Source organism: Eubalaena glacialis, chromosome 12 (genome assembly GCF_028564815.1).
Source record: "Eubalaena glacialis isolate mEubGla1 chromosome 12, mEubGla1.1.hap2.+ XY, whole genome shotgun sequence".
NCBI classification, from domain to species: domain Eukaryota; kingdom Metazoa; phylum Chordata; class Mammalia; order Artiodactyla; family Balaenidae; genus Eubalaena; species Eubalaena glacialis.
The window spans coordinates 36,137,351-36,209,439 of record NC_083727.1 but is presented as its reverse complement, the minus strand read 5'-3'; positions in this window follow the sequence as shown (position 1 = coordinate 36,209,439).

The following is a 72,089-nucleotide window of genomic DNA, read 5'->3' as shown; positions in this document are numbered from 1 at the left end:
CCTATCAGTGTTAGTATAGTCGTATAGTATTAGGGGGAACAGCTCAAACATCTATATTTAAAAGTAGGAAGGGTGGGAAAATGAACCCTATTGTAATAGTAAATTGAATTATAACTCAATGAGGATAAATTACACTTTAAGGAAATACAAGTAATAAATGTAGAAGGATTCAGTGCAAGAGATGAAAAGTGGAGACTTTACAATCTCTAAATCTTTTTAGTCTTAAAATATTTCCATTGTTTCACAAACGAGTCTCCTGTAATTTTGGAAAATAAGTTACTGTTTGTTATATTTCAAATTCAAATTTATGCAACTAAATTCATTCTCCCACAAATCTGCTGTTTTTTCAATTTTCATCTAATCACCTATCATTTAGAGTCCCAGGGATTTTTTCTTTTCCAAATACAGTCTTTATTTTTCTTCCCTGCCTCTGTCATTATGTGTATGTCAACATGCTTCCAAAACAACCACTTCATTCAGTCAATTCAGTGAAAAAAGAAATCAGTCAAGTCAGTTGCTAGGTTCCCTGTAGACAAAACATCCAGCTGATTGACTAGATATTTCTCTTATCAACTATTTGTTTTGGCATTATTTAGACATAGCCTTTGTCTCCTTTATTTCTCCTTTTATTGAATCTGCTCTAATTGCTTTTGTATTATCGTTTTTGGCATTCTTCTAGCTTCTTCCTTCCAATTTTCATTGTTTAAACAGTTCTATTTATAAATGCATTCTTCAATTGATCTGTATGATCTGTGTTCTAAATGGTTTAGCACAAAGTATATAGGCTATTTATCTTGATATTCAAAGTCTGTGCTCAAATAACTTGAGGCAAATTTTGAATTGGAATAAGATTTAAGGCCACGTGTACTAACTTGCTTATTTTTCAATATCTGAGCCAGCTTTCTAGTATTTTTAGAAAATACATGTGTGACAGCAGAGAGAAAATAAAGTCAATTATCAAATATTCAGGTATGGATACTTTGCTTCTTTATGATCTCACCTTTATCCTCCTACTCTTAGATTCCATGGTCATCATACACATCTGACAAAACCTGGAGCTGATGAAACACATTTTCTGTTTACTTTCTAAGTACACTTGAACAGCAAAACTTGGCTAAAGAAAGCACAGAAGTGCTCAAACTGGACTTAATCTAAATCTTGAAGGGATGCTACAACACTTACAGAATACCACTATACTCTCCTCGTAAGTTCACCTTCCAGGTTTTTTTCTCTTTAAATCTTTAATAAGCTCTTCCCTTTTAACATTCATATGATGACTTCTCAGAACATTCACAGAGAAAACAAATGTAAGCTGATGAAAATAATATCTCATGTTTCCACCACCAGTTCTGAAAATGTGCCTTCACCTGCACTTACTTACTCAGCTCTCTATCCTGTTATGAAAGAGAAAGTGTCTCTGCTCCCCAGGCCATCTCCCCCCCTTAGACCCTGGACCTCATCCCCTTTCTCCTCAAGGGCTTTGCTCCTGCAATTATATCACCCACCTCCCTTTCACCTACATCACCAGTTTCTCTCCTGATACAGAATTAGCTCACACACATCTTGATATCACTCATCTTTAAAAAACAGAAACAAAAACCAAGCTCATCTCTGGACCCCACATTCTCCCCCAGCTACTGCTCTGGGAGTCTCTTCTTAACAGTAAAACTCCTCAAAAAGTGAATTTATTCTTGCCCTCTCCGCTGTCTTCCTTTCCATTCTCTCTTCAACCCATTCCAATAAAATCTTTATTTTTTCCTGCTTGTTTGTTGGTTTGTTTTTCCAAAGATGTATTGAAGGAGAAACAAGTTGGTTGAATACTTGATGGGAAAAAAAAGAAGTTTCAATGGTATTCAAAGTATTTTTTAAGAGATAGTGTAGCACCAGATTTCTTTGTAAACTAGATTATGTTGTAAATGTTTTTTCTAAATTCTTTGAGAGTGTTGGTTCTTAAGAACTAGGGCTTATTTTTCTTCCAAATCTATCTTGTGCTACTGAAAAATGGCATAAGGGCATTAGAAAGCTATTTCTGTAAGATATGGATTTCTTTTTTTATTCTTGCTGGAAATATATTGCTGCCTTGAGTATGTGCGATTTTCATCAATATCACCATGATGCTGTGAAGTTTCGTTGAAAACCTATCTCTAGTTTTAACCTTTTTAATCAGAATTGTCCATTTTGAGTGGCTGTCAACCAGAAGAAGTGAATCCAGAATGGTTTCTTTCAGGTTCAGAGAAGAAAAGTTTGGGAGAGGTAGAGAAACCCTGTTCTCCTTGCCTTCCAGCAGTTTCCCGTTCGGTGATGATCTGAAAATCAAAGTTGTGTTAACATCTTGCAGGTCCTGATATTCTCAGAGGTGGCAAGGAATATTTTCTTTCCTGTTCTGAAGAACAGGAAAATCTCATTCTGTGGGAGGCCAAGAGTGTCTCGGTAATTAACACCTTCCACAGCAAAGTTCTCTTCCATTTCATACATGTGGAGCTCCAGAGGCCTTAGTTCTTTTAAATCATGCACTTTTTTTTAAAAATTGAAGTATAGTTGATTTACAATGTTGTGTTAATTTCTGCTATATAGCAAAATGATTCAGTTATACGTATATATACATTTTTAAAATATTCTTTTCTGTTATGGTTTATCATAGGATATTAAATGTAGTTAGTTCCCTGTGCTATACAGTAGGACCTTGTTGTTTATCCATTCTCTATATAATAGTTTACATCTGCTAATCCCAACCTCCCACTCCATCCCTCCCCTAGCCTCCTCTCCCTTGGCATCCACAAGTCTGTCTCTATGTCCGTGAGTCTGTTTCTGTTTCGTAGATAGGTTCATTTGTGTCATATTTAGATTCCACATATAAGTGATATCATATGGTATTTGTCTTTCTCTTTCTGAGTTATTTCACTTAGTATAATCTCTAGTTGCATCCATGTTGCTGCAAATGACATTATTTCATTCTTTTTCATGGCTGAGTAGTATTCCGTTGTATATATGTACCACATCTTCTTTATACATTTATCTGTCTGTGGACATTTAGATTGCTTCCATGTCTTGGATATTGTAAATAGTGCTGCTGTGAACATAGGGGTGCATGTATCTTTTTGAATTATAGTTTTGTGTGGATATATGCCCAGGAATGGGATTGCTGGATCATATGGGTAATTCTACTTTTAGTTTTCTGAGGAAACTCCATACTGTTTTCCATAGTGGCCGCACCAACTTACATTCCCACCAAAAGTGTAGCAGGGTTCCCTTTTCTCCACACCATCTCCAGCATTTGTTATTTGTAGACTTTTTAATGATGGCCATTCTGACTAGTGTGAAGTGTTACCTCATTGTAGTTTTGATTTGCATTTCTCTAATAATTAGTGATGTTGAGCATCTTTTCATGTGCCTATTGGCCATCTGTATTTATTCTTTGGAGAAATGTCTATTTAGATTTTCTGCCCATTTTTCAATTGGGTTGTTTGTATTTTTGTTGTTGAGTTGTATGAACTGTTTGTATATTTTGGAAATTAAGCTCTTGTCGGTCACATCATTTGCAAATATTTTCTCCCATTCTGTAGGTTGTCTTTTCATTTTTTTTTTATGGTTTCCTTTGCTGTTCAAAAGCTTGTAAGTTTGATTAGGTCCCATTTGTTTATTTTTGTTTTTATTTCTATTACCTTGGGAGACTGACCTAAGAAAACATCGGTAATATTTATGTCAGAGAATGTTTTGCTTATGATCTCTTCTAGGAGTTTTATGCTGTTATGTCTTATGTTTAAGTCTTTAAGCCATTTTGAGTTTATTTTTGTGTATGGTGTGAGGGTGTGTTCTAACTTCTTTGATTTACATGAGGCTGTCCAACTTTCCCAACACCACTTGCTGAAGAGACTTTTTTCCATTTTATATGCTTGCCTCCTTTGTCAAAAGTTAATTGACTATAGGCGGGTGGATTTATTTCTGGGCTCTGTATTCTGTTCCATTGTTCCAGATGTCTGTTTTTGTGCCAGTACCATGCTGTTTTGATTACTGTAACTTTGTAGTATTGTCTGAAGTCTGGGAGGGTTATGCCTCCTGCTTTGTTCTTTTTCTTTAGAATTGCTTTGGCAATTCTGGGTCTTTTATGGTTCCATATAAATGTTAGGGTTATTTGTTCTATTGTTAAATGTCATGGGTAATTTGATAGGGATCACATTAAATCTGTAGATTGCTTTGGGTAGTATAAGCCATGCACTTGCCAGGTAAGAGACTGAACCTGGCTTTGGTACCCTTTTGGCCCCTGCTGCACCTGCCACAGGGCATAATTGCTTTAGTTCAATCAGCAGCCTCACAGAGATAGCAAACTTGGACTTGTACCATTCTTCAACCTCCCAAAGGTTCTTGGCAGCCACACTTTCATTCTCCTGCCACATATCACACAGAGCAGCTGTGAGTTCTAGCTTGGAAACATGCACCCCAGTTTGCCCATGCTACCCTAAATCTGGGCCTGCAGCTCACAGCTTTCATCATTGCACAGTTTTCTTAAAAAGTCAATCTCTTCCTGCAAGGAATCCACTTTATGTTCGAGGTCAAGGAGTGCCAAAGAAGTATTGTCAACCTCCTGTCTGAAAGTTTACAGAGTGCTCTGAGTTTCTTCCCTCTGAGGTCCTCTCTGAAGCATCTCCTCTTGCAGCTTCTTCCAGAGCTGCATGACCTCCTTGGCCAGGCTGCCGTGCTGTGCCTACCTGTCGTTGGTAAACAGGTTCACCTCTGGCTCAGCTCCTGCATCTCCTTTCTATAGAGGTCCCTAGGCATGACGTCCCTAGCCCTTGAGCTGGGCCTGCATTCTGTTGTGCCGTGAAGTGCACCTTGGCGACGTAGGTTAGGAGATGCAGTCATTCAGCTCCTGCGGCTCCACCTTCTCCTTGGTGTCAGTGTTCTTGAACTCATTGTTGAGGTAAAGGCCGAGGAGGGTGTGGTGTACACGCTGCTCCAGGGGCAAGACGTGGGGCTGCAGCTGGCCCTGGGGCACAGTGTGCTGGGCAGGTAGAATGCGGTCATTGCACTCTGGCTGGAGCCAAATCAGCTCAGGGTGCTGGGGTCGCCTAGCTCCTGAAATCGGAAGACCAGGGCCTCGATATGATGGAGTTGGCTGAGGAGGGTGGCAGTGCCGACTGGCTCTGGGAAGAGAGGCATGGACAGCGGGATCCCTAGTACATCTCTGGTGCAGGGACCCCGAAGTGAAAGTGTCAGAGCTCCAATAAAGCTTTTATTCTCTCTGCTGCGCTGAAATAGCTCTCATCAAGGTAACTATTTATATTTTGCCAGAGCCAGCAATTTTTTTTATCCTCAACTTCCTTCACTTCCCAGAAGCAATTGTAAAGGCTGACCCTGCCTCTTTGATAAAACGCATACCTCTCCAGGCTTCTGACATTCTTGGTTTCCCTCCCTCACTACCACTGCTCAGAAATCTTTACTAGTTCCTCCTCTGTCTATCCCGGCTCCGGATATTGGAGAACGGGTAAGCTTCATCCTGTACCTTCTCTGCCTATGTAATCTCATTCTTTCCTGTGCCTTCAAATAATTTCCATATATTGATTCAAAATTTTTTATCTAGAGTCTAGGTCTCTTCTTTGAGCCTTAGAATCATCCATTAAATTGCCTCTCTTCAATCTTTCCTGGGTTTCCAGTTTGCTGACTCACCCTGCAGGTCATGGGATTTACCCACATCCATAATTGTATCGCTCAATTCCTTATAATAAATCTCTCCCTTACATATTTCCTATTGCTTCTGTTTCTCTGAAGAACCCTGACTAATACATACCCCAAGAAATTTCTGTGAATTCATATAGAAATTGCATCATATTCCATAGAGTGTTTGTTTGTGTGTGTGTGTGTGTGTTTTAAGAGAAAGCAGTATTTTAAAATAATTACCAACAGGACAGTTTTTTTTTTACTATACTTCTTGGCTAATGAATAGGATTCTTTCTTCATTGTATCTGTCAACTTCAGACATTTGGGTTGAATTGGAGAGAACTGACACTCACTTCAGGTTCAACATTGAACAACTTCTACTTGCTTTTTGGTCTAGGTGTCATAATCTGTTGAGAACACAGTGTTTCATATAAATATACACATTCAGATGGCAACTTACTTTTTCTCTTCTCAATACCGTGCAGAGACAGTCAGTGAAACAATGCACTGAGACTAGTACTGCAAATGTGCTGTAGAACATTTTTCACCTATTTAGATAGAAGTATTGATAACCTTGTCTTCTTCCTGAGAGGTTCAGCAGTTGCATGGTACTGTAGATTGACAGGGACTCAAGGAAAGGACAATTTGCTGGTGGTTAGTGATAGTCTTTATTTTACCCATAATGCTGTCACTTCCATCTCATATAAATTAAAATAAATTTCAAACCACTCATTCTCATAATCAACTCTCTTCATCCAATGTTCAAATTCAATTTCACTTAACATATTTGTAATGGAAGGAGAAAAGCAAAACATTTAAAATTTTACCATGTATTTTTAAATTATCTTTGTCTTGTCTCAATATAATATCTACTAAAGAAACCAACTATTTAAGTATTTTTTAAAATTATTGTGGTGAAAAAGGAATTCAAACTTCTTTAATCAAAGAACAATTAAATGTCCAAATTATTGGTTCCCCATGATTTTCTCTAACTCTAAGGTAAAAGAACTAAGTAATGGAATAGTATATAAGTATATTAAAATGTTTGACACAACCAATAAGTATACATTTTTGAGCATGAAGTTTTCTTTCAGACCAAAAGCTGATTCCATCCTCTGGGTCATCAATCTTCATCGTGTTGTGGAAATTTTACTTTCCTATTTTGAAACTGGTTTTTATGGAAGCCTCAAGCAATTGGAAAACAAGTACTGATTTGAGTATTCTTTTTATAGAATTGCCTTTAACAAAGACTCTTCTCTTTAGTTGTAAAAAATAATTTAAAATGCCTGTGACTGGATTTTTAAATGTGGTCGTCAGAGTGATGATTTCTTAAAGGCGTTGCTCAGCTTTATTCAGTTAAGATTAGTTAATATTGTAAATAAGCATCTATATATTATGCCCCTTATATTGGCTGCTTACCAAAGACTCCCTGATTGGGTTAGGGGGTTGCTGTCATCTTCACTAGCATGTTCCTTGTTAGGAGTCTCAATAATAACTCTCTATTGCAAAAATCAAGGATTTTAAGGTTTTTAAAAAATCTTTTCTATATTTTGTACTTATTTCAAGCTTATACATCAAACTTTGTTTTTAGCCAACATACACATGTTCTATTCTAAATATGGTCTTAAAATTATTACCCCACAAAAAAGTATTACAATGACAGCAAAAATATGTTTATTTATTATTTATTTATTATTATTATTATTTTTTACTTTTGTATTATTGGGAAACTTGTTTTTGTTGCAAGTGGAAGTATGTTCAGTGGTATCAAAGTTATAATTGGACCAGGAAATTAAGTTGATTTGTAGGAGCCAGTTGTTTTTTAGATATTTAAAATAATAAGTTTAGACCCTGTTTCATCGGGTGAAACAGTCGTCTAAAGATATGGTAGTATGGACCTGTGGTGACTCATGGATAAAGCAGATGGTTTAGCGATAACCATGTGGGCAAAAGACTTTAGCGTTATCTTCCTTACTATTCTCTTTTCGTATTGACGTGACTATAGCTGTAATAAAAACAAGCTTCACCATAACAAAAAATATCAAGTAAGTGTTCTTTCATAGTATACTATACATTTTTCTTTTTTTAAATGAATATTCTCTAGAAAATAATTGTTATTTAAAGCAAGACCAACCTGAACATAACACTGTAAGTAAAAACAAAAATGGAAATGTATATTAGTATCAAAAGTTCTCCCAGGATGGTTTGGTTGAATATCACTTTGTTATTTTAACTTTACAAATACCACCAATGGTTTTAACTATGAATCTTAATTAAAGGCACTTTGTAAAATCCTATCAGTGTAAAGCAAAATAGCTACCAGAGCAAAATGCTTTAGATGTGCCATTTCAAATCCAGCTTTCATTTTGCTGCTTATGATTACCTAAATTACATTAACATACAAATGCTGAGCCCATTTAAGTAATCTAGTTTTGGTAAATGAAAAATGGCCACTGTGACATAATCTTCTAGGCAAAACCACTATTTCTGTTGGATTTATTATTTGGTCCTATGTGATGTGTTTATGAGTGACATGATAGTAATTCGAAAGGTCAAAATAGAATATTAACATTTCTGTATGAAATTCCCAGAGAGTTACTCTTCCAACAAAACAAGTGGAATGCCACCCTCCCCACTTCTACATCCTGGTGGAGAACAGAGAAGGAGTGCTAATGTCCCTGGTTATACAGAGAAAAACTGGTATTTTTCAGAGCCTAAAGGAGAAAGCTAGATGGCTTGAAAATCAAGTGATAAAGCTGTACTTAAGGTGAACTTTGAACAAGTTCATAAAGCAGTAATGAAACTGAAGGCTTAATATAAAGCAGGAACTGTCCTGCTACAATTTCATGCAGTACATCGATGAGTATTAGCCAAATCTTAGAAAAAAGAAATACAACCTGGACGAGAAGAGAGATTATTCACTTAGCCACATTGTGTAAAAATTTTTCTCCAGATTTGTAGTGAAGAAGGAACTTTATGTCAGAACTCTACTGTATAGCTTTCAGGCATTGTTTGGTATATTTATTCTGAAATAATACAGTAAAATGTTTATTTTCTTGATCTTGTAATTTGGATTTGTCATTCTCAATGATTGATTTGATTTTATTCATAAGGTCTTAAGGTAAGAGTCACCATCATTTCTAGAATTCTGGACTAAGTACATTCTACCTGTTCATTTCAGTCAGGTTTTTAGTATACAAAGTGGACAAACCCAGATGAGAATTGGTCTTTAAGCAATATTTATTTTCCTCATTTGTGCACGTGCACACACACACAGAGACACTGGCTTATAGCAGAGTAGGTTACCATTAAATTCAGCCTGGGTCATCTTACTTCATAATAGAGATCCAATCAATATCATCAACTTTATCATTATTTTAGATTTTGGGACCATATCTAATGCTAAAGCCTTAAACTGGGAGCAGAAAGCAGCAAGAGTACTATTAATCACATGAAATTTCAGTTTAGATTGTCCAAAATTTCTGGACAATTTTTTTCTTTTAATAAGCCCTTTGGGTAACATACATATTAAGTGAAGTTCTTAAAACAGTCCAGCCTCTGGGATGAAAGTGGCCCATGCACAGGGACTTTCGGGAACCCCATTCATGGCAGCACTACTCTGCACGCTCTCTTCCGGGCTGCTCCAAGCTAGCAGCTACCTCTTTGAAAGTGGTATATCTGTGAGCAACACGGAGAATTCTTTCTAGTGGAGGAGAGGTCAGATGCAGTGCAGTACACACCATTAAAAATAAATAAACACAATTCCACCCCGAGATAAATTCTGCTACCATGTACTAAACGTTAGAAAAATATCTTTCTTATAAACTTGGTGTCACGGTTGTTTTAAAGAAAGCAGCTTTCCTGCTGTACACAGTTTAGCTTTCAAGAAGGTGAAACTTCTACTTTCCTTCTCAAACAAATAAACAGTGAGGTGTTATGTGAGAGTTTGTGGCTAAGAATGTCTGTCAGTTCACAGTAAAATTTGCTTTAATAAAACAAGTCGTTTAATTTCAAAATGCTTTTGCTTGCTGCCTTCTAAGGGTCCTTGTGATCTACATTTGAGAAAGAAAAGGACAAAACAATTTCAAATTCCATTTCCCCTATATGGTAGCTTTGCAGGAGGGTACAAACCAATCTCTGGGGTGTTTGGTAATGGGATTTTTATTTTGTAGTATAAGGTTTTCTAAAGAAAGGATCAAAGGCTGTTTAAACAAAAGATCATTCTGGTTTTCCTCTTGAATGCAGAATATTTGTCTTTTGATTTCAGAAGTCAGCACCAAAATGGCTCCTATCCAGTAAAGAGAAGAGCAGTGAAACCACATTTAAAACATTTCCAAAGTTGTATTAACTTTAAGTGTTACGCAGCTTATGATATTTGCAATATTAATGATTCTATAAATATTTTTGATCTCCATGCTGTTATGAAGTTATGTTGAGATTATTTTTCATGTTTAAATTGAATCTTTGCTTAGGTGTGTAAATTAGAAAGTGAACGAGGGGTGCTTCAAGTTTTAAATTACACTTACAGGTGCTTATATTTTTTGAACTAGCTATAATTAATGATGAGTTAGAAACAAGGAATATTGGTGTTTATTTTTACGGTCTTACCTTAGAGAAGTTTAGGCTAGCAAAGCTTTTGTAATTCTAAGATGTCCTAGCATATAAATGAACCAAATTTATGTACCATGTTTGACAGTCATAATCTTCCCATGAGGCTCCCCAGGTTACTTGTTTAGCAATAACCCTTTTAGCCTAATCCACTCCCTACCCACTGCCACTTCTTCTACCCGCTGCTTGTCCTCACTCCCACAACCATCACCCAAACACACACCAAAGGACTCCTAGAAACTGCTGCTGCAAAGTGTAGCTTGCTAGCATTGCTGGCTAGCACTGGTACTGGTCTTGGTAATCAAGTTCAATTTCTTGAGAAAGAACATAATGTAATATGTAGAATGAACATTAAATCTGAGAATACTAAAATTCTGCTAAAACGTTCATTTCTTACTAGTTGTACACTAAGCATATATATATATATATATATATATATATATATATAATTCATTGGCATTGGCAAGAAAACCAAACTGAATGGGGATATGAGAGGAGTGGAGGATGGTGCTTGCCATCCTAGAATCTGGAAGGTCGGTGCAGGAGTCCTCCCTTATCTGCAGTTTTGCTTTCCAAGGTTTCAGTTACCCACATTCAACTGTGGTCTGAAAATATTAAATGGAAAATCTCAGAAATAAACCATTCATAAGTTTTAAATTGATCACAGTTCTGAGTAGTGTGGTGAAATCTAACCCATCCTGCTCTGTCCCATCTGGGACATGAATCATTCCTTTGTCCGGCATATCCTGCCTCTTAGTCACTACTTAGTAGCCACCTCAGTTATCAGATAGACTGTTGCAGTATCTCAGTGCTTTTTTTCAAGTCACCCTTATATTACTTAATAATGACACCAAAGCACGAGAGTAGTGATGCTGGCAATTTGGATAGGCCGAAGAGAAGCCGTGAAGTTCTTTCTTTAAGTGAAAAGGTGAAACTTCTCAATTCAATATGGAAAGAAAAAAAAATGTATGCTGAGGTTGCTAAGATCTATAGTAAGAATGAGTCTTCCATCCATGAAATTTGTGAGGAAGGAAAAAGAAATTTGTGCTAGTTTTCCTGTCACACCTCAAACTGGGAAAGTTAAGGCTACACTGTGTGAAAAGGGCTTAGTGAAGATGGAAAAGGCATTAAATTTGTACAATAAGATATTCTGAGAGAGAAAAAGAAAGAGAGAGCACGTTCACATAACTTTTATTATAGTATGTTGTTATAATCATTCTATTTTATTATTAGTTATTGCTGTTAATCTCTTACTGTGCCTAAAGTTTAATTTATAAATTACACTTTATCATAGGTGTGTACGTGTAAGAAAAAACATAGCATGCATAGGGTTTGGTACTATCCACAGTTTCAGGTGTCCACTGGGGGTCTTGGAACATATCCCCCGAGGATAAGGGGGGACGGTTGTATTCTTGATTACAGGGCTATTCTCTGCTTCATGACCAATGTCCACTCCCAGGGGCTAAGCCCTGTATTAACCATCTAACTTATTGACATACTTTCTGATTACAATGGTTCTTCTACCAAAGCCACCACCCCAGTTCTAGAAGTCTCTGATATTTTTCCTTCTTCCTCTGCAAAGATTTCTCTGTGTGCCTTCATTTTAGGGAAGGGGATGGTGACAGGTTAGGAAGAGTGACTTGGGTTCTTTGAGGACTGTCGGCATCAATTTGTATTCCTCATTATGGAGTTCTCCCTACTGCCCCACCCTCGTTCCCTACTGGGCTCCATTCCCAGTGCTACGCCATTCCCACTTCACTTGAGTTTGCATGTTGTGCATTAAGCTTAGTACACCTTTAGTGTCTTTTTGTTGACACTTTTATAGTCATTACACAAGTGAGGTTCCTCAGGTTACTTGTTTAGCAAATACCCATTTTTGCCTAATGCCTTTTATGGCATTATACAAATTTAGGTTGTTTTGAAAGTGACTACCATGATTCATATATTCTGCAGCAGTGAGGATGATTTTCCACTGAACGCCCTAAATTGCGGCATTGTATTATGTTAACCTTTATTTGTTTAGCTATTCCTACCCTAATGCAAGTAACAGAATTAAGAAAATAATATGGCATAATCTGGGGCAATGTACAAACAAATATTAGTGAAATGTATTTGTGATAGGTCAAACATTACCTTTCACATATCATAATAACAACACTGCCACAATACAGTTACTTGAACTGGTTTGGTTTCTTTTAAGGTCAGGTTTAAAAATTCTTTTGTTGAGTACCTATTGTATGATCTCATTTCCATTAAATTCAAGAATCAGCATGTCTAATATATGGTAATGGAAATCAGAAGAGTTGTGTTTATGAGGAATGGAGATTAAGTACAAGGGGCCAGGAGGAAACTTTCTGAGGTGATAGCAATGTTCCGTGTCTTGATTGGTTACACAGATGTATACATTTGTTCAAACTTAATGAATTGTACACCTAACATATATGCATTTCACTCTGGTAATTTTAGCCTATTAAAATGTGAAAAATTGCTTTGTATAACTATAATATTAATTTGTAAAAGTATCAGCTGAGTATCTTCACCATGCTAGGTCTTTTTAATTGCTTTAGCCATTTTCAAAGCTTTGGAACATTTTCTTGAATTTCTGCTCTTTATGTGGATTTGAAACAATTTTATTGGATGTGATATTTTCTCACTAATTCTTAATTTTATTTAAAATAGCAAATTAATGTAATTGTATATATTACTTGATAGATATTCCAAGTATAATTCTTTGCTTTTCAAATAGTACATTTTTCTACCTCTTACTTTTTGGACAAGCAGATTCATTTTTTACTGTTTTGGCAGTGCTTTAAATTCACTCCTATTCCTTCAACCTTCCTCCTACACATAGAAAATGTGTTCTGTGAATTAGACAACCTAATACTCAGTCCCAACAACTCACATTGCAATCCCAGGCAAACACTAGACCTTCTGGGTAAGTGACTTGACATTTTTTCTAGGCTATGGTACGTTTAACTAAGACCTTCCTACAATTCTTTTGGAGAGACATCTGGGAAAATTACATTTGGAGTCTATTCTTAGAAAACATAATTATATAAGAGGAACATAGAAGACACTAAGTATAGATAATACTGTTTTAAAAACCATTTCACAGCAAAGACAGAGCGGTGGCTATTTTATGATTTTGTGATGGCGATAATGATGATGATAGTGTCGGTGGTAATAATGCTAACTCTGGGCCATTTACTCTGCTGAATTCTTTTAAATATTGTTATTGCATTAATCTTCCTGACAGCTAAGGAAGATAGGTATTATTATTATTATTATTTCAAAGTATAGGAAACTGAATATTAGAGAGGTTAATCAATGTGGCATGTTCTTGCATAGCTCTTCTAGTGAACGCCCTCTAAGGGATCCTCCTGAAAAATGCATCCACATTCATAGAAAGTAAAATGCAGACATCTGAGAAGTCCTACCCACCCTATCCTGCTGACTACCTCTTACAGCCTTTCTATCTGATCAGATGAAAGCAAATAGCAAAGCAACTGCCAAGAAGAAGCTAGGGGTCAATTTTTGCAAAGAAAAGAGGGAGAGGCACTGAGACGCCAGAAAGAGACAAGAAAGTTACTTTTGAAAAAAATGGAAGTTTCCACATAGAATTTTCTTAGCAGAACCTGGATGTTTAGCAATGTTGTGGGAGAATGTAGTGGGAGAAACAATGAAGAACCTAACAGAGTCTTACTTACAGGAACTTATAATCAAGTTGAAGAGGGAAAAGTAATATTAAAACAATAACTAATATCATAATAGAACTTAATTCTGGATTAGTATTATAAAAATCATAGTTTTTCAGGAATGCAGAGGAGAGAAAATCTTTTTTGGATGGGCAGTCTGCAGAAGGCTGGATTTTAAAGGACGAGGTAAGACAGATATGAGGACAAGATTACGGTTATAAAGTTGATTGAGAACGGGGAAGAGAACATGAAGGGAAGTGGAAAGGAAGATATGAGATTAAAATACCTGTTTTCTTAGAAACTTTATGAGTCACCACTGGGTAGCAGTACTAGAAAAACTTTCCTTTTCCTAAGATCTGGGAATGTGATTGTTGCTTTAATTCTGCACAGGGGAATTAACATGCATTTGTAAATCTTATTAGAGGTGCATGTGTGTGGGGAAAACAAAATGAAACACTGTGTTGACAAGAGCTGTCTGTAAGTGTCTATCTTTGGACTGGCTCCATTGCTTTTGGCTTCAGATTTCTGGCATATACAACTCAGGTCAAAAAATGTTACGGAGAGGTTTAAAGTGATAGTTTTTAATTGGCTACAAATATATTTCATTAAGTAAAACACTAAAAATTTTACTGTAGAATATGTGGATAACTTTCTTTCTTTCTTTTTTTTTCTTTTTGTATTTTCTTTTTACTCTCTGACAGTTCTTTTAGAGAGGACTTGTACTATTTTCATATTAAAAATGTTTAGGTTTTCATTTGAAATGTAGTGTGGAACAGTAGAAAAACAGGAAAAAACAATCAGCCACAGCACCGGTTTTCAAACATGATTCTGTTAAGTTTTTCTTGAATTTCTTTCCACTCTTTTTTTTCCCAAGAAGAGAAATTTGGAGTGGCAAGAGGAGAATACAATTATTTTTGGAATCTATATGTTTGTCTAATAGAGAAACCTGTGCACGAGGAAAGCATAGAAACTGTTTGAAATTTTTCATAATTCTTCTACATGGGACCTATTAAGATACCTATGTCTTTGTGCATAGAAAATTGTTTGGAAATGGTCATGCCAAACTATTAATGGTGATTCTCCAAAGAAAGAAAGAGTTTGGAATAGGGAGAAGGGAAATATGTACACACACACACACACACACACACACACACACCTCTTGTTGGAAGCAGCACATGCTACTTCTGAAGTTAAAAAACAATCTTTTTTAAGCCATCCCAGCACGTGAGACCTTGACTGTGAATTCTTTTTTTTTTTTGATCTAATAGTTTAATGTGAGAATAAAATTAATAACTAAATATTTTTATAGTCTCTAAATATATCTTAAAAATCATGTCTATCCGAATATCATAACTAAGAGCTAGTTAAGGTACACGGAAAATATTTTTTAGCAGAGTTATACTCATCTTCACATCATTGCCTCTCTGCATTGAAGGATTAACCTCTATAAACACAGGCAAGGTCTTTAATTAACACAAATTGAGTACAAGATCAGTTTGCATTAGTAGGAGTATGCAATGTGGCTAAAAAAATGAAAGCTTTTTAAATATTGTCAAATAGATGTATAACCTGACTAATTAAATTCTTTCAAATAAATGTGTTATAAATTGTAACTTTTGTTTAGATAGAGAGATGATAAGGATAAAATGATTCTTAACCAGGGATGACTTTGCCCCCCAGAGGACATGGGCAATGTCAAGAGACATTTTTGGTCGCCACAACTCAAGGAGGGTGCTACTGGCATCTAGTGGGTAGACATCAGGGATGCTGCTAAACATCTTATGATACACAGGACAGCCCCCTGCAACAAACAATTATCTGGTCATGAAGAATTATCTTCTCCTAGTTTAATCTCCAATTTAATTGTACTTTATTTTCTTGGTTTTTAAATGATCTTGTACTTTCCTTTTAATTTTAATTTAGTTTTAGTTTGTGGCTATTTTTAAAATTTCAGGCTTTTAAATGTGTATTTTAAATTAGTAATACCCAGGATATGGGCATGTGTGTGACAAATTGGAACTCATCTACACTATAATTTAAGCTGTAAATTGGCACAACTGTGGAAATATGTATAGATAGCTTTAAAATATACGTGCCTTTGAGTCAGATTTCATCCATTTTTTAATTTTAGAACTTCATTATATCATATAATCTGTTAACTAGTCTTGTATTCCAAGACTTTTTCCCAGATACATCCGTCGACGTGCTCCAGTCTGAACCAATTACTATCAAGGACTGATGCAGTTGTCATCCTGTGATTTCTTTTGATGGCTTTTTTAGGCTGAATTCATTGTTTCATGAATCTTATGTCATTCTCTTTTTTTGTCAACCGTCTCATTTTGATGGTATGTATTTTCAAGCACCTTCTTATGCAATGATGATTTTCTGGCTCCTTACTTGTCCCGAAAGTCTTTACAGTAACTTACTAATTGGCTGATACCTTTAAAAAAATTCCTCATTAACCATTCTTGCAAGATTTTAGCATCTTTTCTTTGTCTTTAATATTCTGAAATGTCATGATTTTTAGAAAATCTTTTATTTATGTATTTATTTATTTTTAGAAAGTTTTATTTTTGTAACTGCTTTAAATTTTTAAAAGTCCTTCTTAATATTTTCCTATCCTGCTATTTATGTCATTCCTTTCTATGAATGCAATATTATCCTAATCAGAGGAATTTTGTCTTCCAGGATCCTCTTCTATGCTTTTTATTCTAGGTTTTCTCAGATTTTTTATTATACGTTTTTGTCTTTTCATTTTTGCAAAAGTAAGATTTTAAAAGCTGATTATGGGTTCCATATATGTTGTTAGACATTTTAGTTGGTGGGCTTTGCTTTGGCATGATTGAGTGGGGTGCTGGCTATGTGGGGGATTCCTGCATGACATAGTAAATAGATCTATTCTCTTAGGTTATTTGCTAGAAGTAAAAATATAGCTGCTGTGGTCTTCATATAAAAGAGTAGACAATGAGTGTATTTATTTTCCTCTCCTTTTTCGGGAGTTGCCCCTAAAAAAGGCCAAGACAAGCATTCTACAGTTAGTTTAAAAAAACAAAACAAAGCAAAAAAATGTCTTGTTACCTAAAGCAATGGCTTCAACCCTCTTTGGGGACCAATTCACTGTCACTGTTAAGTGAAAGACCCAAATTTCTAGAGGTGCCATAAGTCTTCTTAGCTATTTAATATGTGAAATACGCTCACAACTGTTTCAACCCATGGGCTCACCACACTTCATATGCTCCTCCTTCTATCCAGTTTTCAGAAGAAGACTAATATTTAAGGAGACTTTTGAAATGCTGATATAATACAATGAATATTTCTTAAAAGAGCCAGAGAAGGCAAGCTTGAAGGCAGTAAGGAAATATGTTGGATAAAAAGGAAGGGAATATAATATCAATAATTGAAATCATGGGGAAATAATTTGCTGATGGTGAAATAGGAAAAAAGAAGACCCATGTGGCAATGGGAGTTTTTCTGGTCTTTGCAAACTTGCTCAGACTTCTCAAGTTTTCCTGACAAGTAGATGTGAACAATGGCTAGATGAAGGTTTCCATTGAAAATGGCAGTCACTACTAAAGTGCTTGTTTCAGATACTCAGCTAGGGAATCAGGCTGTCTATTTGGGGACATAAATGACAGGTTATAGGAACAAGTAGTAGGCAAGTAAACAAAACAATTAGGCAAAATCTCCTTAGACACGATTGAGAAAATCAGTTGGTTGATTTTTTTAACTTACTTGTGTACAGAATATCTTTGGTTTTGGAGTGGTAGTTGGAATTTGGGAAGTCAAGGTGGAACTACAACAGAGGTTATAATCATAGAAACCCAGAGCTCTGCTCCTTTAGGTCAGACAGAACTTCAGTCCAGTACCCTGGAGAGCTCCCAGAGATGGCAGTAGCCCTGAAGTCTACGTCTTATGGAGGTCGCCATTGGTTCCTCCTAGTTGATGAAATTCTCTGCACATGCTCTACTTAGTCACTAAGGAGTAAATTATCATTCCCATTTAACGTATTATTTCTCATCAAGTTTGTTTTTCTCATCAATATTGCAGAGACAGATCTTCAGAACTGATCTTGACAGAGTGTCTTGCCTCCAAAGAATTTAGCAGATTTATATGGGGAGATAAAGAGTATATTCTCCAAATAACAGGATGGGTTATCTTCTGGGGTTTTCTATTATTTTAGGTTATAATTTTTTATTTTGAAAAATGTACTCAACCTTACTTCAAATTAAAGAAATGTAAATTAAAGCTAGATTTATTTTTGGTTCCTCTCTATGGGAGACATGCAGGCAATATCTAGTGATTGAGAGGGTTTGAAGAAAAAAAACCCTTATATGCAATGAAGTTAGAAATCTAATTGCTAGAAGGTAATTTGGAAATTCATATTTAAAAAACCTATTTAAGCCAGTAATCACTGTACTCCATGTTAAGGAAATTATCAAAGAATTATAAAAGGAAAGACAGATATGAATATTGATTACAAATTTATTGATTATATCTAAAAATTCAAATTCTTCCCAAACGAAGTATTGGTAAAATTATATGGTACATTCAAAAGACATTAAATTGAAAGGGCAGACAGCAGAAGCAAGAAGAACTACAATCCTGCAGCTGTGAAACAAAAACCACATTCACAGAAAGACAGACAAGATGAAAAGGCAGAGGGCTATGTACCAGATGAAGGAACAAGATAAAACCCCAGAAAAACAGTTAAATGAAGTGGAGATAGGAAACCTTCCAGAAAAGAATTCAGAATAATGATAGTCAAGATGATCCAGGACCTCGAAAAAAGAATGGAGGCAAAGATCAAGAAGATGCAAGAAATGTTTAAAAAAGACCTAGAAGAATTAAAGAACAAACAAACAGAGATGAACAATACAATAACTGAAATGAAAAATACACTAGAAGGAATCAATAGCAGAATACTGAGGCAGAAGAACGGATAAGTGACCTGGAAGACAGAATGGTGGAATTCACTGCTGTGGAACAGACTAAAGAAAAAAGGATGAAAAGAAATGAAGACAGCCTAAGAGACCTCTGGGACAACATTAAACGCAACAACATTCACATTATAGGGGTCCCAGAAGGAGAAGAGAGAGAGAAAGGACCCGAAAAAATATTTGAAGAGTTTATAGTCAAAAACTTCCCTAACATGGGAAAGGAAATAGCCACCCAAGTCCAGGAAGCGCAGAGAGTCCCATACAGGATAAACCCAAGGAGAAACACACCGAGACATATAGTAATCAAATTGGCAAAAATTAAAGACAAAGAAAAATTATTGAAAGCAACAAGGGAAAAATGACAAATAACATACAAGGGAACTCCCATAAGGTTAACAGCTGATCTCTCAGCAGAAACGCTACAAGCCAGAAGGGAGTGGCATGATATACTTAAAGTGATGAAAGGGAAGAACCTACAATCAAGATTACTCTACCTGGCAAGGATCTCATTCAGATTCAGTGGAGAAATCAAAAGCTTTACAGACAAGCAAAAGCTAAGAGAATTCAGCACCACCAAACCAGCTCTACAACAAATGCTAAAGGAACTTCTCTAAGTGCGAAACACAAGAGAAGAAAAGGACCTACAAAAACAAACCTGAAACAATTAAGAAAATGGTCTTAGGAACATACATATCGATAATTACCTTAAACGTGAATGGATTAAATGCTCCAGCCAAAAGACACAGGCTTGCTGAATGGATACAAAAACAAGACCCATCTATATGCTGTCTACAAGAGACCCACTTCAGATCTAGGGACACATACAGACTGAAAGTGAGGGGATGGAAAAAGATATTCCATGCAAATGGAAATCAAAAGAAAGCTGGAGTAGCAATACTCATATCAGATAAAATAGAACTTAAAATAAAGAATGTGACAAGAGACAAGGAAGGACACTACATAATGATCAAGGGATCAATCCAAGAAGAAGATATAACAATTATAAATATATATGCACCCAACATAGGAGCACCTCAATACATAAGGCAACTGCTAACAGCTATAAAAGAGGAAATCAACAGTAACACAATAATAGTGGGGGACTTTAACGCCTCACTTACACCAATGGACAGATCATCCAAAATGAAAATAAATAAGGAAACAGAACCTTTAAATGACACAATAGACCAGATAGATTTAATTGATATTTATAGGACATTCCATCCAAAAACAGCAGATTACACTTTCTTCTCAGTTGCTCACGGAACATTCTCCAGTATAGATCACATCTTGGGTCACAAATCAAGCCTCAGTAAATTTAAGAAAATTGAAATCATATCAAGCATCTTTTCTGACCACAACGCTATGAGATTAGAAGTCAATTACAGGGGAAAATACGTAAAAAACACAAACACATGGAGGCTAAACGATACGTTACTAAATAACCAAGAGATCACTGCAGAAATCAAAGAGGAAATCAAAAAAATACCTAGAGACAAATGACAATGAAAACACGATGATCCAATACCTATGGGATGCAGCAAAAGCAGTTCTAAGAGGGAAGTTTATAGCTATATAAGCCTACCTGAAGAAACAAGAAAAATCTCAAATAAACAATCTAACCTTACACTTAAAGGAACTAGAGAAAGAAGAACAAACAAAACCCAAAGTTAGCAGAAGGAAAGAAATCATAAAGATCAGAGCAGAAATAAATGAAATAGAAACAAAGAAGACAATAGCACAGAGCAGTAAAACTAAAAGCTGGTTCTTTGAGAAGATAAACAAAACTGATAAACCATTAGCCAGATTCATCAAGAAAAAGAGGGAGAGGACTCAAATCAATAAAATTAGAAATGAAAAAGGAGAAGTTACAACAGACTCCACAGAAATACAAAGCATCCTAAGAGACGACTGCAAGCAACTCTATGCCAATAAAATGGACAACCTGGAAGAAATGGACAAACTCTTAGAAAGGTATAACCTTCCAAGACTGAACCAGGAAGAAATAGAAAATATCAACAGACCAATCACAAGTAATGAAATTGAAACTGTGATTAAAAATCTCCCAACAAACAAAAGTCCAGGACCAGATGGCTTCACAGGTGAATTCTATCAAACATTTAGAGAAGAGCTAACACCCACCCTTCTCTAACTCTTCCAAAAAATTGCAGAGGAAGGAACACTCCCATACTCATTCTTTGAGGCCACCATCACCCTGATACCAAAACCAGACAAAGATACTACAAAAAAAAGAAAATTATAGACCAATATCACTGATGAATATAGATGCAAAAATCCTCAACAAAATACTAGCAAACAGAATCCAACAACACATTTAAAGGATCATACACCATGATCAAGTGGGATTTATCCCAGGGTTGCAAGGATTCTTCAGTATATGCAAATCAATCAATGTGATAAACCATATTAACAAATTGAAGAATAAAAACCATATGATCATGTCAATAGATGCAGAAAAAGCTTTTGACAAAATTCAACACCCATTTATGATAAAAACTCTCCAGAAAGTGGGCATAGAGAGAACCTACCTCAACATAATAAAGGCCATATACGACAAACCCACAGCAAACACCATTCTCAATGGTGAAAAACTGAAAACATTTCCTCTAACATCAGGAACAAGACAAGGATGTCCACTCTCACCACTATTATTCAACATAGTTTTGGAAATCCTAACCATGGCAATCAGAGAAGAAAAAGAAATAAAAGGAATCCAAATTGGAAAAGAAGAAGTAAAATGGTCACTGTTTGCAGATGACATGATACTATACATAGAAAATCCTAAAGATGCCACCAGAAAACTACTAGAGCTAATCAATGAATTTGGTAAAGTTGCAGGATACAAAATTAATGCACAGAAATCTCTTGCATTCCTATACACTAATGATGAAAAATCTGAAAGAGAAATTAAGGAAACACTCCCTTTTACCACTGCAACAAAAAGAATAAAATACCTAGGAATAAACCTACCTAGGGAGACAAAAGACCTGTATGCAGAAAACTATAAGACACTGATGAAAGAAATTAAAGATGATACCAACAGATGGAGAGATATACCATGTTCTTGGATTGGAAGAATCAATATTGTGAAAATGACTATACTACCCAAAGCAATCTACAGGTTCAATGCAATCCCTATCAAATTACCAATGGCATTTTTTATGGAACTAGAACTAAACATCTTAAAATTTGTATGGAGACACAAAAGACCCCGAATAGACAAAGCAGTCTTGAGGGGAAAAAACGGAGCTGGAGGAATCAGACCCCCTGACTTCAGACTATACTACAAAGCTACAGTAATCAAGATAATATGGTACTAGCACAAAAACAGAACTATAGATCAATGGAACAAGATAGAAAGCCCAGAGATAAACCCATGCACCTCTGGTCAACTAATCTATGACAAAGGAGGCAAGGATATACAATGGAGAAAAGACAGTGTCTTCAATAAGTGGTGCTGGGAAAACTGGACAGCTACATGTAAAAGAATGAAATTAGAAGACTCCCTAACACCATACACAAATATAAACTCAAAATGGATTAGAGACCTAAACGTAAGACCAGACACCATAAAACTCTTAGAGGAAAACATAGGAAGAACACTCTTTTACATAAATCACAGCAATATCTTTTTTGATCCACCTCCTAGAGTAATGGAAATAAAAAGAAAAGTATACAAATGAGACCTAATGAAACTTAAAAGCTTTTGCACAGCAAAGGAAACCATAAAGAAGACGAAAAGACAACCCTCAGAATGGGAGAAAATATTTGCAAACAAATCAACGGACAAAGGATTAATCTCCAAAATATGCAAACAGCTCATGCAGCTCAATATTAAAAAAACAAACAACCCAATCCAAAAATGGGCAGAAGACCTAAATAGACATTTCTCCAAAGAAGACATACAGATGGCCAAGAAGCACATGAAAAGCTGCTTAACATCACTAATTGTTAGAGAAATGCAAATCAAAACTACAATGAGGTATCACCTCACTCCAGTTAGAATGGGCATCATTAGATAATCTACAAACAACAAATGCTGGAGAGGGTGTGGAGAAAAGGGAACCCTCTTGCACTGTTGGTGGGAATGTAAATTGATACAGCCACTATGGAGAACAGTATGGAGGTTCTTTAAAAAACTAAAAATAGAATTACCATATGACCCAGCAATCCCAGTACTGGGAATATACCCAGAGAAAACCATAATTCAAAAAGACACATGTACTGCAATGTTCATTGCAGCACTATTTACAATAGCCAGGTCATGGAAGCAACCTAAATGCCCATCAACAGATGAATGGATAAAGAAGATGTGGTACCTATATACAATGGAATATTACTCAGCTATAAAAAGGAACAAAATTGGGCCATTTGTTAAGATATGGATGGATCTAGAGACTGTCATACAGAGTGAAGTAAGTCAGAAAGAGAAAAACAAGTATCATATATCAACGCATGTATGTGGAACCTAGAAAAATGGTACAGATGAACCGGCTTGCAGGGCAGAAGTTGAGCCACAGATGTAGAGAACAAACGTATGGACACCAAGGGGGGAAAGCCGCGGGGGGTTGGGGATGGTGGTGTGATGAATTGGGAGATTGGGATTGACATGTATACACTGATGTGTATAAAATTGATGACTAATAAGAACCTGCTGTATAAAAAAATAAATAAAATTAAAAAAAACAAAAACAAAAACCAAAAGACATTAAATTGGTAATGTAAATATATATATACACATAGATAAACAGGTGATAGATAAACATAGAAAGATATTCACAACACATAGAACCATTCATAATGTATTTTAAAACATAATAATTTGTGTAAAAATCATAAAATACACACATATATCCATACTGTGTATTTGTAAATAAGAAAAAGTCTTAAATGATGTTCACCAAAATCTAAACAGTGATTGCCTCTGTGGTAGGCTCTGCATTTTTTTTACTTTATTTGCCATATGTGGTATTTTCCAATATTTTTACAATAATAAGTTATTAATTTTGGAATAAATACTTTATAAGTATTTTATGTAAATAGTGACTTGTCTTTTATTAAACACTTATTGACCATATACTATTTTCTAGGCACTGGCTTGGAATTAGCAGTAAGGGATAAGGTCTGTGATATTGTGAAATTTACCATCTAAGGAGAAGGCAGAAAAAATATTCAACAAAGATCACACAATAAAATATATAATAATGAATAATTAAAAGCTCTTTTGTGAATATGTAATAGGAACAATAAGACCAGTGGAGAAGGAGGGAGGCAGGGAAGAAGCTTTAATTTGTAACATTTTCCAATTTATGTGATTTAAATACTTCCACATTGGCCAGTTTCAAGCTGCCAATGTGTGGTTACTGAACATGAAATTGAGAATAAATGTTCACAATTGAGTCTGGCGAACTAGAATGATTTGGCTCCAACACACCAGTGAATGAAAGATAGGCTAACATCGAGGACAAGTGCTGTAGAGCGGAGGAGTGAGAGGGAAGATCAGGAAAACTTAAAGGAGATAATATTTAAGTTGAATCCTGAAGGGTGAGTGATGTATCAGGGAGAGAAAATGACAGTGGAAAGGTGCTGAGAGGAGGGAGCAATTGACTTGCAGGATGGCAAGAGAGAATAGTCCATGTGAGAGTTAATGGTGGCCCATACTGGAGTGCTGCCAATAGATTTTGAGAGAATTCAAGGCATGTTCAAGTTAAACGGGAAGACCAACTATGTTTCAAAACATACTTGACCTTTAAGTTTCCTTCCAACTTCATAATGTTATGAATACCAAAATTATTATCAAACTCAGGTAATCTAGATGCATGCATGTCTTTTGTGTGCTACCTTAGTTACACTTAAAATATTCCAAATCTGAGCATTTCATTAAAATATTACATGGACACAAAAAGGCAAAATGAATGGCAGTTATTATCCAAATGTGCTCTTTTCCTGAGCCACCTAAAGGAACAGTAGTTAAAACAGCAAAAGAAAAAGGTTAAGGTTAATTGGTTAATTTGTTTGTTCATTTACAGCAACTATGAAAGAAGTCAGTAATATATTGTCAGCAGCAGCAATAACAACATCAAAAAGAGACCAAAATATTAAATCTAAACAACTTGCTGAGGATTTCTCTCTCCCTGCCCTCTCTCTCCTTCTCCCTCCATCCCTCCCTCTCTCCCTCCCTCCCTCACTCCCTTTGCCTTCAGGCAGATGTCAACAATTACCTTGTTCAAGAATTCAGGTGCTGATATTATAACTCCTTAGATTCTTCACCGATTTAGAATGTAGTCTTCTTGAGGATGTTAAATAAGGTTTTCTTTATCTAGTTTGGTGGCAGAAGACACAATTCTTGCAGAATTGACATATTTCTCTCCTTCTGTATTCATGTAATCTTCTTTCAGTGTTCTAATATCCATATTTGTCCCAGGATTAGCTTCAGGATAGTTCGGGAAGCAGATCTTCCATGAGGTATGATGCTTTGTTTGATGTTCTTACCATATCTATTTCATCAACACTATTCAGAAAGTGACAGGGAATTCTAGAGACATAGTAGCTGTTCATGCTGAGTTTCTTGAACTCTCATCTCCAGAGTGATGAAAAGGAGGAGAGCTATTGGTAATTATTGTTCTCAGCTCCTAAGCAACTCCAGGCTAAGATATGAGATTTTTAGTGCTACCATCTTGCTTCATTATTAGTGGCTGTATCCAAAAAGCAAATTCTCAATATTTGGAGAATTTGCTGAACTTAGATTAATATTACAAAATGCTTACAGAGGTACTTTTTTGGTGCTTCCTTTACAGCTTTCCCCATTCTATCTTCTATCATTACAGACTTATCTTCTGCTCTTTGTGGGAGTTGCTCCACTCTACTGGGGAGCAAATAGGGTGGTTGTTTCAGGAGCGCACTCCATCTGATGCTCTGGTTAGTAACCCAGGCTAAGTTTACTGCATTTACTTAACCCAGGCTAAGTTTAGTGCACTGTTTTGCTGCGTGGTGCACTGACAGTGATTGTAATATTCCTCCAAGAAAGCATGGCCCATCTGAAGTCCTGTGGCATTGTTTTCTAATGGATTGGATTAAAATTACCTCTGAGCAGCAGGGCCTTTGCAGTCACTTGTGGAGCTTGTTCTCTGCCCAAGGGCACTGGGCTGACGATGACAATGGGGGATGAACACAGTCTGTCCTCCCTTAGCCATGGCTCTAAGGAGGGTCTGCATCTGCCTGGAGGTAGGCCCTCTGTGGATCAGTGGGTGGTCTTGCAGGCCAGAAGGTATCTTGGCCATCTCCCAGCTTGTTGGCAGAGGTCCTTAATTAGGGATCTCAAATGAAGATTGATGAAGATACAGAGCAGTTGGTACAGCTGCCTCGTTGGAGACTACTTCAGTGAAGAGGTATTCCAGGAGAAATAACACTGAGCTTTAATCAAGTGGAGAGGAAAGAGCTGAGACATCTTGCGAAGCCTGCTGCAGTACTGGCTTACTAGAAACGTGGTGTGGTCTTCATGGCTTAGACAAGGATTCTGGAGGCTTATGTAGTTCCAAAGGGGGCCCATTTGGAAGCTCACTATTGCCTTTAATTATTCCTCTACATTAGTCTCAAAAATTCTGCATGTTGAACCAGAAAGGAGGTGGAAGTGAGAACCCTTGGCTGTGTCAGCTGCTGCTGATTCAGATACATAACTTTTTTCCTTCTTTAGTTCCACATCCCGTAACTGAGAGGAGCACTTCTCCAAAGTACCCCAGGCTGACAGAAGGAGATGAATGGCACTACCCATTACTTTTATTTATTTATTTATTTATTTATTTATTTATGGCTGTGTTGGGTCTTCATTTCTGTGCGAGGGCTTTTTATAGTTGTGGCAAACGGGGGCCACTCTTCATCGCGGTGCGCGGGCCTCTCACTATCGCGGCCTCTCTTGTTGTGGAGCACAGGCTCCAGGCGCGCAGGCTCAGTAATTGTGCCTCATGGGCCCAGTTGCTCCGCGGCATGTGGGATCTTCCCAGACCAGGGCTCGAACCCATGTCCCCTGCATTGGCAGGCAGATTCTCAACCACTGCGCCACCAGGGAAGCCCCCCATTACTTTTTAATAATGTTCTAACCACCAACAAGAATCTTAGTTAAAATAGCAAATCTATAAAATTGTCCAGACTTGGGTTTGATGGGGACTTTGGTGGATTAATTCAAGTGAAAAAGAAGACAGTGATACTGATTATTCATAATATTATTTTGATCTGGATCAGATGCTTAGTTATTACCACCATCAAAGTACTGACAGAGCCCTTTTGTTGTAGGGTGGTAAATTTGAGAAAATTCAGCTTAAGTTTTATTTAATGATTTTAATTCCTATACTGTAACTCAATTACTTCTTTCTTTTCCTCAACTATTCCTTAGCTGTTGAGCTATGATGGCGACAGAATATAGAATTCACATAAAATGCTGTAGCATGAAATGAGAAAATCATAGGACGACCCAAACTCAGAGTACTCTGAGGCACTAACTAGATTGAAATTGGAAACAGGCCTTGGTTTTATCCTTCATTTTGTGCCAAACTTAAATAGGGTAAACTATGTTATAAACATAAAAATCATACATGAATGATTAGTACTCAGATGGTTAAAACCAGAGTTTGTATGATTCAAAACTATACTATAAATAAAAGGAATCTTCATGTTATATGCAAGAACATTGTGATTGCTGGACCCTCATTTGTAGAGGTTATAAGGTCACAAGATATGTATCTTACCTCTAGTATTCTAGCTGCCATATGATATGTTCGTGTGTTGGGAGGGTGGTGGGAGAGTATTATAAAAGAAGGCATGAAAAGTTCAATGTAAGTAGTTTTAACTTGAGTTTTCTGGAAGTTGCTGAAGAAAATTCAACTTGAATAAAAAATGTAAACCTCTGAAATTTAAGTTTGTTCATTGTTATTGCTTGAGGATGTCCTTATTATATCTGGCTAAGCTTAAAATAACTGTGAGAGGAAAGGAAGTAGGAGTGTACTTTTGATCTTAATATAAGAAGGAAAAAAAAGAAGAAGAAAAAAAATCTATGTTCCTAAACTGCCCATAATAGGCAAAATATCATTAGTGTTTTCTGGAAGATAATCTTACTAAGTTATTTGTCTGATTTTTCTTGGTTCATTTTTAGCTGCTATTTCTTATTTTATATTTCATGTGATACCTCTGTTCTGACAATAAATTACCCTAGAGCAGATTCCTCAAACCATGCAGATATGAGTGTGGCCACGATTAGTATGGCTATGTTACATAAGAACAGTTGATTTAATCATGTCATGATGTAGCATTTACTATCTGATCTTTTGCTAAAAATATGTCCTTATGGACATCCATGATATATGATAATCACTATTAAGTATAGCATAAGAATTTATATTTTGACAAGTGTGGATTTTAAAAGGAACTTGTCAGTTCTATAGCATGGAAAATTTTCAAGCCATATGTTAGGGATGAGATTTGATGTTAAGTTGAGGGACATTTTCATCCAGCAGAGCACCGCAAGTGATCTGTTATTCAAGGCTTGATTAAATAATGCTTTCATACATTAAACATTAAATGTGTTATGAGAGATGTAGAAATAAGTAAGATACTTTATCTACAGTCAAGGAGTTCACAATCTTGTGGATGTGATGAGTGCTACAGTGAAAATTGATGGTAGGGATGATGATGATGATAATGAAAAGGAAGAGGAAGAGGAAAAGATAGAGAAGAAGATACAGCAGGCAATAACTATATACCAAACACTGAACTAACTACTTCACATGCATTATTTAACTTTTTCCTTCTAATTCTCAGATGAGAGAGACTCTATCTAATCATTTTCTTTTTAGAGTTGAGGAAACTGAGGTTCCAAAGATTAAATACATTGCTTAGGGTTATAAAATTGGTGATATGATTTCATAGTTTAGATTTAAATTCATGCTATATAATACTTCTGTCTTTCTCATTATGATATAGATTAAGAGAACAGAGACCATGGGGTTGGACCCCTTAAGCAGTTATGCCTAATTGTCAACAGATTTGGTCTAGTTTCTATTTTTAAATTCTCTCACTGTCTTACCTAATATGTACTTGTTGGTCCATTACAAAATCTTTCCATACCCTTTACATAATAATGATTTTTTAAAATTTCATTCAGTATACATAGAGCATTGGAGAAAATTGAGTTAAAATTAGAAAAGAAAAAAAATTGATGCATATTTTTGGTAGTTGTCCTATTTGCTTCAGTTTGATAAGGTAAAAATTGTTACTCGTGCATTGGCCCTTAACTGAAAGCCTTTATTCAGTTACTGTGCTCTCTAAATTTTCATAAGAGCTGTAGTTTTGGACCCACCATGTGCTAAAATTTATTAAGCAAAAAACATGACTCTTGGTGTTGAAAGCTGTATTGGGACAGCCAAGCAGGTCCTTGTACGTCCTAGTCATGCCAGTAAATCTAGCCAGAAAATTCTTTTTAATAGTTGCATGAGTAACTGGTATTTTAAGAAGACACCCACACAGAGGGGAGAGGTACAGGGAAAAAATCAGATTTTCAAGGGCTCAGTAGGGGAATTTGCTTTTTCTGTTAAGTTCCACCTGCAGTCTAAGCAAGAGGGCCGGTGCCGAGTCTGCAATAGCACGGCGTGCTTCCTTTATGTATTGTGTGGGATCTGATAAATTTTTCAGGATCCAGTCCAGCTGTGCTCTCATCACATTGATTTAATGGCCCTTAAGAGAAACCATAAAAGTGCTTTCTGGTTAGTGGGGCCCAGCTGTTTCTCGTGGTATTGCATAAGACAGCAAGCTGAGTTAGCTATAGATTAATGATATTAAAAAGTCAACTTTTTCCATATCATTTTCTTTTCATTAAAAAAAGACTTAAGCAAATATGTGATTTGTTAAGTTAGCTTATTGAACTCAAAGGGAAAGGACCCAAAGAGATGATCTGATTTGATCTGAAACGTTAATCAAGGCCCCCAAATAAACACTGAGTCATATGAACATATCTAGTATGTGTATGAACATGTGTGTGTGTGTGTGTGTGTGTGTGTTCCCAAAGGGTGATGTGAACGCTGATGGCTGGAACGAGGGCTCTGTTTTCATTACCAGGCAACAGTGCAAAAAGGCAACAAAATTATTTGAGGATTATCAGGCTCTCTGATGAGGTTAAGAGCACTGAAAGTCAGTATGAAATGAATAGCTGTGTAGATTTACAGTGTCATTCATGTCATTGGAACCTTTTGGTTTTCTGCAAGCAGAAGGGTGATTGCACTACCAGGCAATCTGTTAAGTATTAAGCCTGGGTATGAAACAGACTGTACTGAAAATGTTTCTGCTCCAAAGCAGACATGAGGCACTTAGAGCTTTTGCACTTCAGATACTTTCAGGCAACAGAGTACTCAGAAGTAGAGTAAAATGTTTTTTCATCCCTCTTTAAACAATAAGATATACGGGGTTTGGGAGAGCTAGAAAAGTATTCATTCTAAAATCATGAGTTTTAATATTTTACTAGATTACAGTTCCTAAATTCAGGGAGTATAGCATGGATTCACTGAAATTAGAAGTCACCATAGAAACAAATGGCTGGAGAATTACAATTATTATTTGACTAATATTTGGTGATTATCTGTGATCTCAGTAACCTCTTTTTAAATAAGGACACATGGAAGAGATTCACTGCGATTGTAGGATTAGAACATGAAAGACCCTGCAAGGAAAACTGTTACAAATTTGAAATACCTGTAATTTAGATAGGAAAAAATTACCTTTACATTATCAGTTAAAAAAAAAAAAGGTTTTGCTAGGCAAAAGAAAATATTTTTGGAAAGAGCTCTTCAAAAAATTTAGAAGCATCCATTTAAATATAGAGTTTGATAAGATGCAAACTATTATATATAGAATGGATAAACAACAAGGTCCTACTGTATAGCATAGGGAACTATATTCAATATCCTGTATAAACCATAATGGAAAAGAATATATACATATATATGTCAAGCTCTATATTTTATATATATATCATATATATATATATATATATATAACTGAATCACTGTTTTACAGCAGACACTAACATAACATTGTAAAACAACTATACTTCAATAAAATAAATTAAAAAATAAATATAGAGCTTGATATATATTCTTATCTACCCATTAATGTGGTTCCCTGTAATAACACTTTAATAGTTTATTTCAAATTCCAATTAATTTTAAAACAACTAAAAGTTATATATTTCAAATGTAAGGATTTTTTGCTCCACAAATATAAACACAAAAGACAGTTCTGTGTTTTTTAAAGGTTGTTCAGGGATTAAGTTAGTTGTTTCAAAACATACCTGCTCTATGTCGATGGAATATCTAATTATAAGGAAATCTATGGAACTGTTCTCCAGATGGAGAGGAAGTAGCATATTTGTATAAAACTAGGTATGATTTAAGGTCATATATATCTATCAATGATTTTCCTCTGGAGCAATTGAACAAGAATTCTTAACAGTCACCTACACACAGAACTAGAGCAAGAGAGATGCTATTACTAGGGGTGTTTTAAGGTCAGTATTTCAGTAGCTGCTGTTTTTGATTAAGTATCATGTAGACCAGTTCCTCTCTACTGAATAACATTAGCTCGAAAAATCAAAGGCTTGGTGGCCTAAATAGACAATAACCAATATTTTAACTCTGCCAGATACTTCTGTGGGAAGCATTAAGCCATGTCAATATTTGCCATTGCTACAATTCCAGCCAATACTCTAAATGCAGAGTCGCGTTGCTTGGTCATGATGTGGGAGTGGTGAGAATGTGACATCCCTCTGTTCTATTAATTGCCAACAGTCAAGTTTTTCTTTTGCCACCAGGAGCAGTGCAGCTTGGGGTCTCTGTAGTTCTCTGTGGTTTGCATTTGGTCCTGAATTCAGAGCCCAGGATAAGAAAGTTGTTGGCAACCACCAGAATGCAGTCAGAAAATTGCCAGGCTGTTGTAATACAAGCTTCTATTTTACTTCAGAGTCAAAATTTAATGTTCCTTGAGAGTCTGTTACAGAGGAATTCATTATGGTTATCTTATGAATGATGGGTTCTGAAAAATAATGTTTGTGTTACATATTTCTGTGACTATTTCAGAAAATGCATTATAAGAGGCAAACAGCCAGCAGCACGGATCATGCTTAAGACTAAGTTAAAAGTAAAACTGGTTCAGCACAAACTGAGTTTTTGTTTATTTCTTTAGGTCAAAGGTAAAAGGCTGCATAGTGTAGAGCATTCACTTTTGGGAAGGGTGCCTGGTCAGGCACCATTCTATAAGGGTTTTTCCTTTCTCTCTTTTGCCCACTTTGGGCAATGGGATCATTTTGAAATTTTTCTTATGAGTATTGCTTTATGTGCTGATTTTAAAAACCTGGAATAATAAAGAAAATCAAAAGAAGGAAGAAAAGTGTCAATTTGACCACACACATGCAAGTATTGTTACCATGTTGATGTTGTCTCCTTCTAATAAAGTCCTTCTGTATATAGGCTTTAAAAACATGATCATGATGATATCAGATCAATACAAAAACATATGATCATTATTAGTATCAGATTAATTTTTCATTTAGGACTAAGTTGCAAGCATTTTTCATGTGTAAAAGAGAGGTTTCCAGATTCTAACGTTAATACCCAAGTATTAATAGCCCAGAATCTCACATTTTTCAATTAGCAGGAAGTCTTTGAGCAGGCTCCGTTCCCCAGGTAGTTCTGGGGTCCAGGAGGAATGCTCATATGTTCTCACATGCATCCTGGTTGTTGTTTGTCACATTAATGCTCTATCCACTCTAGGCTGCTACCCAACTTTTGCTTTCTCTTGTCACCTTATACTCAGCATTTCCAGCCTGCATTAATTCTGTCCTAACTGCCGCACCTCAAGAATGAACACATGCTAAATTTCTCGAATAAGAAATACCAGGCAATTAACAGGTAATAAAAATTGTCAGAATTTAAGGGTTACCAGAAAATGCAATGTAAGAAGGAAAGAAAAATTTGCAATATTTAAAAGGCTACTTAATATTTTATTGAGGAAAAGAATCCAGAAGTTCTTAATTATATGCTTGTTGTTGAGCATTTAGGTTGTTTTCAATTTTTTGCTTTTAAAAATAATTCTGTTTGTGTGGTGTAAAACTTTTATAATTCTATTCTACATATCATCTCTGTGCAGAAAATATTCTTAGCTCTTGAGATCTATCAGAACATTTTGTGGGAATGAAGTCCTAGAGGAAGAATTTCTAGTTTCACTTACTTTAATTGTTAGCAATACTTTGTGTTTTCTATTTCCACTGGTGTCAATTTGATAAATTATATTTTTCTAGGAACTTGATCCTTTTATACATGTTTTAAAATTTACTGCCATAATCTGTTTGTAGTATTCTATTACCTGTTTCTTACCTGTAGTTATTATTTCTCACTTTTTATGTTCAATATTGTGTGTGTATGTACCTTTTTAAATTTTAAATCAGTTTACCCAGAGTTTATTAATTTTTCTATGAAAATTTATGGTTTTATTTTTATATTTTATTAATTTCTTCTCTTCTCTTCATTATTTCCTTCTACTACTTTAATTTTTTTTCAATTTTAAACTTCCATATTTAAATGCTTAGCTAATTTTCAGCCCCCATCCTTTTCTAAAAGAAGCAAGGCCATACACTTGTCCTGAGCACTGCTTTAGCTGCACCCAAATGTTTTCATTTGTAGTGTTTTTTTAAACATTTTATTTATTAAATAAAATATTATGTAGCTCCAAATATTTTTAATTTTTTACTGAAATGCAGATGTGCTAGCTGTAGCTACAGCAGCTATCTTATAACCAAAAGAATAGTAGAGACATGGTTAGCCTTAGAACAGTACTTAGTAGCTGCCTACCTCTCGTTTTCTTGTTAAGGGAGAAAAATAATCTATTTTAAGTCACTGTACGTGGGTTATAAATGGAGCCAAATACAACAAAATTGATATCTTTTTTTCCCTCCTATCCTAATTTCTATTAGGTGGTAACCTCACCTACTTTTCTCCCTCTATTGTTTTTGAAACTGTACATTTATTTTTGATTCTTCATTTGTTATTCTTAAAGTTTTAGGAAACAATTGGTTTAAATATAGGTTAAAAATATTGCTATCTCCACATTTCTATGTATACAATAAACTTGGGATGTTTTAGTGTCTGTTACCCTCATTATTCTTTCTCATCTCCCAAATATGTGATTTTTTTTTTTTTAAACAGTTGGCTTTTTGGTTTTTTTTTGGCTGCATTGGGTCTTCGTTGCTGTGCGCGGGCTTTCTCTAGTTGTGGCGAGTGGGGGCTACTCTTCGTTGTGGTACATGGGCTTCTAGCAGTGGCATCGGTGGTTCAGTGGTAGAATTCTCGCCTGCCATCTTATTTTTAATCTATCTATAGTGACTGTTATTGTTGCATTTATTGGTCAAATCACGGTTAGATTTGCCAATATTTTTACAGATGTCTTTTTGTAATCTTTCATCTGGTTTTAATTTCTTCTTACTAGAATTCATCCTACAGTACAGTGAGGTCTGCAAAATTTAATTCTCTTTTAGCCTTTGTTTTCCTGATAATATATTGATTTAAGCTTCACATTTGAATGAGTTTAGCTTTATGTAGAATTCTAAGTTAATACTTATATTTCCTCAGCACTTTAAAGATGTTATTGCATTGTCTCTGGCTTCCATTGTGGTTCTCAGCAGTCTGCTGTCATCTAAGTGTTCCTTTGTGTGCCTTTTCTCTCTGACTGCTTTTATATCCTCTTTGTCTTTGATTTTCATTCTTCTGTTTCTTGTCCTGGCCATGTTTGCAGCAGCACTCTGACGAACTCAGTACCTCAGGCTTCTGGTTCCAACAATGGCAGCGTCTGCTGTCTAGCACCCTCAGGAGCCAATCTCTAGCAGTAAGAGTAGCAGGCAACAATTGTAGCATGGATTTGGCAGCACCAACAGTAGGAATGTGGGCTCCCAGATATTTCACTGTCCTTAGGAGTATGAGCTGTTGGATTCTTGCAATATGGTTGTATCTTAGTGGTACCAGCAGAAACAGAAACAGAAACACCTAGATAACACTACCTTCCCTTTTGCTCCTCTAGCTTTCAAACACATTGTAAACAATTTTCTATATTATATACTTCTGTTTGCAATAGTTTTGTTTCTGTTTTCCCAAATAGATACTAATTAATACACTCTAGATGAGAACACAGTAGATTATATTAATGTGGGAAGATTATACATCCCTGTCCCATTGAAATCAGTATTAGCCATGTGACTTGCTTCAGCCAGTGAAATGGGAGCAGAAGTGACATGTGCAATAGCTTAGTGGAAACTTTGAGTCATTATATGCTTTTACACTATTTTCTTTTCCCTTTGTGACAAGACCAACAATGCCCCAGGGAAGAAATGCCCAACAATTTAGATTTTAGAGTGCACACATGAACCTAAGGCACAGTAAACCCATAATGGACATGTTACATGAGCAAGAAATATACCTTTGTTGTTGTAAGATACTAAGATTTTTTTAGTCATTTGTTACTGCAGTATAATTTAGCTTAAGATGACTGATACCGTTTGGGTTTATTTTTATTTATTATGTTGAGAATCATTTTATTAATTAATCATTTATTTATTCTGAGGAATTGTGTTGAAATTTTGAAAAATTCTGTCACTAACTCTTTGGATATTGCCTTCCTCTACTCTCAAGCCTCTCTTTCTAGAACTGAAATTTAAAATTTGTTGACTTTTCAGTAATGTGTTAATTTCCACATATTTGTCAATTTTCTGATTTGTCTTCTACTGTTGATTTCTAGTTTTATTCCACTGTGCTTGGAAAAGATATTTGGTATAATATCAATCTTTAATTTGTTAAGACTTCTTTTGTGACCTAACATGTGATCTATCCTGGAAAATATTCCATGTGTGCTTGAGAAGAATGTTTATTCTGTTTGTGGAATGTTCTATATATGTCTATTAGGTACATTTGATATATAGTGTTGTTCAAGTTCTCTGATTCCTTATTGATTTTCTGCTTGTATGTTCTATCCACTATTGAAAGTGGAATATTAAAAAGTTGCTACTGCTATTGTATTGCTGTTTATTTCTCCCTTTAGTTCTGTAAATGTTTGCTTTGTATTTTAGGTGCTCTGATGTAGGGTGCATATATATGTATAATTGTTACATCTTTCTGATGAATTGATCAGTTTATCACTATATAATGTCCTACTGTGTCCCTAGTCACAGTTTTTCACTTAAATCATTTTTTTTTTGACATAAGTATAACCAGCCCTGCTCTTTATTAGTTACCATTTTCATGGAATATCCTTTTCTATCCCTTCACTTTCAGCCTTTTTGTGTCTTTAAATCTAAAGTGAATCCCTTGTAGACAGAATATGTTGAGTTTTGTCCTTTTGTCCATCCAGCCACTCTATGTTTTTTGATTTTAAGGGAAGTTTAATCTATTTGTGTTTAAAGTAATTATTGATAGAAGAGTGCTTACTTTTGCCATCTTGTTAAATTTTTTCTGTCTGTCTTGTAGTTCTTTTATTCCCCTTTTCTTTTCTCTCTATATTTTCATTTATTCATTGATTTTTTTTTTTTTGTAATGATATGCTTTGATTCCTTTCCCTTTTTCTTTTGCCTATCTTCTAAAGGTATTTTCCTTGTGGTTACCATGGGATTTACATAAAACATGTTATAGTTATAACAGCCTATTTTAAGCAGATAACTATTTAACTTGCATACAAAAACTCTTGACTTTTATACCCCCTCACATACTTGATGTTATTAATATCACAATTTACATCTTTTATATTCATTAACAAATATTTGTAGTTATAGTTATATTAATCTTTTGGTTTAATTTTTACACTAAAAATAAATTGATTTACATACCACCATTACAGGATTACAGTATTCTTTGTCTATATATTTACTTTTGTATGTGCTTTATACTTTCATTTTTTTTCATATTGCTCATTAGTGCCCTTTCATTTCAACATGGAGAACTACCTTTAGCATTTCTTGTAAGGCAAGTCTAGTGGTCTAGTGGTGATGAACTTCCTCAGATTTGTTTGTCTGGAAAAGTATTTATCTCTCCATTTTTGAAGGATGGTTTTGTTGGATATAATATTCTTGGTTGGAATTTTTTTTTTTTTTTTTGGCTTTCAACACTTTGAATATATCATCCCATTTTCTTCTGTGAAGTTTCTTCTGTAAAATCCACTGAAGATCTCAATGGGAGTTCCCTTGTATGTGAAGAGTCACTTTTTTCTTGCTGCTTTCAAGATTCTCTCTTTGCCTTTGACTTTTGACAATTTGATTGTGTCCTAATGTCAGTTTCTTTGAGTTCATCCTATTTGAGAAGTTTTTAGCCATTATTTATTTAAATAATCTTTCTGTCCCATTTTCTCTCTCTCTCTCTCTCTCTCTCCCTCTTCTCCTTCTGGGACTCCCATAATGAGGTCATTATTTTACTTGATGGCTTCCATAAGTTCCATAGGCTTTCTTCACTCTTTTTCATTCTTTTTTCTTTTTGTTCTCTGTCTGAATAATTTCAAATGAACAGTATTTGAGGTAGCTGATTTTTTTTTCTTCTGCTTAAACTAACCTACTGTTGAAATTATTGAATTTTACAGTTCAGTTATTGCATTCGTTAGCTCCAGAATGTCTGTTTGGTTCTGTTGATATTCTCATTTTGTTCATATTCTCATTTCCTGATTTCATTTAGTTGTCTATGTTCTCTTGTATCTCACTGAGATTCTTTAAGACAATTATTTTGAATTCTGTTTGGTCATTCATAGTTCCCATTGCTTTAGAGTCAATTAGTGAAGATTTATTTTGTTATTTTGCTTTGTTATTATGTTTTTTGGTTGTATCATATTTCCCAGATTCTTCATGTTCCTTGTAACTTTGCATTGGAGTCTGCACATATAAGGAAACAGCCACCTTTCCCTCATCTTTAAGGGCTGGCTTCGATAGATAAAGACCTTCACCACTCAGCCTAGCTAGACATTCTGGGAGCCTCTCAAACCTTATCTATGGATGCTCACACTTCACTCCTTTCCTTCACTCACAGGGGAAATATTTAGAGTTGTGCATCTTCTTGCAATCTCACAGAGCTCTGCTGGCAGGCGTAAGCTGTCCTCCCCTTTTCTTTGCTCTTAGCTCCTCCAGCCATCTGGACTTGCCAGTTCTGTCAGTGCTCTGTGTGAAGTAAGACAGAAACCGGTCCTTAGCCAGTTGACTAAAAAGCCTAGGATACTGAATGCACACTTCATTCTCTCTTTCCCTCCAGGGCAAAACAGTGGGCCAAATTGATCTCTCTTGGTGTGAGCTGTACAGGCTTGTGGGAGAGGTTGGCACAGGTAAAGTGAAATTGTTTTTTTTACCCATTTCAATTCAGCTGTTCTTGGTTTTGTACTTATCTGGGGAACAGCAACTTCTTAACTGGAGTCTGTTTCTCATATAAAGGTATTTGATCCATATACTGTTGTTAAATCAGTGTTTCTGTGAGGTATGTAGACTGAGACATCCTATTCTGCCATTTTGTCAATGTCACCTCTCACATTCCTCTTGATGAGAGACCTTCTAACCCTGTGAATTTGGTCTTTATCCAGGCATTTTTACCTGGAATCAGTAATTTTTCAAAATAAACATTGGCTCAATTATCTAGTTTTATTTAGTTGCTCTACTTTGGTAGAAATTACTCACATGTTAAAACCATATTTTAAGCAGTCCCTCAAAATGCTAAATATACAGTTTTATCATTTAAATTATTAACTTTTAAATACTGGCTGAGTACATTGTTGGTATTATGGTAGAAGATTAAATATGAATTATTCTTTAAAGAATGCAATTTTAAGAAATTTCATATATATCAGAACTGTTCACTAATTGATTTAAATAAGTGGTTCTCAAACTCGAGGATTCATGAGTGCTAAGAATGTAGTTATATTTCCCTGAAGAATCCACAGACCCCAGTTTGAGGAACACTGGGCTTATTTGTTGATTTCCATTAAAGTCTTCTCATTAAAATATTTCATAAAATGTTATACATCTGGACTTGGCTAAATTTTCCTATTTTAGCACTTTAAGACAGCTATTGTTAGGGATAATTATGTTTTTGTTCAACTTAATGGTAATTGTATGCAAATTTTAGAATTTGCCACAGGCTTACTATTTGCGGTAAACTTGTGGGAATAGTTATTTTTCCTTTTTTTTTTTTTGTGGAAAACTGTCAGTATCAGGAATCACTGTCTGCCTCAAAATTGCAGCTGTGGTTGTCTTCTCAGATTACTAGCAAATTAAAACAGAGTTTGTAGCAAACTTGAAAATTATTATACAGCAAAGACTTGTTACTAAGAAACACAGTTAATGAATAAAGACAGAGGAAAAAGAGGAAAAAAAAAAAGAAGAATGATCAGGAAATTTTAAAATTAAGTAACTAGTCTTATCCTTTAAAAACAGAAAAAAGAAATGCTATCTTTGAAGGTTCTTTTCAAGGATGGAATTTTGTTCACTCTCTCCTGTTCTTTTTAAAAATTTAATCTCTTTGTAGATAATTGTTTATTTCTACATATGGATAAAGTTTGAAGAAAAATTTTAAGCCAAATACAAGTGTATCTATAATGTCTCTAATATATCAGTTTACAATGAACAGACATTAATAGCTCATAAAATTGAAATGCAGTCTAAAATACTATTCTAATATACTGTAATAGAAGCCATCACTCTACTTCAATTAAGTGAGATGATACATAAGAAAATAAATCAATATAGATGAATAATAGCAAATTTTATAATATTGATTCTCACAACATTCTCAAATATGAATGTGTATGTGTTCTTATCAAGAGCTGGATTTCATTTTGTGAAATTTATTAAAGGTTTGAATGATATCTACTGTCTTTCTTTGTATTCCTTTTTTATATATGGACAATTAACTACTCTAGAAAGCTGATTTTAATTCTTATAAAAATTTTAAATGTGGGGTGAAGAGTCTATGACATGTTACAAAGCTTTCTAAAATAAAATTAAAGACAAAATAAAAGCATGTTAATATTCTGAGATTATTCATCATTAAATTAAAGTGGTTTTCATTTTATGTTCAGACTTAACAGTTAATTTAATTATTTAAAGAAGCTACTTTTGCTAGTGCTTATCGAAAAATAAGCATTTCTCTCTTCAGTACTGCATGCTGAGTCTTCTCAATCTTTGTCCCTTGACCATGCTCTCTCACGATTTGGCTTGGTTAATTTTAATCAGTCTCCTTCCCACTGTCAATACTTCCAACACAAAAATTTTCCTCATCATGTCAAACTGACTTTTTTTTTTTCCTGCTTTCCCAAACTGTGACTCCAGGCTTTTATTTTTCTTATTTTTAAATTTTTTTATTGGAGTAAAATTGCTTTACAATGTTGTGTTAGTTTCTGCTGTACAATGAAGTGAATCAGCTATATGTATACCTATATTCCCTCCCTCTTTGACCTCTCTCCCACCCCACCCCCCATCCTGCCCATCTAGGTCATCACAGAGCACTGAGCTCAACTCCCTGTGTATACAGCAAGTTCCCACTAGCTATCTAGTTTACACATGGTAGTATATTTATGTCAAACCTAATCTCCTAATTTGTCCCAACCTCTCCATCCCCCACTGTGTCCACATGTCTGTTCTCTATGTCTACATCTCTATTCCTGCCCTACAAATAGGTTCATCTGTACCATTCTTCTAGATTTCACATATATGCATTAATATACGATATTTGTTTTTCTATTTCTGACTTACTTCACTCTGTATGACAGACCCTAGGCCCATCCACGTCTCTACAAATGACCCAATTTCATTCCTTTTTATGGCTGAATAATATTCCATTGTGTATATGTATCACTTCTTCTTTATCCTATTATCTATCATTGGACATTTAGGTTGTTCCCATGTCCTGGCTATTGTAAATAGTGCTGCAATGAATATTGTGGTACATGTGTCCTTATGAATTATGGTTTTCTCAGGGTATATGCCCAGTGATGGGATTGCTGGGTGATATGGTAGTTCTATTTTTAGTTTTTTAAGGAACCTCCATACTGTTCTCCATAGTGGTGGTATCAATTTACATTCCCACCCACAGTGCAGAAGGGTTCCGTTTACTCCACACCCTCTCCAGCATTTATTGTTTGTAGATTTTTTGATGATGGCATTCTGACCGGTGTGAGGTGATACCTCACTGTAGTTTTGATTTGCATTTCTCTAATAATTAGTGATGTTGAGCATCTTTTCATGTGCCTCTTGGTCATCTGTATGTCTTCTTTGGTGAAATGTCTATTTAGGTCTTCTGCCCATTTTTTAATTGGGTTGTTTGTTTTTTTGATATTGAGCTCCATGAGCTGTTTGTATATTTTGGAGATTAATCCTTTGTCTATTGCTTCATTTGCAAATATGTTCTCCCATTCTGAGGGTTGTCTTTTTGTCTTGTTTATGGTTTCCTTTGCTGTGCAAAAGCTTTGAAGTTTCATTAGGTCCCATTTGTTTATTTTTGTTTTTATTTCCATTACCCTAGGAGGTGGGTCAAAAAAGATCTTGCTGTGGTTTATGTCAAAAAGTATTCTCCCCAAGTTTTCCTCTAAGAGTTTTATAGTGTTCAGTCTTACATTTAGGTCTTTAATCCATTTTTAGTTTATTTTTGTGTATGGTGTTAGGGAGTGTTCTAATTTCGTTCTTTTACATGTAACTGTCCAGTTTTCCCAGCACCACTTACAGAAGAGGCTGTCTTTTCTCCATTGTATGTTCTTACCTCCTTTGTCATAGATTAGTTGACCATATGTGCGTGGGTTTATCTCTGGGCTTTCTATCCTGTTCCATTGATCTATATTTCTGCTTTTGTGCCAGTACTATACTGTCTTGATTACTGTAGCTTTGTAGTATAGTTTGAAGTTGGGGAGACTGTTATCTCCAGCTCCATTTTTCTTTCTCAAGATTGCTTTGGCTATTCGGGGTCTTTTGTGTTTCCATATAAATTGTGAAATTTTTTGTTCTAATTCTGTGATGAATGCCATTGGTAGTTTGATAGGGATTGCACTGAATCTGTAGATTGCTTAGAGTAGTATAGTCATTTTCACAATATTGATTCTTGCAATCCAAGAACATGGTATATTTCTCCATCTGTTTATGTCATCTCTGGTTTCCTTCATCAGTGATTTATAGTTTACTGAGTACAAGTCTTTTGCCTCCTTAGGTAGGTTTATTCCTAAGTATTTTATTCCTTTTGCGATAGCAAAAAGTAAATAGTTGCGATAGTAAATGGGATTGTTTCCTTAATTTCTCTTTCTGATTTTTCATTGTTAGTGTATAGGAATGCCAGAGATTTCTGTGCATTACTTTTGTATCCTGCAACCTTACCAAATTCATTGATTAGGTCTAGTAGTTTTCTGGTGGCATCTTTAGGATTTTCTATGTATAGTATCATGTCATCTGCAAACAGTGACAGTTTTACCTCTTCTTTTCCATTTTATATTCCTTTTATTTCTTTTTCTTCTCTGATTACCATGGCTAGAACTTCCAAAACTATGTTGAATAAGAGTGGTGAGAGTGGACATCCTTGTCTTGTTCCTGATCTTAGTAGAAATGCTTTCAGTTTTTCACCATTGCGTATGATGTTTGCTGTGTGTTTGTCATATATGGCCTTTACTATGTTGAGGTAGGTTCCCTCTACGCCCATTTTCTGGAGAGTTTTTATCACAAATTGGTGCTGAATTTTCTCAAAAGCTTTTTCTGCATCTATTCAGATGATCATATGGTTTTTATTCCTTAATTTGTTAATATGTTGTGTCACATTGATTGATTTGTGTATATTGAAGAATCCTTGCATTCCAGAGATAAATCCCACTTGATCATGGTGTATGATCCTTTTGATGTGTTGTTGGATTCTGTTTGCTAGTATTTTGTTGAGGATTTTTGCATCTATATTCATCAGTGATATTGGTCTGTAATTTTCTTTTTTTGTAGTGTCTTTGTCTGGTTTTGGTATCAGGGTGATGGTGGCCTCATAGAATGAGTTTGGGAGTGTTCCTTCCTCTGCAATTTTTTGGAAGAGTTAGAGAAGGGTGGGTGTTAGCTCTTCTCTAAATGTTTGATAGAATTCACCTGTGAAGCCATCTGGTCCTGGACTTTTGTTTGTTGGGAGATTTTTAATTACAGTTTCAATTTCATTACTTGTGATAAATCTGTTTATATTTTCTAATTCTTCCTGGTTCAGTCTTGGAAAATTGTACCTCTCCAGGAATTTTCCATTTCTTAGTTGTTGTCCATTTTATTGGCATATAGTTGTTTGTAGTAGTCTCTTATAATCCTTTGTATTTCTGTGGTGTCAGTTGTGATTTCTCCTTTTTCATTTCTAATTTTATTGATTTACATCCTCTCCCTTTTTTTCTTGATGAGTCTGGCTAAAGGTTTATCAATTTTTTTTATCTTCTTAAAGAACCACCTTTTAGTTTCATTGATGTTTGCTATTGTTTTCTTCATTTCTATTTCATTTATTTCTGCTGTGATCTTTATGATTTCTTTCGTTCTACTGACTTTGGGTTCTTTGTTCTTCTTTCTCTAGTTGCTTTAGGTGTAAGGTTAGATTGTTTATTTGAGATTTTTCTTCTTTCTTGAGGTAAGATTGAATTGCTATAAACTTCCCTATTAGAACTGCTTTTGCTGCATCCCATAGGTTTTGGGTTGTCATGTTTTCATTGTCATTTGTTTCTATGTATTTTTTTACTTTGTCTTTGACTTCTTCAGTGACCTTTTGTTTATTTAGTAGTGCACTGTTTAGCCTCCATGTATTTGTGTTTTTTACAGGTTCTTTTTCCTGTAATTGATTTCCAATCTCATAGTGTTGTGGTCAGAAAAGATGCTTGATATGATTTCAATTTTCTTAAATTTACTGAGGCTTGATTTGTGACCCAAGATGTGATCTATCCTGAAGAATGTTCCATGTGCACTTGAGGAGAAATCATTTTCTGCCACTTTCGAGTGGAATGTTCTATAACTATCAGTTAAATCTATCTGGTATGTTGTGTCATTTAAAGCTTGTGTTTCCTTATTTATTTTCTGTTTGGATGATCTGTCCATTGGTGAAAGTGGGGTGTTAAAGTCCCCTACTATTATTCTGTTACTGTCGATTTCTCCTTTTATCGTTGTTAGCATTTGCCTTATGTATGAGGTGCTCCTATGTTGGGTGCATACATATTTATAATTGTTATATCTTCTTCTTAGATTGATCCCTTGATCATTATGCAGTGTCCTTCCTTATCTCTTGTAACAGTCTTTATTTTAAAGTCTATTTTATCTGATACGAGAATTGCTAATACAGCTTTCTTTTGATTTCCATTTGCATGGAATATCTTTTTTCATCCCTTCACTTTCAGTCTGTATGTTTCCCTAGGTCTGAAGTGGGTCTCTTGTAGATAGCATATATATGGGTCTTGTTTTTATAACCATTCAGCCAGTCTGTGTCTTTTGGTTGGAGCATTTAATCCATTTACATTCAAGGTTATTATCAATATGTATGTTCCTATTACCATTTTCTTAATTGTTTTGGGTTTGTTTTTGTGGGTCTTTTTCTTCTCTTGTGTTTCCCGCCTAGAGAAGTTCCTTTAGCATTTGTTGTAAAGCTGCTTTGGTGGTGCTGAATTCTCTTAGCTTTTGCTTGTCTGAAAAGCTTTTGATTTCTCCTTCAAATCTGAATGAGATCCTTGCTGGGTAGAGTAATCTTGTTTGTAGGTTTTACTCTTTCATCACTTAAATTATATCCTGCCACTCCATTCTGGCTTGCAGATTTTCTGCTGAAAAATCAGCTGATAACATTATGGGGATTCCTTTATATGTTATTTTTTGCTTTTCCCTTGCTGCTTTTAATATTTTTTTCTTTGAATTTAATTTTTGTTAGTTTGATTAATATTTGTCTTTGTGTGTTTCTCCTAAGGTTTATCCTATATGGGAACTCTTTGTGCTTCCTGGACTTGGGTGACTCTTTCCTTTCCCATGTTAGGGAAGTTTTCCACTATAATCTCTTCAAATATTTTCTCAGACCCTTTCTTTTTCTCTTCTTTTTCTGGGACCCCTATAATTCGAATGTTGGTGCATTTAGTGTTGTCCCAGAAGTCTCTGAGGTCATCTTCGATTCTTTTCATTCTTTTTTCTTTATTCTACTCCTCAGCAGTTATTTCCACCATTCTGTCTTGCACTTCACTTATTCGTTCTTCTGCCTCAGTTATTCTGTTATTGATTCTTTCTAGTGTATTATTTTTTTCACAAACCAAATTTTCCTAGATATTTTGGTCACTTAAGATCACTGAAAAGTCATGGTGAGTTTTTGGAAAATAAATGGAAATCTGGTTTCTTCCTGGTGAATTGTCAATTATGATTGGCCTTCATATTTTTTTAAGATAAAATAGACAATTTGTTTTAGACATAGTCAGTTCTTAAAAGACCAGAAGTTTGGGTTGGTTATGCACAAAAAATAGTTAATTTTCCAAATGTGTAAAATGCGCACAGTTTCTAAAATTCAGCAAATGATTTTCCAGGAATTCATGAAAAAATGTTTTTCTTATAAATCCTGCATATGATAAATGTTCAAAGGTATATTAAGTTTGCTAACATTGGACTAATATGGGAGTGACAAAATACATTTAGAAAAAAACTTCTCTGGGTAAATTTTGACACCCCAAATTTTGTTGTATACTGCTTTTTAAAATAATAATTACATGAATTAATTTATCATATATATATTTTAAGATTAATAATAATAACTTATACTTGCATAATATGAAATGTACAAAGTAATCCAGCTTTTTAAATTGTCTAAATATGTTAGTATATTATAGAATAAATAAATAACGTAATTTAAGAAGCCTCCTAGAACTCTGACCCAAACTCACACAACCGAAATTTACTCCCTGATTTCTTTAAGGTTAATTTTAATGCTATGATTCTTTCTGCTAAATTTTTGAATTAAAACCTTAATAAAAACTTGCATGATGGGAAATTTTAATCTATGAGAATTTTAATAAATCTATCATTACTTGGATAAAAAGTCTGAATGTAATAGTAGTATCATAATAATTTGACATATCATGATGTTATTTAATTTAACATTTGTGAGGTTTGCATTGAAAAAGAAATATAGAACTTATCTGAGAAATACTCTCTCAAACATACTGTAAATGCTGAAAAAACACTATGGAAAAATATTTCACTTGGATTTAAAAGTATTAAATGCCTTGCCTGTCAGCAAATTTAAGCTATTTTTTCATGGTTGGTGGAATGGACTGAGAGGATATTCTCTATTTTGATATTAAATATGTAGACAGTCTAATAACTTATGATAAAGAGATTCATAATGGATAACAACATGATTCCTCACCTTGACTCAGTATGCAAATCATATTAATAAAAAATGGTTTGTATTAATTATACAAAAAGGTAATATTCATGGTATTATCCTAGAGGACTGGATATCAAAATTTGATTTGGTTCAGAGAACAAATGTGGTGCCATTGAAAGTAAGCTAAGTGTGAGCTGATGTGTTGAGCTAGCAGATGTCATAAATTTTGAGTTCCATTGTAGACTGCACATTAATATATTCAAATGGAAGGTGAAAACCCACAATTAATGCTGCCCTGATGGTTGATTGATGAAACTGAAAAATTTTAAATGCTGAAATAAAATAGAGGAATAGGGGAGAGAGAGAAGAGAAAGGAAACGTGAAAGAAATTGAGAGTATGTGAAAGATTCATAGACTTGATGCAACTAGTTTTCTTCTATTAAAATTTCTGTCAGACTTCAGGCATTATGAAAAGAGAAAGAAAACCTTTGGGTTGAACTATATAATTTATTTGCTGATAATTTACCATTTTTGACCTACAAATATAACATTTTCACATGTTTCAACATAATATAAAACACCTAACTTGATCTGACTTTTAATGAGAGTTCAGTAGTAGACGCTTGCTTTTCCTCATGTAATGCAATACTCAGTTATTTTTGCTCCTCTCATATTAGCATTCTACAATCCTGTAGAGATTCTAGGATTTCAGAGTCCTGTTGAAAACGGAATGGGAAAAGAACTTTCTGCAGACAAGGACAAGAGAGTAAAAGAATCCCAGGATTCAACAAATTTTTATTGAACCTTTACAAATGGCAAAGGGAAATAGAATAGACATCCTCAGGCAATGTGGCCAGAAGTGGCCATTAAGTAGAATGAAATGTCTTTGAAACCCCAGGTTTGTCTTTAAATATCATGTGATAGTTGCAGTCTACAATATGTCCAATAGTTTTTTTCTATTGTTTCTCTGCCCTCAAAGTCTTAGAGAAAAAATAATTTCCATGAAAGTATATAAGTATATTCTGTGGTTTCTAAGATCTCTAGATTGCCAGTTGGGTACCTACATGGTCAAGTTTGAAAGGCATGGGATAACTCAGAAAATATGAGTGGAAAAAGAGCCTCTGAGAAGCACAGACATTGTGAGTTAATTGGAAGATTCATGGAAGAAATAAAACTTAAGTTGTCTTTTTAAGGATGGGTAGAATTTAGCTACAGAAGGTAGAAAGGGAAGTTCAAATAAGAATAAGAAATCTTAAAAAAAAAAAAAAAAAAAAAAAAAAAAGAATAAGAAATCTTATTCAGATTCAGTAGGAATCTGTTTGGCATGTAAGGCAAAGTCAGCTGAAGAGAAAAGAAGAATACACACTAATAAATGGAAAGATATCCAATGTTCCTGGATTGGAAGAACTAATATTGTGAAAATATCCATACTACTTAAAGCTATTTACAGACTCAATGTAATTTCTATCAAAATTCCAATGACATTTTTTCACAGAAATAGAAAAAGCTATCCTATAGTTTTTATGGAATCACAAAAGACCCTGAATAGCCAAAGCAATCTTAAGATAGGAGGAAATGGTGGAGGCACCACACTTCCTAATTTCAAACTATATTAAAAAACTATAGTAATCAAAAGAGCTGGTACTGGCATAAAAACAGGCACATGGACCAGTAGAACAGGATAGAGATCCCAGAAATAAACCCACATATATACAGTTGATTAATTTTTGACAAGGAACCAAGAACACACAATTGGGAAAGGATAGTCTCTTCAATAAATTTTGTTGGAAAAACTGGATATCCACATGCCAAAGAATCAAACTGGACCCTTATTTTTCACCACTCATAAAAATTAACTCAAAATGGATTAAAGACCTAATCTTTAAATACAACTCCTAGAAGAAAACACAGAGGATAAGCTCCTTGACATTGGTCTTCTCAATAATTTTTTTGAATTTGACACCAAAAGCCCAGGAAACAAAAGTAAAAATAGACAAGTGGGATTACATCAAACTAAAATACTTTTGCACAGCAATGAAAACAATCAACAGAGTAAAAAGCTAACTTACAGAATGAGAGAAAATACTTGCAAACCATATATCTGAATCCAAAATATAGAAAGAACTAATACAACTCAATAGCAAAAACAGCAAATAATTCAATTAAAAATGGGGAAATAATTCAATTTAAAAATGGGGGAAAATAGACATTTTTTCCAAAGAAAACATCCAAATGGCTTATACGTATGTGAAAAGATGCTCAATATCACTAATCATCAGGGTTATGAAATCAGAACAAGAAGATATCATCTCATACCTTTTAGGATGGCTATTATCAAAAAGAAAAGAGATAAATGTTGGTGAGAATTTGGAGAAAAGAGGACCTTTATACTCGATTGGTGGGAATATAAATTGTGTTAGCCATTATGGAAAATATATGGTGGTTCCTCAAAAAAATAAAAATACAACTACCATATGATCCAGCAATCTGAATCTCAAGTATATATCTGAAAGAAAAGAAATCAGTGTCTCAAAGAGATATCTGGGAAATCCTGTCATTTGGACAACATGGATGAAACTGGAGGGCATTATGCTAAGTGAAATATACCAGACAGAAAAAGACAAATGCTGTATTTATGTCATTTATAAGTGGAATGTAAAAGAAAATAGTTGATTGCATAGAAACAGAATAGAATGGTTGTTGTCAGGCTTAGGGGAAGGAGAAATGGGGAGATGTACATTAAAGGGTACAAACTTTCAGTTGTAAGAAGTTCTGAGGATCTAATGTACAGCATGATGATTTTAGTAATATGGTATTGTTATACTTGAAAGTTGCAGAAAGTAGATCTTAAGCATTCTCAACCCTCCCATCCCAAACGCACACAAGAGTTAAGTATGTGAGATATTAGGTGACGGATGTGTTAATTTTCTTGACCTTGGTAATTATTCCACAATTTATATATATATATCAAATGATCATGTTGTACACTTTAGATATATACAATTATATTCATCAATTACTCCTCAATAAAGTTGGGGAAAAAAAGAAGATAACAATGCACAATGTGGGTTTTTTCCTCAAGGGTATATGGTCTACCTATCAATTAAAGAATTCTGGGTTTACAGCCTGGATCAAATCATGAAGCAGGGTTAAGAGGATGTAACTATCCATTATGACGACTGAAGACAGGCTTTACATTTATTCCTAGAGTCCCAGTAATCAATTAGCTACTGCCAAAGATCCCTGTAGTTAAAACCTTTCTGTTTAGTGATCCAGCCATGAAGAGTAGTATGATAACCACACTTACCTTATTTTTGATTCTTAAAAGCTGCTTCTAGGTATTTGCCACTCTTGAATCCCATTACCTCTATTAAAACCTATTTAAATTTCATTTGTAACAGTTCATTCTCAGCCTTTATCCACAGAGGGTAGCAAATAAAATGCTTTTAGTAATGGCCAGGCTTCCCTCACTACGGATTTTGCAATGCCTTGATAATGACACAGTCCCCTGGGGGTGAGAGTAAAATTTTAAAATTCCTTAAAGAGGTATGATGATAAAATACTAGTTAATACATAAACCCATATAACTATTTTCTTTATAATTATCCAGGACTTGCCTCGATGCCAAAATTATATTCTTATGCATATATATATGTTTATATGTAAGCTTCTATTAAAAAGGGTCTTGAAAAGAGGTGCCTATACTTATATAGATTGTACAGTGTTTGAGAGCAGGTGTCATATTTTCTCTTTTGATGGTCATATTCAAGATTTCAATACTATTAAAATGGAAACGATACAAATAGGTGAAATTTGAAATATAGCATCATGCTCAAAAGCATGTTTTTAATCAGATATATTTTAGTTTATTTTGGAATCTTTGTCTGATCCACAGCCTATTATTAAACAGGGCTACTCTGATTGTCAATCCTTTTGGATTTGTTTGAGTAGCCTGAAGTTGCCAATAACTTTAGAATACCTTTCTCATCCTTGCATTCTTTACTCATGGAGTCTGCAGTATAGACCTCAAACTGAGAACAAAAATTGGAATTGAAAGGAATATGGACAGTTAATGGGCACAGGAGCACTTATACTACAGCCTAAGCACTAATAATGGCCATAAATAGTAGCCATGGAAGCTTTTGTCAGACCTAGTAGGTAGGAAAAGGAAGAAAAAGAGAGAGAGAGAGAAACTGCATCAGGAAAGCAGGAGAAGCAAATGGAATAGTAGGATAAAAAGGAGAAGAATAAAGATTTAGTAATAAGGGAAGGCAAGGCAGTTGGCTTCTGAATCAATTGTCCATTCTTGCTCATGTCATTGGGTCCTTCTGAGGGAGGATTAGGCTGAGATTTAGGTATTAAAATATGTACCCGACTATAATTTCCTAATTGTCTTTGCCATCTCCTCAATCCCTGTGTGCCTTTAGCTCCCTCTGTTGGATTGGTATTGTTTACACACAAGTGATACTTGCTTTTTGAAGATTTAGCCAAACAAAACTCCCTTCCAATATTTTACATTCAAAAGATGAGGAAAATGATCTCTTCTTAGTGTTTCTACATTTGTATAAAGCTTCTAAGCACCAACCAAGACAAATTGTTTGCACAACTCAAGACTCTTCCTCCAGGTCTTTATTCTAGTAAAGAAATCTAAGTATTTTGTATCTTTACCACACTGACTCTCTCACATCAAATATTCAAAATTGCAACCACATTAAGGGAGAACTTTGGAAATTTTCCTATTACAAGGCAATCACAATAATTTTCAGTAACCACTAGACCTCTTGTGTTTCTATGACTTTAATACAACAACAAAGCCTTCATTCCCAAATGGGTGAAAGGTAAACAGTTTTCTAATAGCGTAAGTCATGTTTGGAGATAAAACATGAGGACTAGGAACTCCAAAGTTTGGAAGATTTTGGAGCCATAATACAGGATATAAAATATGTTCATCTGTGAATGCTTCATAACGTACAATGTGTGATGCTGGAGTTGTATGCCTTGTTTATTACTTTATGGAATCTCTCTCAATCATTCTTTTCTTTAGTTTATTAATTTTAGAAAAAAATTCTGGAAAAAAGTGGACTTGTAATTTCATTTTCATTAGATTTACAAACTTTACTCACTTTGTGTTTCTCCCACACAGCACAATTGATTTCTTAAACTAGAGTGAGGGTTAGAGAGATCCCAGAGATTGGAACTGACGCAGTCATAAGATTTCTGGGATGTCCCAAAGTTTGAATGCACATTGGACTCTCTTGTGTTGTCTAGAGTGGAATAAATTGATGGATGAAATCTGCTGTTTCTCCCAAGGCTCCAGTGTTTATTTTATTGGGAATGACAATGGCCTACTATATTGACTTTTCCATGACTCTCATGACAGGACCACCTAGTTTCAATTTCCCTGAATTCCCCAGAATCTAGGTGTGTGTGTATATATGTGTATGTGTATGTGTCTGTGTGTAGGAATCAGGGGGCTGGTGAGGGGATGAGACAGAGGAGGAGAACTGATGAAAAGCAATACTTAGGACATTATGTAAAATTTTGACCTTTATGTTAATTTTATAATTTTTCCCTATGTAGCATTAGTTTGCACCATACTGTAGTATATTAAAAATGGAAGATCTATGAGGCACTCATTGCCTTTATGTTACTCAGGTATCATATAACTGAAAGAAAAAAAATCTCTCAAGCTACATTTGGTAAATGAGATATATTGTAGAAAACCAAGAAAACATCATGGAATCCAAATGGAAGGAGGGTGAGCTGAGCCAAAAATGATTCTGTAATGAGGGACTGATGTGTTGTTCAAGAACCAAGGATGCTAATCTTTTGACTTCTTTCTAGCTGGGGCCATATGACTCTTTATATATGTGGGCATCTATTTCATGCTTCTCTGTTCACAGAACTGGTTTTACTGCATTCACATGATCCTTTATAGCTGCCCAGAAATATGACCTGAGGCTCCATAACCTTCTATGACTGGCACCTACCACTAACTTAATGTGGTTTCTATGTACTACTTTTACATTCCCAGGGGAAAGAACATGGTTATCTCAGCTTATGTCATGTACACCCTGCAGGTTTAATCAAGGAACTGGACTTTCAGCCTAGAATAGGGATGTTTTAATATCCACTTTGTGGAAGGTTGGTATCAGACTCTCCACAAGAGGTGTGGGAAAAAAATTCAATGGCAGATTTAATATTTCTACTTGAATATGCAAACATTTATTTTAAGACAAGAGACAGATCAGCCTAATTCTACCACTAAAAGTTAAGTTGAGGGCTTCCCTGGTGGCGCAGTGGTTGAGAATCTGCCTGCTAATGCAGGGGACACGGTTTCGAGCCCTGGTCTGGGAAGATCCCACATGCCGCGGAGCAACTGGGCCCGTGAGCCACAGCTGCTGAGCCTGCGCGTCTGGAGCCTGTGCCCCGCAACGGGAGGGGCCGCGATAGTGAAAGGCCCGCGCACGGCGAGGAAGAGTGGCCCCCGCTTGCCGCAACTAGAGAAAGCCCTCGCACAGAAACAAGCCCCAACACAGCCAAAAATAAATAAATAAATAAAGTAACTATTAAAAAAAAAAAAAGTTAAGTTGAAAGTCAAAATATTTCTTTCAATAATATTCAATATAAATTAACTTGAATAGATACCAGGGAAGATATCAATTTAGTAAAATTAACCTACCAGTTTATTTTTTTCCAGGGTACTCTATGATTTCTAAAATATTCGAGTTGTTGATAACAGCTTTCTTTCCTATAATATAGATAGTCAGTTTTCTATTAATGAAATTCTGATACTATTTCCACTCCTAGCTGAACAAAAGTATAACAATAGAAAGGTATGCTATAACAAAGACAGTGTGAAAGTTCTGAAATATATTTTGAGTTCTCTTGACACCATTTGTATGGACAAAAGGAGTTGCTAGAGGATTTGGACCATTTTACAGTCTGTATTAGGTTTCAGAACTTGCATACATACAAATTTTCATTCATTTGCATAGAGAGAATTTAGAGCCAACAATAACTTTGGTATTTATTAAAAGCAGGTCACCCTTTTAATGGTGAAATGTTTTGTGCTAAAAGCAGGAATAGTTCTCTTTACTAGATTTGTTATGGCTCAAAGAATACAGAAATGGTTCTTGGCAAGGATAATTTATAGCACTCAAATATTCCTAAAACCAAACATTGTTATTATGTTTTCTAAAAGGACAAAGATACCAATCAGATAAATGACAAGGACACCATTCACATAAATGAACTATCTGTTAAGGTTGAAATGAGCAGGAACTTTTTTGTGTTGTTATAATCAAGTTCTGTCTTAGAGACAATGATAAATTATTAACAATGTCCATTACGCAACGAAGTGTAGCCCCCTCTCACGCAACTAGAGAAAGCCCGCGCGCAGCAAAGAAGACCCAAAACAGACAAAAATAAATAAGTAAATGTATTAAAAAAAAAGTCCATTAACCAATAGGCATATTAAAATACTGACCTTTTCTATACTTTTATCTACTGATTATTTCTATTAAATTCAATTTCTAACAGTCTTCACTAACTAAATAATTGTCTTAATATTCCACTTTCTAAAACACTGTTAAAGGAAGGAGGAAAGGAAGGATGAACTAATAATCATTGTGTACCTATTAAAATAAGCCATGTGCTTTGCATAAGTAAGCATATTTAATCCTTACAACAGCACACTATAGATGACAGTGGACCCTTGAACAACACAGGTTTGAACCCCCCGGGTCCACTTATATGCAGATTTATTTTCACTAAATACATATCATAGTACTACCTGAGCCACAATTGGTTGAATCTGCAAATGCAGAACCTTGGATACAGAGGGCACGCTATAAAGTTATCCTGGGATTTTCCACTTCTCAGAGGGTCAGTGCCCCAAACTCTGGAGTTGTTTGAGGGTCAACTGTATTATGCTATTTACGGAAGAAAAAAATTGAGTATCAGAGAGATTAGATAATTTGTTCAAAATCAAATAGGTAAGGTCTGTATATCTATAAAGTCCTTTTTTTAAAAAAAATTTTCCTATATGCTGTGTCAATGATTTCTCATTTCTTATTATATCAAGTTGAATCTGCTCAGCCTGGCTTTCACAATCACCCATCATCTGGCGTCTTCCTAGTTAGTCAGCCTTCTTTTTCACTGCTCTCCAACATGCAACTTCTTTTTCAGTCATCAGTCTGCTTCCACTTCCAGGCCTTATTTTATCCATTCTGGAGGCAGAAGGCTCAATCCCTCTTTTATAGCAATCCAAATCCTAAACACTCCAGGACGACCCCTACCCTTATTATAAATAACATTCTCTGCTCCTTTTTGTTTTTACCTTATTGTCTGCCTGCTGTTTTCCTAGGTCTCTCTTCTTTTACTGTGGTCTAACAAACACCACTTCAGGTTTATCAGCCTGTCTTCTTCTATAGCATCTCCTCTAAAATACACATGTTACTCTGTCTCTCACTACCTGATTTAAAAATGGACTGCTTTTCTTCCAGACCATTTATATACTAAATAATTAGTGACCATATAACCATACTGTAGTGTACAAGGCTGGGTGTAGAATTGCATATAATCTAATACAGCAGTCCCCAACCTTTTTGGCACTAGGGACGGGTTTTGTGGAAGACAATTTTTCCACAGACAGGTTGGGAGAGATGGTTCAGGCGGTAATGCGAACGATAGGGAGCAATGGGGAGCGGCAGTTGAAGCTTCACTCACTCGCTGGCCACTCACCTCCCACTGTACAGTCCAGTTCCTAACAGGCCGCGGGCCAGTAACTGTCGCGGCCCAAGGGTTGGGGATCCCTGATCTAATAGGACTGATTTAGCACCTGCTTTTATGAATGTTTTAATTATCTGAAGAAACAAATCCAACATGAAAGCAGATTTTTATCTAAATGTGAAAATACAAGGGAGAACGTTTTTGTTTTCCTTGTTATACACACACACACACACACACACACACACAGACACACACAGTTATGCTACTTTATACCATAATGGATAATAGAAAAGAAAGAAGGAGAAGAGAGAAGATTTTGCACCTTTGCATGAGTATGTACTTTGCAGAGTACATATCCTTCAATAACTTTCTTTTTCCCGCCACTTCTGGTATTGTTATCTATTTTCTTGCTATATGTGACTGAAATTAATTCAAGGTTCTGAAAATGATACAGTCAATTAAACCAAATTAAGTGTAAGAAAAATTTTGCATGTTAACTTGAGGGAACTAATGACTTTTAACCCTCATGTCAGTAATAGCGATCCTCCAAAAAGATCAGGGCCTAGGCTCTCATGGTTCTGCTGCCAAATTTAAGAATCATCAACTGCTTTTTGGTTTCAGACACAATTTTTTTCCCCCAGTGAATTACTACTTACATGGAGCAGTGTAATTCATGTTTTCCTATATTTAGCTGCATTCCAAAGAATTTCATAAGCGTTTCCCTGAGCTTGTTTTCCCATCCTCAGTCTGATGGCATGAAGCAAGAGGGGATTTTTGATGAATGTAACAATTTTTTGTCTCTTGGAATGTAGATTAGGGGTATTTTCATAGAGAGGTGAAAAGGGATTGGGAATGGTGGGAATGAAAGTGATTTCTTCTGGGAATCCTCACTATGGCTGTTCATGTTTTTGCACTGAATTTGTGATTTGTGCACAGCAAGAGGGACTTCTATATTGACATGCTTCTCCCCTCCCATCTTTTATTTTATCTGAATCTATGCACACAAATATATCATATTTTACCTTCCCATTCATGAGAGGCTGCTTTCCCAACCTGCCTGCAAGAACTGCACTGTGAAAGAAGATAAAGGCCAGTAAAAGAAAGAAGGAGAAAAGAGGAGGAATCAATTGTTATTCTTTCATGATTAATCTCATTTCCCCCCCACAGTTAGGGTAGAAAATATTCATTAGCTACTCAACCCCAAAACCATTAAACTTGGGGTCGGGTCCACAACCTCAAAAAAGGAATGTGCTAGCTTTCCTTGGGTCTAACTTCCACCTCTTTGAGGCTGTGCATAAGTGTGTGCCTTCTTCACTAACAGACTGGAGGGAGAGATGGGCAGTGGGGCTCACCAGCTTCAGATCAATGAAGGTGCTCAACTATTGAAAACTGGTGCCTCGCCATCTCTATCTTTTGTGAGGAATCCTTAGCTCTTGTAGTCGTACATATCCAATTTTTATTTTTTCTTTCTCTCTTCAGGTTTTTGTTACATTTGTAATTCAAAATTAACCCCTAATGCTCCACATGAAATCATCTCATTGAAATCAGGCCAAAAGCAGATTTAATCAACTCCAATTGGAAATTTAATTCCAAACATCAATATTTTACAACTTGTGGTTGGTATGCACTTATAGTTCCAATATCATTTAGATGTAGGAAATTTGTGACTACCCTCTGCTATTTACCTTTTCCAGTAGAATTTTTTTGATAAATCACAAGGCTTTACCGTATTTATATAATTTCTATTTTACCCAAATAATCACCTTTTAACCGAATTAAAAACTGTGTAGAGTGAGGCTATGTCTTATCTTCTTTAAACTGCCATTCTCTAAATTAATACTCACTTTAAAATTTTGTTTTGTTTTTACATCAGAAGATGTTAATACATTTTTGTTGAATGAATGAATGATGAACTAGCTCTGAGTAGGAATGCTCAAGTAATAAGCAAATTTTCTTACCCTTAAAAAAAACTCTGGTTATAATCTTTTATCAATAAATTTCTCATATATGGCTCATATTTCATGAGTAACTAACATACCCAGGCACATACTAAACATTTTGAGTAACATAAGACTATATTAGACTCAGCCCTTGTCTTCCATCAGCTTTCAATCTAGTTGTGAGTTCCTGGGAAATATTTCAATTTTGACACTAGAGAAATCTCGTGCCAGAAATTTCTGCCAGTACCAATTAAAGATATTTTTCCTCAAGTTCCCTGAGGCCAAAGTACACAAGGTCTGCAAATTACCTGACTACAGAAATGAGATTGAGTGTAAGCATTGCAAAGAAATCCCAAAATTACCAACCAAAACATTTTTAAAAATCAAACATCCCTCCCCAGTGGCCCCAGGAGATATACAAAAGTCAGAGGATAAAAAAGCAGCATTCTTCACCTGTCTCCATATATTTCCTTGTCTGAGCTGCTTAACTTTAGCTTTCCAGGCAGCCAATGTGCTTGGACTAGAAAAGCAGAAATGATGTCAAAGATCTCAAAGTCCAAGAAGCTTTTGCTTTCGACGTGCAGGAGCTTCAGTATAGCTGAAGATACACAGATATGCGTTTTATAATTTAAAAAATATGACTTTGTTCCTAATGCTAACCAGTAAGAAGTTACTGACAGTGTCAGAAGCCTGGAACTTACTGTATCAATGAGAAGGGACTTCTGGCTTCTCAGGCAGATGAGGATGAGAAGAAGCTGAGCCATGGAAGCCCACCAAAACCACGAAACATTAACACTGCTGCTCTACTTCCATCCCTGCTACAGAAGCCATGTGAAATATTTTTTATACAGTTCTCAACTTGTGGTAAGGAATTAAACCCAAATATTCTAGTAAACCATGAATTTTGATTTACTAAACATTCAAGAATGCACTTTCTTTTCTTCCTTCCATAGATTTGTGTCATGATTTTAGTTTAAAAAATGCATGACTTTGTCTCTACTTACTCATTCCCAGAAATGGTTACATGTGTGTAATACATTCACAGTCCTTTCTTTAGTTCTCTGAGGATTGCAGCACACTGAAGGGGGAAGAAAGTGGTGTGAACACCAAATGAAACCAAGCAATTGCCGGCATCTAACAAGCTTTGCTGCCGGGGCCTCATAAAGATAAATACTCATCCATCCAGTTCCTTCATTTCTGTAATGTCTCACTGTCCAACTTAATAAATGCTTTCTTGCTGTTTTTTTGGCATCTCTTTGAATGAGGAATGTAAACTGAAAAGGCCTAGGAGACAAAAACTGGCACAAAACTCTGTGATGAATAATATCAGGAGACACACAGACTAGCTCAGTAGTCCCATAAGCAGTGCCACAGTCTCTACCAGAGGACAGAAGGATTTGCTGCCTGGGATGGGGCTGTTATATAATTTCCAGATACATGAAAAAAATAAGAGAAAAAATAAGGACAAAACCAGGTCCAATTTTGTGTAAATGGAAGATAAGTATAAAACAAGAGATTTATGGAAAGGATATTAAAGGTAATATAAAGCTTAACAAACAGAACCATCAACATATATTTAATCTTTAGATATTGAAAAAGGAAAACATAATGTGGGTTTTTCTAAGAACACTTCAAAATTTGGGGGGAAACTTTCAGCAAAATTAGACAAAATTATTATTTAGTTATCTCTGTATTTACACTATGTCATAAACTATTACTGTTTAAAAGCCTTAAAAAGCCCCTGGAAAATTATGTTCATCTTTCTCAAGTTGAATACCACGAAAAAAAAAAAAAAAAAACTTTCATCTTCATGCTGAGGAGTTTGACTACACTTTAGTTCAAATGTTATTACCCAAACAAGCCCTCCATTTTATATATTTAAAGTTTCTTTTTTCTTTTCACATATTAGGGAGTTTTTCCCAATTTATTCTGCTATCCTGTTCAAATCTTTGATTAGAATATTGACCTCATGTGCCCAGGTAAACTGAAATGAGTATCTACTAATTCAGACCCACCCAGTAAGTGGGTAATTTAGTTACTTACTATCTTTCAGGCCTTTAGGAAAGCAATTTTGGAGTGTGGCGCAGCAGCAGATAGACACGGGGGATTAGAGGCAGAGTTCCCATGGACACGCTTCCCCAAGGCTCACTGGAGGGAGGTTAGTGTTGGATGTGGTGGCAATGAAGGATATGTTACTTACATGTCCAGGGTTCTACGAAATCAGTACCAAAGATCCTAATAACTAGAACGTTTCCCTCATGTTTCAAGATGGTTCTTGAAACTTCACCCTTTCTATCCATCAGAAGCGAGGAGAAAGAGGTGAACACTCCCTAATTGTTTGAACTTTCTCTTTACAACCCATTGGCCAAAACTGCGGGTTGCACCATGTTGCAAGAAAGGCTAAGAAATGTTACCGTTTCTCCAAATAACCATGGGCCCAGTAAAGGATTGAGATTCCAAGGAATAAAGAGACTATGGATATTGGGGGACAAATAGCAGTATGTGTCCCAATAAGGAAAGGCTAGAACTGTTTGTTTAAATGGAGAACATGTTTGTTTATAATGCTCATCATTGTTCTTCGAAGATAAAAATAACTGTTATAAATTGTGCTGGTATATTGGAATTATGGTAGCTTTACATTCCGTGGGAGGAAGTTATTCTCAGTCAAAACTTTCTGAGTTTTTAGGCATGTTTAATAGTCATTCATAATTTGTTAACAGCTTATCTCATACATTACAATGAAGTTTTCTAAATAATGAGATTTCAACTAGCACACGCATTTTCCGACTCAAAATATTTACCTCTGTAGTTAATTATAACATCTTAAGTTTTTATCAAATTCTAAATTTAGCTTATTTTTAATTTGCTTCTCTTTTGTTTATTCTTCATAAGAAGAGTTGTAAGTACTATGTGAAAACTGTGTATTAGTACATGAAATTTGGGAGGGGACCTCCGTTTGGTGGAGGCAAGGGCACATGAATACTTATGACAAGTCTTTTGGCCAAACTGAATGTGTCAATTTCTTGCAGCATTGCTTCTGAGAAGAAAGAACAGGAAAAGTACAATTGGATTGTAGTTCATATTTATTAATTTTAATCCTAAACACAATTAAGTTGTCAGTAAGATAGTGTTCTATGTAAATATTCATAGGTGTTTACCATGTGAACTGGACTGGAAATACATTGGTGAATAAAAGCCATGACAACAGCCTTCAAAATGCTTGTGATCCAGGCATTTTTTCTCTTATAAAACAGGCATCGAAAAATCCATAGTCACTAAGACGATACATTTACATTTTAGCAGCCATATTTGTAAACGATAGCAACGAGAGAGTATGAGAAGTTTATCCTTGGTATCAGGTTTAAGAAAAAAAAGTTTTAGAACCAGCACAACTTAATGCATATATAGAGTGGGCCTCAACTCCATTGGGAACGTAGTTAGAGCAGCTATGAAAGAAGCACAAAGTTGGGACAATGTTTAGAGCATAATCCATGGCTGGTGGATGAAAGACAGGTGTCAGTGATTTCATGCAATTCTGCTTCTTTCCCACTGACTCTCTTTGCTTTAGTATGGTATCTTAGTTACCTATTGCTGTGTAACAAATTACCCCCAAATTTAGTAGCTTAAAACAACAAATGTTTATTATCTCATAATTCCAATGAGTCCAGAATCAAGCCATGGCTTTGTTGGAGATCTCTGGCTCAGCCCCTTTCACAGGCTACAGTCAAAGTGTTGGCTGGGACCACACTCATTTCAAAGGTTCCCTGAGAGAGAATCTGCTTTCAAGCTCATTCACATGGCTGTTGGCTGGCCTCAAGTCCTTACTGGCTCTTCATTGAGACATCAGCTCCTTGCCACATGGGCCTTTCCACAGGGCTGCTCACAATAAGGCAGTTAGCTTTCCTCAGAGTGCGTGATTGAATGAGCAAGAGCAGGAGTACCCCAGATGGAAGACACTGTCTCTTTATTACTTAATTTTGGAACTAACTTTCCATCACTTTTGCCATTTTCTATTCATTTCAAGGGCCAGCCCATACCCGAAAGGAGGAAATTCAACACAAATACAAGCATCAGGAGGCAGAAAATCGTTGGAGAGCATCTTAGAGAATACGCACCACATCTTGTGAAGTAACCTGACGTGTAGGAAAACACATGGATTCAAGGGACAGTCCCTCAGACTTAAGGTGGCATCTGGGCTCTACACCTTACTAGCTGCATGAATTTGCGCAAATCTCCAATTTCTATTCTGAGGATAAATAAATGAATGCTAAGATACTCTACCATCCCTCAGTTCGACATACATAAAATGGGCACAATCATCCATAACTCTTAGGACTGTGTTTAGGATTAAATAGCATAACTTGTGCTTAACCTATAGGAGGCATGCAGCAGGTATTTCCCTGTCCCTAGTAGAAGTAACAGGTTTATTTGTAAATTCAAGAAAAACAGCTCTCCATAGTGACTGTCCCATGAACTTCCTGGGTTCAACATTGGTGCCTTCTTGCAGAATAACCAACATATTTATATCTTCAGAATTCAGTAAAAGTGGTGGTTATTTTGGACCATTTTCTGTCAGAAGCAGAATATTATGACCCAACAGAAAGGAGATATTTTTTCTAAGTTTTTTTTTTCTCTTCCTGGTACTTGAGTTCAGCCAAGATACAGCAATTCCTCATCATCCCCAGTTAATAGTTAGACCTCTAAATGGTCTACTTTGTACTCAGTACTGACAACATAACTGGACTGTTTTGATAATTTCTAGATGTTACATTTTAGAAGGAGGCATGGACAATTGGGAACATGTCCAGAAGGAATGATCAGATTGATGAGTGGACTCTAAAATCAGCCACATGTCATATTAAAGATGCACTACCAGAAAGAGAATATTAATTTAGAGAAGGAAAGACTATTGTGATATATGGTAACCACCTTCAAATATTTTAAACTGTTATGTTAAAGAGAGATTATACATATTTTTAGTGTTTTGAAAGCTATAGCTGGGACAAATGTGTTGAAGAAGATTCCAGGTCATTATAGAAAAAATTTTCAGAGAGAGGTAGAGTGGACAGAGCTGTATTTGAATCTTAGTTCTGCCTCCTACTAACTGACCTTAAGAAGTTCACTTATCATCTCTGAGACTTGGTTTCTGAATCTGTAAATTTACACTAACAGTTATATATAACGGATCTATCATTTGCCACACACTGAACAGGTCGCTTTGTATATGGCATTAATAATGCTAAGGATGGTTATTATTATTTTTTCTTTTACACATAAGTGGGGAGCTTTGTGGCAGTAAGTTTCAGCCCTTTGCTGAAGAGTTTCTCTTCAATATTTGTGTTGGCACCTGAAGCAAGCTGGTGAAGAATATCTGTTTCTAAGTGAAGTTACTGCCTATGCTAGTGATCAAACCTGTTAACATCTCACTTTTATTTGGTTCATAGTCTATTCAAAGTAGAAATTGAAAATGAGTACCTGCACTGGGCTTTTAAAGCCCCAAGACAATGAGATGATACGATTTATAGACTTCATCTCTTTATCTTCACAAATACTTTTAGCTAATTAAAAGGTCAGAGGAAAAATACAAGTCATAGTAGGGATGTTGAAACAACATCAGGTGTTGTTTTTTTATGGCCAGTATTAGAAAACTATGAGAAAAGACGAAGTATTTTTTAAAAGACTTTTAGATTGGTTCACAAAGCAAAACCTAACTCTGTGCTATGTATATGAGACACACCTATAAGCTAAAAGAAATGTAAATAAAATGTGTGCAAGTAGGCAATATATATCAGGCAAATGCAAACAAACAAAAGCAAGGATTTCATGCTATCAGAAATGGCAATGTAGCTTGTGACAGAACAATCTTTGCTTTGAGCATAAATGTAAGAGCAAGAATTACATACACACACATGCACACACATGTATCCAACCTGTTTTGAGATACTGGGGAGCTAAGCATAAAGATCTCAGGGAGGGTCAAAGATACCAGAGACAAGGGTGGTAGACAGAAAAAAATATTTTTCAAGGGTGGTATAACAGAAAAAAACACTACTTTTCCTCTTGACATTTGTCAGTTTGTGAGCTGCAGCTGAGAGGCTGAGAAACTGAGCAGTCTCCAGCAGTCCTTTCAGAATGTGGAAACAAAAATTGGACTTTAGGACCTTCCAAAGAGAAGGATCTGACATATAATCCAAGCTGCCAGATGAGACTCCTACTGGGCTGTACTCTAAAAGTAAGGGAGAAACACACAAGACCAACCCTCCTAAAGAATGAGGCCCAGTTTAGAAAAGATTTAATTCCTTATTAAAGTTATCTGCCTTCAGCCTGTTTGCCTAAAACAAAATGAATCCTCTCTTGGAGAAGACAACATCATCTAGAACTTCCAATTATCCCTACAATTTTTTATTTAAAATGTCTGTCATTTAGTCAAAATATTACTAAGCAGAAATAAAGACAGAAAACAAAAGAACAAAGAGGAAAAACAGCCAATAGAAACAGAACCACAGGAGATGCAGATATTGGGGTTATCAGATGCAAGTAAGAATTGATTGTTCTTGGACTTCTAAGTAGGATTTAAAGGTTATGTCAAGCCTATACTCACACAGTTCATAACAAGGAAAAAGGATAAATTACAAAAAATACTTTTGAAAATGCATCATGGAACTGTGGAAGATATGAGGACTAAATGGTCCTAAATTATATAGAGAGGAAAAACATTCAGAGGTGAGTAGATAAATAGCAGCTGATTTTTTATATGGGGGAATTTGCCAGTTCTTGGTGTGAGCTGAAGTTTGTGGTTTGGCTCAGACAGAGAGCAACCGTTAAAAGAAGGAGAAACCAATGTAGCCTTTAGAAGTCACTTGGGGATACAGAGACAAAATTGAAGGTTTGAAGTCCACAGATACATAGCCATTTTCCACAAAAGACATTTGCTATATTCTAAGACTATGTAAGAGGCTGAAATCTAAACTAAAATCTTTTGAAATTCAGTGTGAAATCTATTGCAGTCTCAAGGGACTTAGGAAACAGACTTGAAGACAGAAAAGGCAAGAAACAAAAGCCCTAGAGAGTATGGTGTATTGGCACTGAGGATTTACAGCCACTTTTTGCTAACCAGTTCTGAGTATGGCAAAAAGTTGAGAAACCAGGTCTCTGGCAGATCATTCATCATTAGATGAATATATTTGAGGAGTAGTCTCAAAAAAAAAAATCCCCCCGCATATTGTTTAGTAGGTACAAAGGTAAAAGGATATTTATACGGTGAAAAAAATGTGACAGGCTCCGTCTTAACAAAGTGACTAAAATTAACATCGACAACAGGGCAAATGAATAGTGTGTGCCTCTTGAAATGCTATGTTAAGAAGGACACAGCATCACTTATATAGTATTCCTGCCAGGATAGTCATAATCTGAATCTAATCATGAAAAAACTGTCAGACAATTCAAATTGAGGAACCTTCTACAAAATATCTGGCATGTATTCTTTAAAAAAGTCATTTTATGAAAGACATAGTGTTGTGTCATTCCTAGTCTGTTGATAGTGATGTTCTTGGCTAGGAATCCTGAGTCTCTCACCCGGGCCCTGTATTTACTCTAGCAAGTCCCACAAACATTACCCGCCCCCCACCACCAAGGCCAATGTTGTGGCTGGACTAGCCCTTGTGGTTCTTATTATGACCACAGGACACATCTCAGCAAAGCTACCAGGGAACTTTAAATAACAAGATTTATTACTCTCAGGTCCTGGAGGGTACATGGCATGCCTGAGGGCACACAGAGAGGTCACAGGCAGAGAGAGAGGGAGGGAGCACGGACCTGGGGCTCTGTCTGTGTTAGGGCCACAAGGATGGAGTGGCTAGGGTTTCATGGGTTCACTCTTTATTGCTGAATTTAAAGCATAAGAGTGGAAATTAGGACACAGGAAGGGAAAAGTGGGATGGCTTTAAGCTGTCAATGATCTATCTTTCTCAGGACTTTATAGAAGGGGAAGTTCATTGATAGGATCAACCTCGTTCCTTACCTAGACGTGTTTGCTAGTAGCTGCATCATAGAGCTGGCAATAGTTTATTCAAGATGGATGTCTTTGAAATGAACGCCTCAGCAATCAAAAGCTTAATGTCAGACATTTGCACTACACAAAGAAAGACTGAGGACTTGTAGATTAAAGGAGATTAAAGACATATAACAAGTAAACACATGCATGATTCTGCACTGGGATACTTGATCAGAAAAAAAAAATATGCTATGAAGGACAACATTGAGACAATAGGTAAAATAATTTTGTATTAATGTTTAATTTTCTGAACTTAATAGTGCCATGATTTATGTAAGAAAATGTCCCATTTTTTTAGAACACAAATATTTTGGGGTGAAAGGTCATGATATGTGACGCTCTCAAATGTTTCAGCTGATACTTAACGTGTGTGTGTGTCTGTGTGTAGAGAGAAGAAGGTGTGGCAAAATAATATTAACGATGGTCACTGTAAGTGAGTGTACATGAGAGTTCATTGTATTATTCTTAAACTTTCTTTGCAGGTTTAAATATTTTTTAATAAAAGTTTTTAAAAATGGTGTGCAAAAACTTTGGAGAGCTATGATATAAGAGGTATATAAAAGCAAACAGAGGTAGCCTTAGCCGTGGTATTTAGGTGAGACTGTGCTCATTTTGGTAACCCAGCTCATCACTGGATGGTAGTGATCTTCTACTAGACCTGCACTATAAGAAATCTTAAAAGAAATCTTCAGACAGAAGGAATATGATAATCAAAATTGGATCTACACAAATAAATAATGCTGTAAAGGTGAGAAAGGAGGGTAAAAATAATCTTTTTCTTACTTTTAATTGCTCTAAAACTTAACTGATTCTCTGAAATAGGGGTTGGCAAACTTTTTCTATAAAGGATCAGATAGCAAACACTTTTCAGCTTTGTGGGCCAAATGGACTTTGTTGCAATTAACCAACTTTGCCTTTATAGTGTTAAAGCAGCCATAAACAACACATAGCAAATAGGTATGGCTGGGTTCCAATGAAACTTCACCCATTTGTCAACACAGTCTATATTTTTGTCATATTGATCTCTTTGTGGCTTCCCTAAGTTGCCATATTCTACATGTTGGCTCTTGCTGTTCTCTTTTTCTGGCACACATTATCTTCCCAACCTTTATTTATTCTTTATTTATTTTATTATTTTATTCAACCTTTATTTTCAGGACTCAGTTCAGGTATCACCTTTTTTAAGGACTCGTTTTCAAAACGTTTATATTCCTAACAGGCAGAATAGGTTTTCTTTCCAGTCTGTATGATTCCATAGGAATTTGTACCTCCTGGCTATACCTCTGACTTACTCTGTAACCTTTGGAAGATATTTAATATCCCTAAATCTCAGTTTTCTCATCTATAAGATAGGGACAGTACTTACATTACAGCGCTATTGTGAGAATGCTTATGAATTACTTAACATAGAGAAAGAAATTTCTTAACTGGTCCATAGAAAGCATTTAAACCATGAAAAATGTCATATAATAATATTGTGATGATGATAATTATTCCTTTATCATGCTACTTAGTGATGAATAATATTGGCCAAAAGTAAACTATATTTTGCTTTGCAATACTTTTATAAAATATGCTTGGTTAGAGATTGTGTGAAGGAAAGTTATAATAATGTGATTAGGTATATTTGGAATTTTTTTTGTTATTTTAATAGCAATAAGATGTACTAAATCAGAAGAACATGTCTTAGTCAGTAAGATATATGAAGATTCAGGTAAGATAAGAAAAGATAAATGTTATGGTCCCTGTAATTTCTCAACCACCAAAGTAAAGTAAGCCAAGAACATAGCTGGAAGGGGACCAAGTGAAGCAGAGTCCAAATGAGCTCTTTAGCTACAAGCCCTGATTGCACTGGACACAGAGCCCTGTTCACACCGAGGAGTGCAGCAACTAGTAATGGAATGGCTTGACTAATACAATCTCAAGAGAGCAACCAGGAAATTTGGAAGGGATATTGAGTAGAGGTGATGAGAGTTGGGTGGTGAACAAAAGTGAACAACAAAATACATGCTTGAAAATATCTTGGGTGTGGCATGTGTCTATACTTTCTTTAGTTGGTATTTTAAGAGCACCATAAATAAAATGAATATGGAGACACGTTGTCTCATCTCTTAGTAGCTCTGCTAAAAACAAAAAATAAATCCCTGAACAAAAAATGACAAACAAGGAATTGTACATGAATTGGCTTGGCTAAAATCTCCAGAGAGGATTAAATCTGCCCCAAAGACACAGGATACAGAGTCAATATTTTTTAATATTTTATTGAAATTACGTATGTCTTAATTTTTATTCAAAGTAATTCATGCACATAATTAGTACCAGAGGATTTTTTTGAAATCAGTGTCCTCAGGATTGCCCTCCCGTAGACTACCTACAAGGGGTAATAATTCTTTTAGTTATATCTTTTGATATTAGCCTTTATTTCTCCATTTTTCAAAACCTAAATAACATGACTGTACTTCTTTTCCTTGATGTATCAATTTTAACATCCGAAATAAATTTCTCATTATTTTGAAAAAGAATGTAAATCTCTTTCATGCTGATTCTCACTTCCCAATATAGCATATCATAATTATTAGTTAATAATGTAGTTTCATTACTGTGAATATGTAAACTCATAGTATACTATGATTGAATTTTCTCTCTTGCGACCTCTTTTCTCTGAAGTTAATAATTGTCTCATTTTTTAACTTATATAACTTTCTTCTATTCATAAATGTTTAACTTATATAACTTTTTCTATTCATAAATGTTTCCAAATACTCCCTTAGATCCTTCATTATCCTATAGTACCAAGTTTTGCTCTGGAAAAATGTCATCCTGATATGTCCTTCATATGAAACACATTATTCTCTCCAGAAGTTATTGGATCTTCTCTTTATCACTGGTGTTGTGATGTTGCATAAAAATGTGCATTAGTTTGGTACTTTTTCTGCATTTACTGAGCCAAGTCATTAGAAATTGGGTAATCGCTTCCCTCATATATGAATTTTTTTCTGTATGTTTGAAATTATCTTCCTTATGTTTTCTCTTTTTCCTTTCTGGAACGCCTACTATCCTGATAGTGGATATCCTAGATTGATTTTTCTAAATATTTTACCATTTTCATCCAATTTCCTATCTCTTCATTTGCTTTGTTTTCTAGAAAATGTAGTTTATTTTATTTTTTTAAATTTATTTTTATTTATATTATTTATTTTTGGCTGCGTTAGGTCTTCGTTACTGTGGGCGGTGGGTGGAGGCTACTCTTCATTGTGGTGCGCAGGCTTCTCATTGCGGTGGCTTCTCTTGTTGCGGAGCACAGGCTCTAGGCACGTGGACTTCAGTAGTTGCAGCACGCGGCCTCAGTAGTTGGGGCTCACAGGCTCTAGAGCTCAGGCTCAGTAGTTGTGGCGCACAGGCTTAGTTGTTCTGCGGCATGTGGCATCTTCCTGGACCAGGGCTCAAGCATGTGTCCCCTGCACTGGCAGGTGGATTCTTAACCACTGTGCCACCAGCGAAGTCCCTGATTTTATTTTTTAACTCTTGTACTAAAGTTTAAAAAAAACTAGCATGTTTTAAATTAGATCATTTTAGCTTTTTCTCAGATATTTTATAGATGCATTACATTCCCTTATTATTCTAAGGATATTTATTTATACTTTTTTTTCTAAAGTTTTTCACCCTGCATTAATTCTGCTTACTCCTATGTCTTTATTTTTTGTTCTCTTTGTATTTCTCTTTCGTGTTATAGACTTTCTTTAGATGTCTGCAAATTCATACTTTTCCATGTATATTTAAGAATGAGATACTTAAGAGATTTCTATTTCTGGCCATAATAGAATAACTGGAACCAGATTTATCATCCCAACTTAACAAGGAAGACAAATGGAACAGATATGATACAACGCTTCTCAGACATTGTACAACAGGCAAACAAATAAGATGGATCCTATGAATATCTCAGATTACTATGTAGAATATTTCCAGGGAGTTGTGCAGGAAATGGGAACCCAAAGAGAACTCAGGAGTCTCAATGAATTGAGGAGACAGAGTTTAGTAAAGGCAGGACAAGGTGGCTAGCAATTGTAGGGTAAAATATCAGAGAGAGAAGAGATCCAGACAGAGAGAAAGAGAACTCCAGGGAACTGCAAAAGGGTCCCCTTGAGTCTTTGGCTGAGTACTGTTTTGCTACAGTGGGGAAAATATCCAGCTCATGCAAAGAATGGCCTGAAAGAAGTAGAACAATCCTCTACCACATACAGGGCTGGGAATAGTTTCTATTCCCACTCATCAGAGTGAAAAGACTTCCTGATACACAAGATATCAGCTGGAGTCCTCAGAAGAATCTTACCTCAGAAGTTGGGCTAAATTAGCTATAGATTAAGGCTTTTTTACATCTGACTTAACAAAGCTAGAAAGCAAGTCTCAAAAGAAGCAATCTTATTCCAAATAACTGCATTCTAGAACAAAGATTAATTAAAGGTTGTCAGAATTGCAAAGTTGGATAATATTTCAATATCTGCTCTCAGTAATTTATATAATAATAATACAGAAATTCAGGAAAGATATAGAAGATTTGATTAACCAACTTGACCTAACATATATAGGACATAACCCCAACAAAAACAAAATACACATTTATTTTTCAAGTGCACATAAAATGTTTTCAATATAGATAATATGCTAAGCAATAAAAAATTATGTGTTACACAAAAGAGGAAACATAAATGGTCAATAAAGATATGAAAATATGTTCAGCCTTACTAGAAATCAGGTAAATGAATATTAAAACCACAGTGAATTATTAGTTCACTCACATGAGAATTGTAATTCTGAAGACACCAAGGGATAGTGAGAATGTGGAGAAATGAAAACTAATATCACTACTGGTGAAAGGGCGAATTGATATAAATGTTTTAGAAAGCAGTTTGGTGATATTTGTATACATATTCTCTAAAACCCCCAAACTGTAATCTTAGTTATATGCATTATAAGACTTTAATATAAACTACAAGGATATATGTTCAAGAATGTTAATTGCAGAATGGTTTGTAATCATGAAAATAGAAATAGCCTAAACATCTATCAAAAGGAAAATAGATAAATCAGTGGTATTATAATCATTCAATGGAATATCATAATGACTAAAATGAAGCAACAAAAATCAATGTGGTTGAATCTATCAAACAAAATATTAAGATACAAATCTGCTTGTGAAAGCATACATACAGTATAATACTATTATTAAAATGTTTAAAAATGGAGTGGCGTACATGACAGCATGAGGAGTTTGGCGGCACACTCCCCAGTGACACTGATGAGAATTATTAGAAAACAAAACAGCCATTTACAGCTTCTGAAAATGTTCCTAAGAGCTTACAGCAAATGAAGAAACATCTATTCAAGGCAATCTACAAACATTTGTTAAGAAAATCTAGAGTCTGTGCTATTTGAACTGAGACTGATCCCTTCCTCCCCTATTTCACCTCAGAGAGGTAGAAACTCCACTCCAGACTGGTGCAGCCAAGAACACAGGGCTCCCTCTTCCACCAGCTTCCAATTGGAGGACTTTTTCCCAGGAGGGGTAAGACATTAGCATGTGTCATCCTATTGCTAAGGCTAAATTCCAGGTCAGTGTGGTTAAGAGGGGAGGGCTCCCTTCTTCTACCCAGCCCCGAGTCATGAAACAGAGTGGGCCAAATAACACTGAGAATACTGGAGCCCCAGTCAACCTTCCCTTGGTCCATAAGGTGATGGTTCCATGTTGGAAGAGGCAGGCCAAGGCAGGCTGCTACAACACCCACCATCTCCAAGTTCTCAGTTCTTAAAAGGGAGATGTCATTCAGAGAGAAGTGTGCTACTGTCCCTACCTCCAGAGGCCCGGCTCAGAGATTTTACCTGGAGGGAGGGGGAGAATCAGGAGGTAGCTCATAATCTCTTCCCAAAAAACTGACTTCATTTGCAATAGAGCATGGAGAAGTTCAAACCTTAGGGTGCTCTGAAAAACAGTGGCAGTTGTGGTGAAAGTCAACTGGGAGGAGATTCATAGATTCAATGAAGACGCAGGCTAAACTATAGCCTGGCCAATTTTCTGGAAAAAAAACTGGAGAAAGAGAACTGAGAGGAAACTTTCTGGAGTCAGAACAAATCTTCACACTGACTGACCTTGGAAACTGCTCCTTCAGAGGAGAAAAAATTTGACTGGAATCATGTATAGAGAAATTTATGCCCCAGGGCATTGTTGAAAACAATACAGCAGTCAGCCAACAATTACTAGAGCTAAACATCTGGATGTGGCCAGGGAAAAAGAGAAAATGAACTCTGAAAAAACCACTGTCATGTGAGGATTGCTGTGGACATATCCAAAGCTGTGCTTTCCTCAGGAGCAACAACAGAGACTTGACACAATGAAGGAAGAAATAGACTTCATTATAATAATCCAGCCAGTCACTAAACAAATAAAAAACCAAATATTAATAACCAGGAGGTGGAGTGACAGTATCCAGAGTTGCTACAATGTATTATCTTAAATGTCCAGTTTCCAACCAAAAAACAAAGACACAAGCCCCGAGAAATTTTTGACAAAGCAAATATAACAGGAAAAGACTTCAAAGTAGACATTACAAATATACTCAAATAACTAAAAAAAAAAAAAAAATCACAATCAAAGATGTAAAGAAAGGTATGTTTACAATGTTGCATCAAATAGAAAATATAAGAACCAAATGGAAACAAGAACCAAAGAGAAATTCTAGGTTGAAAAATAAAAGAACTAGACTGAATAATTCACTGGAAGAGCTTAAAAGTAGATTTGAATTGGCAGAATAAAGAATTTGTGAACTTGAGTATACATTGATACAACAGAACAGAAAAAGAACAGAAAGGAAAAAAGAATGAAGAAAAATAAACAGAGCCTCAGAAAAATGTGGGTTACCGGTAACCACACTGACATATGTATAATGGGAGGACCTGAAAGAGAGGAAAGATGAAAAGAAGCAGAAAAATATATTTGAAGAAATACAGCTGAAATCTTCCCAAATTTATTAAAAAAAAAAAAAATACTAACCTACATATCCTGGAACTCACTGAAG